The sequence below is a fragment of the Podarcis cretensis genome, assembly GCF_951804945.1.
Source record: "Podarcis cretensis genome assembly, chromosome: 7".
NCBI classification, from domain to species: domain Eukaryota; kingdom Metazoa; phylum Chordata; class Lepidosauria; order Squamata; family Lacertidae; genus Podarcis; species Podarcis cretensis.
Window position 1 is genome coordinate 8,135,600 of NC_137176.1, and position 57,937 is coordinate 8,193,536.

The 57,937-nt window shown below is 44.2% G+C and overlaps 1 protein-coding gene, 1 long non-coding RNA gene and 1 pseudogene across 4 annotated transcripts; all 3 read left to right on the forward strand.

Annotated features, from left to right (window-relative positions):
• The first annotated feature begins 6,953 nt into the window (after positions 1 to 6,953).
• NSUN2 (NOP2/Sun RNA methyltransferase 2) lies at positions 6,954 to 46,820 on the forward strand. Of its 2 annotated transcripts, none has more exons than XM_079983520.1 (19): positions 6,954 to 7,130; positions 9,545 to 9,705; positions 16,185 to 16,289; positions 18,300 to 18,405; positions 19,074 to 19,145; positions 20,045 to 20,129; positions 21,600 to 21,792; positions 24,141 to 24,215; positions 26,257 to 26,387; positions 27,796 to 27,869; positions 30,740 to 30,870; positions 31,556 to 31,652; positions 34,901 to 35,058; positions 36,532 to 36,624; positions 37,966 to 38,101; positions 39,758 to 39,838; positions 42,618 to 42,756; positions 43,792 to 43,831; positions 46,091 to 46,820. In XM_079983520.1, the coding sequence occupies exons 1-19, from the start codon at positions 6,969 to 6,971 to the stop codon at positions 46,503 to 46,505; spliced, it is 2,454 nt and encodes an 817-aa protein (XP_079839646.1). In that variant the 5' UTR covers positions 6,954 to 6,968; the 3' UTR covers positions 46,506 to 46,820. The 2 variants fall into 2 exon arrangements, with proteins under 2 accessions (XP_079839646.1, XP_079839647.1); XM_079983521.1 differs by having other exon boundaries at positions 43,773 to 43,831; positions 46,091 to 46,232.
• Positions 31,659 to 33,582, forward strand: LOC307220071. The gene is made up of 2 exons (XR_013840684.1): positions 31,659 to 31,912; positions 32,024 to 33,582. It is a non-coding gene; the product is annotated as an uncharacterized lncRNA (long non-coding RNA).
• A 4,013-nt stretch (positions 46,821 to 50,833) lies between the features above and the next one.
• On the forward strand, positions 50,834 to 51,336 carry LOC307220280 (peptidyl-prolyl cis-trans isomerase FKBP1A pseudogene; annotated as a pseudogene). The gene has a single exon. The product of its transcript is annotated as a peptidyl-prolyl cis-trans isomerase FKBP1A pseudogene (transcript).
• Positions 51,337 to 57,937: the final 6,601 nt, after the last annotated feature.

Here is a 57,937-nt window from a genome sequence, read left to right on the forward strand (position 1 = left end):
ATGATCTATCGGTGGTACATGACCCCAGTCAAGCTCGCAAAAATTTACCACTTGCCTAACAATAAGTGTTGGAAATGTAATGAGACTGAAGGCACTTTTTACCACCTTTGGTGGACCTGCCCAAAGGTTAAAGCTTTCTGGGAAATGATCTATAATGAAATTAAGAAGGTCCTTAGGTGGACTTTTCCTAAGAAACCAGAGGCTTTTCTCTTGGGCATGGTTGGCCAATTGGTGTTAAAGAAGGATAGGATTTTCTTTATGTATGCCACCACAGCAGCAAGAATTCTACTGGCAAAGTATTGGAAGATGCAAGAACTACCTACTCTGGAAGAATGGCAAACAAAGGTGATGGACTTTATGGGACTGGCTGAGATGACGGGCAGAATCCGCGACCAGGGGAAGGAGACAGTGGAAGAGGACTGGAAGAAATTTAAAATATATCTCAAAAACTATTGCAAAATTGAGGAATGTTAAGATGTCAGGGGGTAAGAAGCAGAGAATTGCAGCTGTAACTAAAAAATTAAAGGAAATTTAATGAAAGGGAATTAAGACAATTGACTAAAGGGTTGCTAAAGAATCACTAAACAAGGATGCAGGGATGGGGAGGTATGGGGAAGTCAAAAGAAAGAAGGGCATGAAATTATAATCTTGAAGTTATATTGGTTTAATTGTTTTGTATGTTTTCGTTTGTGTTTTGATTTTCTTGTTTTTCTTCTGTTTGTCTTGTTCTGTTTTTATTATGTGTTTGAAAAACGAATAAAAATTATTTTTTTAAAAAAGTAGAGGAATTCCTTTTCCTGTGCAAAAATTGACCCAAAGGTGTAAATGGCTTGTGTGCATGTGTTGTGAAATAATAATAAAGATGATAAAAGGTTGTGGTGGCCATGATTCACACCTATGGCTGCAGCAAGCTGTGTCAGGTACATCTGTTGCGGCAGCTGCCGGATAATAATCTTATCTCAAAGGATCTTATCTCAAAGGATGACTGGATAAACTGGCATAACACTGCATCTGTTGTGGCAGCTGTCTGATAAAATGGTGTCAGCTTGATGGCAGTGAGCTTGCATTATACCAGGGCATCGTGACCTGGCAGCTGTTTACCAGCTCCATCTGGTACGTAGGCTGAGACCCTATCTGCCTGCAGACTGTCTCGCCAGAGTGGTGCATGCTCTGGTTATCTCCCGCTTGGACTACTGCAATGCGCTCTACGTGGGGCTACCTTTGAAGGTGACTTGGAAACTACAACTAATCCAGAATGCGGCAGCTAGACTGGTGACTGGGAGCGGCCGCCGAGACCATATAACACCGGTCTTGAAAGACCTACATTGGCTTCCAGTATGTTTCCGAGCACAATTCAAAGTGTTGGTGCTGACCTTTAAAGCCCTAAACGGCCTCGGTCCAGTATACCTGAAGGAGCGTCTCCACCCCCATCATTCTGCCCGGACGCTGAGGTCCAGCGCCGAGGGCCTTCTGGCGGTTCCCTCATTGCGAGAAGCAAAGCTACAGGGAACCAGGCAGAGGGCCTTCTCGGTAGTGGCGCCCACCCTGTGGAACACCCTTCCAGCAGATGTCAAAGCGATAAACAACTACCTGACATTCAGAAGACATCTTAAGGCAGCCCTGTTCAGGGAAGTTTTTAACGTGTGATTTTACTGTATTTTTGGTTTTTATGGAAGCCGCCCAGAGTGGCTGGGAAGGCCCAGCCAGATGGGCGGGATATAAATTATTATTATTATTATGAGACACTGTGGCCTGGTTACAGTGGCGTAGCGTGGGTTGTCAGCACCCGGGGCAAGGCAAGTAATTTGCGCCCTCTAACCCGTGGATTTGCGCCCCCTAACCCCCCACGCTACGCCACTGCCTGGTTATGAGACACCTTGGCCCTGCAGTTGGAAGATTAATGGACTAGATCAGAGGTCAGCAAACTTATCGTGCCTCAGGCTGGTGTCTCCAGCGCCGATCGCGCGGTGGGCTGGAGGCCGGAGGAGCGCGTGCCCATACGCGTGTGCACATGCTATTTCTGGCACATGTCCGGGTCGGAGGAGCGCCAGAAATAGCTTGTGTGCATGTGCATGGGCCCTCCTCCAACCTGGATCTGCACTGGAAATGCTTCCGCATGCGCACAAGCTATTTCTGGTGCTCGTCCGATCCAGAAGTGGGCAGCCGCGCAGCACAGTGCAGCACCGGTAAGAGCAGGCGATGGGGTTGCCGTGGGTCGGATAAACGAGTCCCTCAGGCCTTATCCAGCCAACGGGCCTTAGTTTGGAAACCCCTGGACTAGATCAATAGACCAGTGTTTCCCAACCTTGGGTCTCCAGCTGTTTTCGGACTACAATTCCCATCATTCCTGACTACTGATCTTGCTAGCTAGGAATGATGGGAGTTGTTGTCCCAAAACAGCTGGACACCCAAGGTTGGGAAACACTGCAATAGACTATAGCAAAGAAATGAAGGCTTGGGGGCAACTGAGGCCAGGTGCAAATGGCAGACATTCAGGATTTATTTTATTAAATTTTGGGTACTGCCCTTTATCTAAAGATTACAGGGTGGCTTGCAATACAGTATACAAATACAACCTGAAAACACGAAATACATAACATAACAAACCAATAACCCCTGCTCCCACCTTGAGGAGCCAGGTTTTGAGTACCATGATAAAAGAACTGAGGTTGCAGTCTTCCCACAAAATGTCCATTCCTGGTTAACTGCCCCTCCCATGAGTTTTTTTTTAACTTCAGCATTATAAGAGTGTGTGTGTCCTTGGTGCTGTGGTCTAAACCACTGAGCTTCTTGGGCTTGCCAATCAGAAGGTCAGCGGTTCGAGCTCCCATTGCTCCTGCCAACCTAATAATAATAATAATAATAATAATGATGATAATAAAATTTTATTCATATCCCGCCCTCCCCAGCCAAAGCTGGGCTCAGAGCGGCTAACAACAATAAAAGTAACACAGCATTCTAAAATCAATTCATTCTAAAATCAATTCAAAATCATATTAATGGCAACCATTGGGCTAGAGTTCTGTGAGGATTACCAAAGGACTGTGCCTTGGCCAAAGGCCTGGTGGAACAGCTCTGTCTTGCAGGCCCTGCGGAAACATGTCAAGTCCCGCAGGGCCTTTGTCTCTTGTGACAGAGTGTTCCACCAGATCGGGGCCACAGCTGAAAAAGCCCTGGCTCTGGTTGAGGCCAGCCTAACCTCCCTGTGGCCTGGGACCTTCAAGATGTTTTTGTTTGAAGACCATAAGCGCTAAGATAAGAAGTACAGAAACAGTTTCTATTCATGCAAACTTATGTGAACAAAACTCATGAGGTTGGGAGGGGTAAAGGGGGACCTGGAAAATGGATATAAGCTCTTAGTAAAATGCTTTCAGGTGTGCTTGCTGTGAATCAATCACGCAGGTTCCTTCTGCTATCCCGGATGGCAGAAATAAAGCTCTTTCTCTGCATTTTACCCTCGGTGTCTGTTTGGCTCCTTCCTCCCTCCCCCCGGGTGCAATGCTCTTCCTACCCCTGGGGAAGGCCTGAAAGGCTACACCCACAGGTCTCAATTCCAATTTGGACCAATTAATAGGGTATCCTGATATTTCACTAAAGTCATCTATCATTTGCATTGACACAGGAATATAGCAGAATGAGGTTTATAAATTCACAAAAGAATAGCATCTACAAATCGAACCAATTTACAGAATATACAAATGATTTACGTACTACTTCCTATGTTGTCTTATAGCACAGGCTAAGAGTTCCATGCACATATTAAAAAGCAAGGGTGAAAGTAGGCGTCCTTGTCTAGTTCCTCTGAATAATGGGAAAGTAGCAGAAAACATACCCACTGTCCTTTAGTCTAGATGTGAACAACTCATATAAGATCTTAATCCATTTGATGAATTCCAAAGGAAACCCAAACTTGCTTAACTGCTTAAGAATGAGTCTCCCCACACTGTGAGTCATTTTCAACCTAAGTCACATTTTATACCACCTTCACTGGATCATGCCATTCAGACTTCCCAAAACTCAGTGTTGCGGGAGATTTCTCAAGCAGAAGGCCAATCGGTCAGAATTTTCAACAATATGTCAAGGGCACAAAGAACGGCCTCAAGGAATCTATCACAAGATGAGTCAATTGTTGTGGCTTTTTAATTTAATAAAGGTTATTTTTTAAAAAAAACAACAAACAAACCCTCAAAGCAACAGTTAGCTTAATGCACTTGCTTGCCAAGTTTTGATAATGAATAAAAGAGAATACATAATTGTTACGGAAATAACGGGTGGGGGGGGGCACATCTTTAAAGTTGTTAAATGTTACAAATAGTATGCATAAATGTATCCTTTCGACTTGACAGCTCAGGGAAGTTACCTAGCTTTAAAAATCATATAAAATCAACTCCTTTGCTAGTTTCCTTCATTCCATCGCTAATTTGCTTCATTGGCCAAGGACTTGGAAACAACTCCATCCCCACCATAGTCCCTCAAACTCACAGGAAGGTACTCATAGGCGTCAATCGCTGGGCAAAGGCACTCCTCTGGACTTGCCCAGGTGGCAGACTAGGCAAACCAAAGTTCTATTGTCCCTTTGTAGTAGGTGCTTAGAATGTATTTCCAGATACATAGCCTGTATCCCCCTGCTGCCCCAACACATTCCTCCTATGTTAATCATGTATAACCCTCCCCTTTTCTGATGTAGCAGTGATATAGCAATGATGTAGTGATGATACTTAATGAACTGTATGCTGGGATAAGATAGAAACTTTTAAAAGTCCTTGTCACCCCATTCTCAGGGTTCAAAATTCCTCCTTGAACCTGTTGCGCAATAAACTTTGGTCTACAGCTATTTGGTGGCAGGCTCTGGTTGACGAGCTGGCTGACTGAGCAGCCTCGCACCTAAATTTTTTCGTAACATAATGGAAGAGATTGCTCAATTCTCATCACACATTACCCCACTGGAAAATAGGTCAACGTGCCACTTTGATTTCTATTATCTTAGCACATAAAAGGTAAAGGTAAAGGGACCCCTGACCATTAGGTCCAGTCGTGACCAACTCTGGGGTTGCGGCGCTCATTTCGCTTTATTGGTCAAGGGAGCCGGCGTACAGCTTCCAGGTCATGTGGCCAGCATGACTAAGCTGCTTCTGGTGAACCAGAGTAGCACACGGAAAAGCCATTTACCTTCCCACCTGAGTGGTACCTATTTATCTACTTGCACTTTGACGTGGTTTCGAACTGCTAGGTTGGCAGGAGCAGGGACTGAGCAACGGGAGCTCACCCCATCACGGGGATTTGAACCGCCAATCTTCTGATTGGCAAGTCCTAAGCTCTGTGGTTTAAACCACAGCGCCACCCACGTCCCTTATCTTAGCACATACTGCCCAACATTTCAGGATCAAAAACTGGGACAAACATGCCCTGCCTAAAACTCCTGGTTCTTTTCCCTCCCATTCCACTCACCCCACCCTGCCCCAATTCTTTGCAATGTAGGAGGCAATGTTTGAACGTAAGCTGTAAAACTTTTAAAATGTGCCCTTCCAGTGTGTTCCTAAAACACCCCCTTTTAATAGCTCTTTCCAAGTTATTCCACTTCCCTAACACAGAGATCACATATCTGGCAAGTCTCCATTCTGCTCTGAAACAAGAGAGGCTGGTTAAAGCCATGTGGCTGCCTGGAAGGAGTTCCTTTAAAGATGTACTGAAATCCACATGAGGAGTGAGATAACAAAGATTTGGCAACCCCTAATTAGTTGCAAATATGCTAGGGTTACACGAAGCTGAAATCCAACCATGTTCTGTTTCAGAAGAGTTTTGGGTTTTAAGAGGTAAATAAATTATAATACTGGAGTGGTTTGCATTCGAAAAATATGGATTTCAGGTGTCTCAAACATGGGGGGGGGGAATCTTATTTATATATCTGCTGTTCTGGCTCATCCCAGGCCATTCCAGCTTTAGCAGCAACTTAACAAGGGACGCGGGTGGCGCTGTGGGTAAAACCTCAGTGCCTAGGGCTTGCCGATCGCATGGTCGGCGGTTCGAATCCCCGCGGCGGGGTGAGCTCCTGTCTTTCGGTCCCAGCTCCTGCCCACCTAGCAGTTCGAAAGCACCCTTAAGTGCAAGTAGATAAATAGGTACTGCTTTATAGCGGGAAGGTAAACGGTGTTCTGTGTGCTGCTCTGGTGCCGGTTCGCCGGAGCAGCTTCGTCACTCTGGCCACGTGACCCGGAAGTGTCTGCAGACAGTGATGGCTCCCGTCCTCTAGAGTGAGATGAGCGCACAACCCTAGAGTTGGACACGACTGGCCCGTACGGGTAGGGGTACCTTTACCTTTACCTAACAAGGTTTGTAAGTAGGTGACATCAATGGGGTCTTTCATCTGGCCTTGCAACACCATTAAAGAGGCATGGGTTTTTCGTATTCTATAATTCATATTTATTTAGTTTTTTAAACTTTTTTTTAAAAAAATTGCCAGTGCTTCAGTTTTTTTTCCTGGAAACAGACCTCATTGAACCCCTCTGCCTGCTCTCTTTCTGTACCTGTGAGCTAGTCTTCTGCATCATTCTGTTTAGGATGAGAAAGACGACTGAAAGCCACATTTCAATTCCAGCTAGCTCTGGTTGGCCAGAGGTTTCTTGTGCGTTTTTAAATTTCCATTAATTAAATGCCCAGCGCACGCAATTGCAAACGCTTTGCAAAAACTTTGAATGGAAAAAAAAAAACGCCCAAGAAACCTCTGGGAAAGGAAAGAGTGTGCTATGAGCTCTCTGCCGCCCTGTCCGTTGGTGATAACGCGATGTACCGCTTGCAATATTGCAGGACCGACGCTCCGCTGCAGCCCGAGTTCCACTTTCACTCGACTCCGACGCGCACGCGCAAGCCGAAAGCCGGCAAATGAACCCGGAAACTAAACGGGCGTCGTGCGAGTTTAAAATATTATGTCCTCTTTCTTCCCCCCCTCCCTTCTTTCCCCTTTTCTGCGCATGCGCATCACCTTTCCCCAACGCGGCGTGGCGTCCGCGGCTGAGGGAGGCTGGTCGTCGGCTCCGCTTCGGGTGGAGGCCTTGCGTGGTGCGGGCGCGATGGGCCGCAGGCAGCGCCACAGGCGGCAGCCGCAGCCGAATACCCGAGAGAAGGGCCCTGGGGTGAGTCAGGGCCTGGGCCTGGCTGAGGCCTCGTTGTACACGTGTCTTGCCCTACACGTGTGTCTCTCCACGCGTGTCTCGCTCTCCACGTGTCTCGCCCTACACGTGTCTCATTGTGCCCGCGTCTCGCTCCACACGTGTCTCTCTCCACGCGTGTCCCGCTCTCCACGTGTCTCGCCCTACACGTGTCTCATTGTGCCCGTGTCTCGTTGTGCCCGTGTCTCTCTCCACGCGTGTCTCGCTCTCCACGTGTCTCGCCCTACACGTGTCTCATTGTGCCCGTGTCTCGCTCCACACGTGTCTCTCTCCACGCGTGTCCCGCTCTCCACGTGTCTCGCCCTACACGTGTCTCATTGTGCCCGTGTCTCGCTCCACACATGTCTCTCTCCACGCGTGTCTCGCTCTCCACGTGTCTCGCCCTACACGTGTCTCATTGTGCCTGTGTCTCGCTCCACACGTGTCTCTCTCCACGCGTGTCCCGCTCTCCACGTGTCTCGCCCTACACGTGTCTCATTGTGCCCGTGTCTCGTTGTGCCCGTGTCTCTCTCCACGCGTGTCTCGCTCTCCACGTGTCTCGCCCTACACGTGTCTCATTGTGCCCGTGTCTCGCTCCACACGTGTCTCTCTCCACGCGTGTCCCGCTCTCCACGTGTCTCGCCCTACACGTGTCTCATTGTGCCCGTGTCTCGCTCCACACATGTCTCTCTCCACGCGTGTCTCGCTCTCCACGTGTCTCGCCCTACACGTGTCTCATTGTGCCTGTGTCTCGCTCCACACGTGTCTCTCTCCACGCGTGTCCCGCTCTCCACGTGTCTCGCCCTACACGTGTCTCGTTGTGCCCGTGTCTCGCTCCACACGTGTCTCTCTCCACGCGTGTCCCGCTCTCCACGTGTCTCGCCCTACACGTGTCTGGTTGTGCCCGTGTCTCGCTCCACACGTGTCTCTCTCCACGCGTGTCCCGCTCTCCACGTGTCTCGCCCTACACGTGTCTCATTGTGCCCGCGTCTCGCTCCACACGTGTCTCTCTCCACGCGTGTCCCGCTCTCCACGTGTCTCGCCCTACACGTGTCTCATTGTGCCCGTGTCTCGTTGTGCCCGTGTCTCTCTCCACGCGTGTCTCGCTCTCCACGTGTCTCGCCCTACACGTGTCTCATTGTGCCCGTGTCTCGCTCCACACGTGTCTCTCTCCACGCGTGTCCCGCTCTCCACGTGTCTCGCCCTACACGTGTCTCATTGTGCCCGTGTCTCGCTCCACACATGTCTCTCTCCACGCGTGTCTCGCTCTCCACGTGTCTCGCCCTACACGTGTCTCATTGTGCCTGTGTCTCGCTCCACACGTGTCTCTCTCCACGCGTGTCCCGCTCTCCACGTGTCTCGCCCTACACGTGTCTCGTTGTGCCCGTGTCTCGCTCCACACGTGTCTCTCTCCACGCGTGTCCCGCTCTCCACGTGTCTCGCCCTACACGTGTCTGGTTGTGCCCGTGTCTCGCTCCACACGTGTCTCTCTCCACGCGTGTCCCGCTCTCCACGTGTCTCGCCCTACACGTGTCTCGTTGTGCCCGTGTCTCGCTCCACACGTGTCTCTCTTCACGCGTGTCTCGCTCTCCGCGTGTCTCACTCTCCGCGTGTCTCATTGTGCCCGTGTCTCTTTCTACACGTTGCTCCTTGTACACGTGTCTCGTTGTACACGTGTCTCCTACGCACGCCTTTTGTGGGGGGGGGTAGGGTTCCTGTGACAGAATGTCTTCTTGCACGTCGGGATGGGCTTGGGGCTTATTGATTTATTGAATCAATTCATTTATTTGGCATAAGATCTCAGGACAGTTCACAGAATGAAATAGTCAAAAACTTAGTAAAACAGCAATACAATAACCCTCCCTTCCCACAGACACATTTAAAAAACTGTAGAAGATTAATCAGCCCAAGACCTGGTTGGAGAGGAATATTTTCTCCTGATGCCTAAAAATATATAATGAAGATGCCAGGCGAACTTCCCTGGGGGGAGCATCCCACAAATGGGGAGCCACCACAGAGAAATCTCATTCTCAATTTTCATGTTGCCATCCTCCTCCAGAGCGTACATGGAGGAGGCGCATGAAGAAGGAATGGTACTTATTGGAAATGGAAGGCGTTAGCACATGTGGGGTGGGTAAAGAAGGGCTGTCCTCCTTAATGTGCTAGATTTTTGTGTGCAGGGAGTTCTATTACAGTATTATAATTACTATTATTGTTGTTATTTATTAAATTTGCATTCTACCCTTCATCCAAAGAACTCAGGGTAGTTCACAATGCACAATAAAACCACAAAGCCCATTCACATACTCTGTTGGCATATGTCTGCACCTGCAATTCTGAAGACACCAAATAAGGGATTTGCTGACTCTTTCTAACTTTTCACACCCACTCACTTTCAGTGCTGGCCTGAAAGCTGCTACCCGGAGATTGTGAAGGAGAATGAGCTTTTCGAGCACTACTATGGCAAGCAAGGCATCGTACCACATGGGGAGTGGGAGAGCTTCATGGCGGCCCTGCGGGAGCCACTGCCTGCCACACTCCGCATCACAGGGTACAAGAGGTGAGCAAAATTGGGTCGCTGGTGCAAATTTTACATATTTTCTAAAATTTGGTTAAAGGTAAAGGTACCCCTGACCATTAGGTCCCTGCAGCTATTATCCCCGTACAATGGTACCTCGGGTTAAGTACTTAATTCGTTCCGGAGGTCTCTTCTTAACCTGAAACTGTTCTTAACCTGAAGCACCACTTTAGCTAATGGGGCCTCCTGCTGCCGTGCCGCTGGAGCACGATTTCTGTTCTCATCCTGAAGCCAAGTTCTTAACCCGAGGTACTATTTCTGGGTTAGCGGAGTCTGTAACCTGGAGTGTATGTAACCTGGAGCGTATGTAACCTGAGGTACCACTGAATTCTAAAGTGGAGGGAAGAGTCAAGTTGAAAGAGTTCCTAACCTAGTGAGGAACTCATAGTGTCAAGATTTCAAACCAGGGACTTTCTGAATTACATAGTTAATTTATAGTTAATTCAGTTAATTCAGTGAATTACATAGTTACCGTATTTTTCCCTCTATAACACGCAGATTTTTTCTCCTAAAAAGGAAGGGGAAATGTCTGTGCGTGTTATAGAGCGAATGTGTGGTCCCTGGAGCCGAAAAATCAGGCAAAAATCAAATTGCGGCGCTTCATGGAGAAGGGAAATCTGAAAAGAGGAAGCGGCTGCTTTCCTGCATTCTGCCTCAGGGTCTTACTGCCCACCCTCCTCTGTTTCGTTGCTGTGTTTGCCACCCTCCTCTGTTTCGTTGCTGTGTTTGCTGAAACGGAACAAAGAGCAGGGAAAGCCCCTCCCCTCCAGGCAAGCAGAGGGGAATTCCTCTCTGTGCTCCTCGGAGTGCTGCTGGGGGAGAGGGAGAGAGAGGGGGAAGGGAGAGAGAGGGGGGGAGAGAGAGAGGGGGGAGGGAGAGAGAGAGGGGGAGGGAGGGAGGGAGGGAGGGAGAGAGAGAGAGAGAGAGAGAGAGAGAGATGGCTGGCTTGGGTGGGGGGAAACATTTGCCTTTCTTTCCTCCCTCCCGTTAAATCCCTCTCCTGCATTCTTAGCCAGCTGCTTCTCTGCACACCCCTCTCATGTCCCTTCTTTGTTTTTCCTTCGCTCCCCACTTAAAATGTGGTTACAAAGCATAGATCCACATGGATCCTCAGGATCTTTGCATTGGGTCACCCCAAATTCACCATCAGATCACATAGCATGTCCATGGCTACAGCCTGCCCCCCAAAATCACGCACCCACTGTTGCCTGGGGCTGCAGTGGTGCAAAAACGTGGTTAAAAAGCATGGATCCACATGGATCCTCAGGATCTTTGCACTGGGTCACCCCAAATTCACCATCAGATCACATAGCATGTCCATGGCTACAGCCTGCACCAAAAAAATCACGCACCCACTGTTGCCTGGGGCTGCAATGGTGCAAAAATGTGGTTACAAAGCATGGATCCACAGGGATTCTCAGGATCTTTGCATTGGGTCACCCCAAATTCACCATCAGATCACAAAGCATGTCCATGGCTACAGCCTGCACCAAAAAAATCACGCACCCACTGTTGCCTGGGGCTGCAATGGTGCAAAAATGTGGTTACAAAGCATGGATCCACAGGAATTCTCAGGATTTTTGCATTGGGTCACCCCAAATTCACCATCAGATCACATGTCTGTGGCCACAGCATGAAGCCCAAAAATGATACATCCACTGTTTCATTCAGAATGTTTTTTCCCTTGTTTTCCTCCTCTAAAAACGATGTGCGTGTTATGGTCAGGTGCGTGTTATAGAGCGAAAAATACGGTAATTCAGTTAATTCAGTCTTAATCCTTCCTGAGGAGGGCAGGGAGCAGCACTTGATGCAGCAGAACAGCTAGAATTGCATGCACAGCCCTGACATTTATGCCATGAGGCTGGTGCAGTGAAGAGTCCCAGATTGGGCCTGCTGCAATCATGTGACAGCAGAATGCCCCATCCCTGAGAGACCCAATTTCTGGGGTTTCCACTGGTGGGGATGCTGCTATCTGTAGCTTCCACCTCCTGTTTTGGGTTTCACATCAGAGTGTTCCCCCCGGTGTGCCTTCTCCATCAGGGAACTTCAGCTGAGTCTTCCATCCGGACCTCAGCACAGTGGATTAGGAGCTGGGATTGCTCTGCTTGTCTCTTAGTCAGTGCTTCTTTTATGTATGGGGGGGGGGCAGGGGGAATCCAATTTCCCCTTTGAGAGGAAACGTGCTCCCTTCCAATAAGCATGTATATAAGTTTGAAAGCTTTGAAGTGGAGAATGCAACTGACATAAGTTTTCTTAATAAAGAAGGAAGCCCTGTAGTAAGGGAGGACTGTGTTCCTGGTTCCTTCACCATTGAAGCTTCTTATGAAATTATTATTTTTTTTAATTTCATATATATTAAGATTTTTGAATACAAATGCATAAATAAAAATTACTTATATCATAACATAATTTCGTCTCTTCTTTGGACTCCCTCTCATCTCCCGCTCCCACTTACATCGTTGCAAAAGATTTTTTCCAAGCAAATTACCCACTTGTTTACAATATTTATCACCGCTCATTTAGGTAAAATCTAACAATTCTCCAAAATAAATTTATATTTTCCTTGTTTCTCACTTATCATCAAAATCAAATCTAATTCAATGGTAGGCAATTATTTATGATCGAGCATCCTTCTTAGCATTCAACCAAATTGCAGTATTTCTGTAAATAAGTCTTAAATTTCCCCCAGTCCTCCTCAACCCTCTCTTCTCCCAGGTCTCGGATCCTGCCAGTCATCTCGGCCAGTTGCATATAGTCTATCAGCTGCATCTGCCACTCTTCCAGTGTGGGTAGATCTTGAGTTTTCCAAAGCTTCTTATGAAATTAAACACAATTATTTTTTGCCCACTGATAAATTTCTACAACGGTGTGCAAAATCTTAAAAGTTGCGGTTGGTTGATGGAAATGGAACGTAAGAGCCCTGCTGAATCAAACCAAAGCCTGTGGTGTATGCATTTATTTTTTGTTGTTGTGTTATTACAGGGATAAAGTCCACATTGGACTACAAATCTCTTGGCCATTATGCTGTGCTGGCTGGGAGCAAAGGGAGTTGGACCCTACATCTCAAAAGCCATAGACTTTATATCCTTGCACTGTTGGTGCTTGCCAAAAGCAAATATTTTGCAGGTCTTTGTACTTCTTCAAAAATCTGCAGAACTTGTTTCACCGGGCAGTTTTCTGAAGTAATGCCAAACTACCCGTGTAACTTGTATTATCCAGGGTATGGGCAGGCTATGCTAAAAATGTGTGTTGCTTAATATGACAGGCTTATTAATTAAAGAGCTCACACAAGCAGCCAAGAACAGAGGCTGATTTAATCTGGCCCAAGGCCTTTCTGGATAATCATATGCCACATCAGGGTTAAACATTAGAAATGAATATCAACTAAAAAGTGTGAATTCCACCTTTTTAACATACAATAAAATGAATAGGCAAAAGAAAACCAGCTCATTTTCCCCAATCATACCATTAAACAAATTGATCCAATTAAATTTCCAGCCCCAATTATAGAGCAATAAGCACAGCTTAATCTAACAACAGTTAAAAATGCACACCATTAATAATAATAATAATAATAATAATAATAATAATAATAATAATAATTTATTATTTGTACCCCGCCCATCTGGCTGGGTTTCCCCAGCCACTCTGGGCGGCTTCCAACAAAGATGAAAAATACACTAAAATGTCACATATTAAAAACTTCCCTGAACAGGGCTGCCTTCAGATGTCTTCTGAATGTCAGGTAGTTGTTTATCGCTTTGCCATCTGATGGGAGGGCGTTCCACAGGGCGGGCGCCACTACCGAGAAGGCCCTCTGCCTGGTTCCCTGTAACTTGGCCTCTTGCAGTGAGGGAACCGCCAGAAGGCCCTCGGAGCTGGACCTCAGTGTCCGGGCAGAACGATGGGGGAGGAGACGCTCCTTCAGATATACTGGACTGAGGCCGTTTAGGGCTTTAAAGGTCAGCACCAACACTTTGAATTGTGCTCGGAAACGTACTGGGAGCCAATGTAGGTCTTTCAAGACCGGTGTTATATGGTCTCGGCGGCCACTCCCAGTCACCAGTCTAGTTGCCGCATTCTGGATTAGTTGTAGTTTCTGGGTCACCTTCAAAGGTAGCCCCACGTAGAGCGCATTGCAGTAGTCCAAGCGGGAGATAACCAGAGCATGCACCACTCTGGCGAGACAGTCTGCAGGCAGATAGGGTCTCAGCCTACGTACCAGATGGAGCTGGTAAACAGCTGCCCTGGATACAGATTTGACCTGTGCCTCCATGGACAGCTGTGAGTCCAAAATGACTTCCAGGCTGCACACCTGGTCCATTCAGTTCCACTCAAGCACACTTGTACATGATCAACACAACTTGCATTGAACACAAAAATTCTAATTTAATATTAGATCCAAATTTAATATTCTGGCACACTCTTAATTCCTTTCTCCAAATACTAAAAGTATTTCCTTAATTCAATTGTTCATCCTTAGTCAACAACACTGACATGTCCATATCATGAGACCCAGGCAAACCTGGACAAATACTGACATGCAAGGAACAATACAACCTCTGATAAAAGATTCATGCCACTTTTCCTTTTATCTCACCTGAGGGGTGGGAAAGATCTAATAGCAGGCTCTCAGCTTGGGGGGTGGTGGTTGTATAGAGCCAACTTTTCCTAACAGATCTGACAATAACACTTATCTACCCCCCCCTTTATAAGAATTAAACAGCTTATAAAATACTTCATAAAGTACTATTATTCATCTTGCTTCTTTTAAACAGTGGCACAGAAGCTACTTCATGGAGAGGACAATTGATTAGTTACTATTTGGTTTTCTCTATTCTGGCTGTAAAAGAGACTCAAGACTTCTGTGGCAATATGGAGAAAGCCTTGTTATATTATGTTGTAGCACCCTGCTTGTGGTTAACGCTTAGCTGGAATGAAATATTCAACGCAGCAATAGAGAAATTAAAATAATAATTTATTTGTCAGACAAATAAATGAGAGGCACAGTGGTATATGGTTACCAAGCTCTGGCTTGGCCTCTTGCCATTATGGCCAGCACTTATATTTCCTTAACTCAGCCCCCTTGCTCCTCCTTTGGCTGCCTCTGTCCAATCAGCCTGGTTGAAATTCCTATTGGCTGTTTGCTAGAACCAATCACAAAAGATACACCCATTTCCTATTGCCTTTTATGGGAAATAAAAAGCTATATTTATAATTGGCAAACAAGTAGCCATTAACCTGTACAAGGCACCTTAATTACCAGATCACCTTTGCCCCCTTAATTCTAAAATAGAGCAGATGGCTAAAACAGATGGTGGCTAATTTTATTTTAAACAGATGTCAGAGATCTTTGTGTTCACATTCTCACGCACCATCAATGAAAGATCTCCTTCTTTGGAGGTTCCTTTAAACAAAGGCCTGACAACCATATGTCTGGAGTGCTCTGATGGTGCTTCCTGCCTGACAGGGGGCTGGGCTGATGGCCACTGTGGTTTCTTACAACTATATGAAATAAGAATCCAACATTTCTTACTTTCTAAATCCTTTGCATAATTACATTTAAGCCAATATATTTAATACATAACATATATAGTTTTTTTATAAGCAAAGACGTTTTCAAAGTAAGAAAAAACTTAAAAACACTTTCTTCAGAGAGAAGCCCCCCTTTCCCTATTTCCATTAGCTCTTGCCCTTAGGAAAATGTGGCTCAAGTCTCTAACGGGAGGCACAATAATTCTTACTATTTACCAACTTAATTGCAGCTTGATTGTATTCTGTAATTTGTATGGTCAGTTTGACCTTTTGCTTCCAGCTTTTTTATGACTGCAATAAACCAGAGGGCCCCTGCCCAAGCGCTTGCCAGCTGCCTGCTGGTTTCCTGCCTCGAAACATTTGTGGATTTAAGCTAATTTTTAAGATGCAACCTTGATCAAAATATAAGCCTTGATTAAAAATGCAGGCTATGATTAGATGCCTCAATGTGATGTCCCTTGCAGTGGTAAAGGTAAAGGGACCCCTGACCATTAGGTCCAGCCGTGACCGACTCTGGGGTTGCGGCGCTCATCTCGCTTTATTGGCCGAGGGAGCCGGCGTACAGCTTCCGGGTCATGTGGCCAGCATGACTAAGCCACTTCTGGTGAACCAGAACAGCGCACGGAAACGCCGTTTACCTTCCCGCTGGAGCAGTACCTATTTATCTACTTGCACCTCGTGCTTTCGAACTGCTAGGTTGGCAGTACCTCGTAGTAAATTGGCATATTGATTAAATTTCGAACAGCCTCTAGAGTGCTTGGTCATGTAAAATGTACTTTTCAAGAAAATGAGTCCATTGCAAAAATCCTGTAACTATGGTAGTAGTTAGAATTAGTTTTTTATTGAGATTTTAAAAAGTAGTTACAGTTGAAATAATAGGTTGTACTGTTTTCTTTACGGTTCTAATGTTGTTTTTCATTTTGTAGCCATGCTAAAGAAATTCTCCATTGTTTGAAGAATAAATATTTTAAGGAATTAGAAAACCAGGTGGTAGACGGTCAGAAAATTGAAATGCCTCAGCCATTAAGCTGGTAAGACTACCTGTAGGATGGCCATCAAAATATTTAGCATATTCCTGCCTTTGCTGTGTAATTGTCTACACTGACTTTGAAGGTATTATTAGCCATTTCTCCCCTGCTATGTGGTATTCTCAACTTATTAGTTGCAGTGTGATCTTTTTAAAGATTATTCTAAATAAATACAGTTTGGACCCATAAATACATGCATGAAATACCATTGAGAAGTGGCTGCAGGGGGAGGGGAATGGGTGAAAATAGCCTCTCCGCTTCTAACAGTGTGAACATCTGGTGAATTGGAGTCTGTTCTACGTACAAGAGGAGCCCTTCATTTGCAGATGGGCTTCTCAGGATCCAAGTTGGGATGGTGGAGGATTTTGGTTCACTCCACAGTTAGCAGCAAACCTCCCTGGCCAACATCCAGTGGATCTTGCTTGGATCTTAATGTAGACAGGCAGATCAGATTGCTTGCCTATGAACCTTTCTAAGAATGATTTGCTCCAGCTTATGTTTTTCTTTTTGCAGTGTGGTCTAAGAAAGCACAGGACATTTTTCTAGAAAGCACAGTGCTTTCTATATTAATCAAATTTGACTAAAAAGCTCCTGGAAGTAACGGTATGGTATGTCACCCATTCCAGAGTAAAGGTACAGTGGTGCCTCGCAAGACGAAATTAATCCGTTCCGCGAGTCTCTTCGTCTTGCGGTTTTTTCATCTTGCGAAGCACGGCCATTAGCGGCTTAGCAGCTATTAGCGGCTATTAGCGGCTATTAACGGCTTAGCGGCTTTGAGAAAAAGGAAACAAACTCGCAAGAACTCGCAAGACGTTTCGTCTTGCGAAGCAAGCCCATAGGGAAATTCGTCTTGCGGAACGACTCAAAAAATGGAAAACTCTTTCGTCTTGCGTGTTTTTCGCCTTGCGCGGCATTCGTCTTGCGAGGTACCACTGTACAAAGCGTGATAGATACCCTCACGTACCTAGTGGGGGGCAGCCATTCCCCCCCCCCCCGCCTATTGCAATATCAGATCTAGGAGTTGTTGTCAAAAAGAAAAAAGTCAGGAAATCCCTTGGGCCACCTCATAACTGCTTTATAACTTTTTGAAACCTTTAAAAGGTGTGGATGTGTTTTTAGCACTTTGCCTAAGAAAATCCAAACAGACATTTGACAGAATTTGCCCACTAGTCTGCTTGTGGGCACAAATTGGAACAAGACCGTTCTGTCCATCCCTAGTTCTAAGTCTCTATCTTTAAATAGCTGGGTAAGTGCAAATGCTTTGAAAGAGTGTGCAGACCATAAATATTGCTTCTAGGACTAAAATATACATACTAAAAGATAAAGTAGCTAAAACACATATATCAGGGCTTGAGAGTATCCTGCCTTTGTTCCCTTTTAAAGTCCATTGCTGACATCAATGTGTTTTTGTGTGTAGCATGCTTATTTTACCTAATTGAGTAACCTTAATACGTCTAGTATTATCCAGTTTCTACATGCTTCATACACAAGTTAAATTTGTGCAAATATAGTTAAAAATGCAATTGCCTAAACCTGTTAGACTGGTTTATATGTATTCTTTTATAATAAGTTAGCGTAATCATACTTAGTATGGACCAAATTTCTCAATCCATTCAGATGTTGTAGGAGATACTTTCCCCCCAATTTTTAGCTATTCTAATCTTAGCAGCAGTTAGTAGGTTGAACATTATTTCTTAATCATCTTCAAAAATTACATATTTTAGATAACCAAACAGAAATATTTTAGGTTCCAAAGGTATATGATATCCTAACATATCAGAGATATGAACAGATTTCCAGAATGGGTAATTTTGTAGTGTTTTGGAATAGGTTCAGTGATAATGTCCATGTTGTCAACCTGCTGCAATACTGCTTCTTTATGTTCTATAGTTTATTTTGTTTATAAAAAAAATAACATTTATATATATATATATATATAAATGGAATGGCATGTTCCATTATTTCATTTCAAATATGCTGGTGATAGTTCTTATAAAAACTATATTTCATTAGGTATCCAGAAGAGTTGGCGTGGCATACAAACCTAAGCAGAAAGGTCCTGCGAAAATCCCCACAACTAGAAAAATTCCATCATTTTCTTGTTAGTGAAACAGAATGTGTAAGTATGTTCCTAAGTTGCTGTTGTTTTAATTCATTTTGTGTCTTACTGTGATCTTTTGTGTCGAAGAATTGTTACTCCCTGTCTTGTCACTGACATGTCCCTTGGGGAACTAGAGATTGCTGTGTCACAGTGAATAGTAAGTTGCACATGAATGTGACTTCTGACAATATGTTAATGAAATTCTCCCATTAATAGTTTGTTAGGAACAAAATCAGATAAGCTCAGAATAATAAAACTTACGTTAGGGTTTCATATACAGTGGTGCCTCGCAAGACGAAATTAATCCGTTCCGTGAGGCTCTTCGTCTAGCGGTTTTTTCGTTTTGCGAAGCAAGCCCATTGACGGCTTAGCGGATTAGCGCTACTGGCGGCTTTTAGCGGATTAGCAGATAAGCAGATAAGCGGCTTAGCGGCTTAGAAAAGGGGGGGGGAAGGAAAAAAAACCCGCAGGAACTCGCAAGACATTTTCGTCTTGCGAAGCAAGCCCATAGGGAAATTTGTTTTGCGAAGCGCCTCCAAAACGGAAAACCCTTTCATCTAGCGGGTTTTCCGTCTTGCGAGGCATTCGTCTTGCGGGGCACCACCATATACATTTTCTGCATCTAAAATATTCAAAACATGAAATTGGAGTTCCGCTGATTACAAATTTTTATTTTATTTTTCTAGGGGAACATTAGTCGTCAAGAAGCTGTCAGTATGATTCCTCCCCTGCTCCTTGATGTCCAGTCTCATCATAAGGTAGGCCTTGCATTGCTTGAAGCCTTGTTAAAAGTAGCTGACACAGTACATTTAATATCCTTTTTTTTTGTATTATAAATTTATATTACAAATTCACCCTGGGGAGTAGCTTTGTTGAAACCTGGCTTCAGGGTATCAATAAGACACATTTCTGTTGCTTAAAAGGGGCAGCTGGTCACTCAGTTGAGCATCAGGGCAGTGGCCAGTTGCACAAGTGACTTAATTGTTTTATCCTTTTATTGCTTCATTCTTTTTCAATTGCATACATTCAGAATGAAAGGGATTATGAAGTTAGCTGGAAAGGTATTTCAACACATACTTGAATTAATGCATTCCTTACTGATGTACTTCTGTTCTGTTGCTACGGACTGGTCTTAATTAGATCTCCCAGTTTTAACTGGAATGGTTGTAGTATTATGGAGGGCTTAGAATCGTCTTACTAAAATGAAGAATTCTCTAGACTTTGCCCCAAAAGACTGAAGTAACTACTTCTCAGCATATAATACAGCTGTGAGAGTTACTTTCCTGGGTACTGCGTGTACAGTATACGTGAAATCGCATACATTGGGGAACACTATCTAAAAAGCCAGAATCCACCAAACCACCACAATCGCTCCCTCCAAGCCTCCTTTCTCAAACTCCAACTATCCACAGACCTCAAAGGTCAATCCAAAGGCTTCTGGGATTGCAGTTGCAAAGGCTGCTGGGATTGCTAGCCGTTTCAACACTCTTTTTGTGCCATTTTTGCAATTTAAATAGATTTATTTAACCATTTCCCAGTGCTTTGCGGTTGCACATGAGTTGAACGTGTTTAAGTGGGGAGATGCCTATATGTAATATAACTTTTTGTACGTATATTAATGAGATCTTTTATTTGTGTTTTGTTTTGCTCTTGGTAGATTCTAGACCTGTGTGCTGCACCAGGGTCCAAAACTGCCCAGCTTATTGAAATGCTTCACGCAGACATGAATGTTCCTTTTCCAGGTAAGTGAGATGGAGTGGTATATAGAGATCCCTGCCCCATTTTTTGTTGAGAAACAAAATTCATTTACAGTCAAGGCTGTACCTTTCAGGGTTAGCATTGGATTATGGCCATTAGTGCCCAGGTTGCTCACATGTAATATGCAGTTCAATCCAAGAAAGAGGTGGACGTTCAAGTAATGTTTTTGAAGGTTTGCCAGAAAGATTCATGAATGGGAGAGGGCTTAAAGCCACATGGTGCCAAACAGTATTGGCCCTGCATAGGATAGGGACCTGGTTCTGGAACCTCAATATGGTTGCTGTTAGCAGTTGGATCTTACCTGTGGATTCCACCATTTCACCTTCCTCAGTGGAAACACCCCTTTGTCACACATTTTGTTAGTATCGAGGTACAGTGGTGCCTCGCAAGACGAAATTAATCCATTCCGCGATTCTCTTCGTCTAGCGGTTTTTTCGTCTAGCGAAGCAAGCCCATTGACGGCTTAGCGGATTAGCGCTATTAGCGGCTTAGCGGCTTTTAGCGGCTTATCAGCTTAGTGGATAAGCAGATAAGCGGCTTAGCGGCTTAGAAAAAGGGGGGGGGAGGGAAAAAAAAGTCGGAAAAACTCGCAAGACATTTCGTCTTGCGAAGCAAGCCCATAGGGAAATTCGTTTTGCGAAGCGCCTCCAAAATGGAAAACCCTTTTGTCTAGCGGGTTTTCCGTCTTGCGAGGCATTCGTCTTGCGGGGCACCACTGTATATGTATTTGTGCATTATTTCTGTTACTTGGCCACACTGGAACCTTTAAGCTATCACCCAAGAAGCACCTGTTCCCTGTTGGGTTTTTTTGTCTAGATCAAAAATGGACTTCCTCTTCTTTTGTTTTTGCTAGTTGCGTTTCATCATTTTGTGTTGGCCTCTTCCTGTCCCTCTGCTTTCCCAGATCCATCCTGTTTTTGTCATCTATCCGTCTTCATTTTCTCTTCCTGTACCTTTAGTGCCACTAGTGTGTCAGACACCTTATGTGTTGACATAACTAATTTCCTGTTCTTCTTTTCTCTTATCTCTCTCACTACAGAATTCCTTCCTCCTTGCCCTGACCTCATCAGAGTTATTTTTTGTGGGCAAAGCTACTTAGTGGTTTCATAACTGATAATTTCTTAGAATGCCTTTCTTGTTTTATTAAAACCACTTAAAAACAAATCTATAACAGGCTTCTCTTTTCATATAACTTAAAATAATGCTCAATAATCACATCATGTGCTTATTAGATCAGACAAATGTCCTACAAAATGTTAACATCCATTGTACATCTCTTGTACTTTATATTGATGATTATTCTAAAAACATTTCTCATAAATCATGCTTTCACTTATAACGTTTTCTTAATATTCTTTTGAGCACCTGGTCTAATAAACTGCAGAAAAAATCATTTGCTTGCCTCCCTCCAAAATTCCACCTTTAACCTAAAGAGTTCATTTTTTTTCCTTTAGAGGGATTTGTAATTGCAAATGATGTTGACAACAAGCGCTGCTATTTACTGGTTCATCAAGCAAAGAGGTTAAACAGCCCTTGCATCATGGTTGTAAATCATGATGCTTCCAGCATCCCTAATTTACAGATCACCACTAATGGAAAGAAGGAGATCCTCTTTTACGATAGGATATTATGTGATGTCCCTTGCAGGTACGCTATATTTATTTTTAATGTTGCTAGTGTTGTAGTGCTTATGACTTTTTAATACTAGTGTGCCCTTTACATCACATCAAGATAAGCAGGGTGTGATGTTTTGTATAGGGATATAGGATTTGTCTCTGAGACACCGGATTTCAAATCTCTTGCACTGTTAAAGCTCTGTGGGTAACCTTGGGCAAATTATTACAGTGGTACCTCGGGTTCCATACGCTTCAGGTTACAGACTCCGCTAACCCAGAAATAGTGCTTCAGGTTAAGAACTTTGCTTCAGGATGAGAACAGAAATCGTGCTCTGGCGGCGCGGCAGCAGCAGGAGGCCCCATTAGCTAAAGTGGTGCTTCAGGTTAAGAACAGTTTCAGGTTAAGAATGGACCTCCGGAACGAATTAAGTACTTAACCCGAGGTGCCACTGTATATCCCAAGATTGCTAAATGTGGGAAGCAAAAGTGCTCATGCATGCCACTTTATGCTCATTGGAAGAAGTGTGGAATACAAAATAATTCATAAGTTTCTAAAATTAAAGCATAGTAAAGTAAAGCATAGTAAAGCAGGTGGCGCTGTGGGTTAAAGCCTCAGCGCCTAGGGCTTGCCGATCGAAAGGTCGGCGGTTCGAATCCCTGCGGCGGGGTGCGTTCCCGCTGCTCGGTCCCAGCGCCTGCCAACCTAGCAGTTCGAAAGCACCTCCGGGTGCAAGTAGATAAATAGGGACCGCTTACCAGCGGGAAGGTAAACGGCGTTTCCGTGTGCGGCTCTGGCTCGCCAGAGCAGCGATGTCACGCTGGCCACGTGACCCGGAAGTGTCTCCGGACAGCGCTGGCCCCTGGCCTCTTAAGTGAGATGGGCGCACAACCCCAGAGTCTGTCAAGACTGGCCCGTACGGGCAGGGGTACCTTTACCTTTACCTTTAAAGTTTTCTCAGCCTTAATATTATTTTTAGTTGTGCCTTTTATCAGTGTCATGTTTGTCTTTTGCATCCTGTTCTTTTTTTCTTTGAAGTATGCATCTGCTTTGAAATAGCAAGATCTCAAAAACCGAACCAATGTCTTACTAACAACAGCTGTGCTTAAAAACAAACACACAAACAGGGAAAGGAGTAGCTGAAAGAATAGATTACAAAAGTGTGCGTCGCTTTTTGCCAAATCTAGTCTGTTGATTTTCTGGTGCTGATAGAACCTAGTGGTTGATATCATCAGTTTCACACCTTGTGCTTCAAGAGAAATTACAGCCTGACCACAATAGTTCATGCATTGGTAACCTCATGGCTGAAGGCCGAGTTCAGAGTGTTTGTATTAATATATCCATCCCTATGCAGTTCAATATCAGGTTATTTAAGAGACTGCCTGAACCCTTCTATACCCAGTAGACAGCTGCCATCTGGGGGACAGTTTCTCCAGCTAGTTCCAAAGCTCTCAGAAGCCTCCTCTATAGTAGCTCAGAGCAGAGCTTTTAAGTGTGCCTCTATTTTGTGGAATAGTATTCCTGTAAAAATACCATCAGTACCTACTATCTGCACTTTCCAGAAACAACTGAAGACATATTTGCTCCAATAAACTTTCCTAGGTAGATACCGTATTTTTCGCTCTATAAGACACACCAGACCACAAGACACACCTAGATTTTGGAGGAGGAAAACAAGAAAAAAATATTCTGAATCTCAGAAGCCAGAACAGCAAGAGGGATCGCTGCGCAGTGAAAGCAGCAATCCCTCTTGCTGTTCTGGCTTCAGGGATAGCTACACAGCTTCCATTCGCTCCATAAGACGCACACACATTTCCCCTTACTTTTTAGGAGGGAAAAAGTGAGTCTTATAGAGCAAAAAATACGGTAAATGTTCTTCACCACGACCACCCACTTGTTACTGTTTTAGTTTAGTTTTGATTTAGTTTTAGTTAGTTGTTTTTCTGTTTTTTACTGTTTATAATTACTATATTTTTCGCTCTATAAGATGCACCGGACCACAAGACGCACCTAGTTTTTGGAGGAGGAAAACAAGAAAAAAAAAAAATCTGAATCTCAGAAGCCAGAACAGCAAGAGGGATCGCTGTGCAGTGAAAGCAGCAATCCCTCTTGCTGTTCTGGCTTCTGGGATAGTTGCGCAGCCTGCATTCGCTCCATAAGACGCACACACATTTCCCCTTTTTAGGAGGGAAAAAGTGAGTCTTATAGAGCAAAAAATATGGTATCTTATGTGTAAATTGCCTTGAGACAGTGTTTTAGAAAGCGATTAATAAATAAGAATAGTCAATGATTTCTGATTTTCAAAACACACGAGGTGTGTTACTGACTCAGAATGTAGCTTACTGGTTTCATTGGAATTCATGTGTGAATGTCTCTTGCAGTGGAGATGGTACCATGAGAAAAAACATTGATGTGTGGAAAAAGTGGACTACTCAAAACAGCTTGCAGCTACATGGGTAAGAAACAATTTTATTTCTAATATCACATCCTTTTTGAACTTCAGTGGAATAAAAATAAGATTACAAGTAATAACTTTGCATTTCCCCAAAATATATTAATTTCCTTGTATTTTATCTCCCCACCCTCCAAGGTATTTGAAGCTAGTTTACTGTAAAGATAAAAATTGGTTCACACACATCGCAAGCATATAGGTTTTATGCCTAGTGGTTGAAATGCCTAGATGTCAGGGCCCTTACTTAGTGAGGGTTTTATCATAATGATGTAATAACTATGGTGTGCAAAACAGAGGCCAGTGACTAAATAATTCAGAATAACTTGGTGTGAATGAGTAAGATAAATGTATAAACCCAGAGGTAGTATTCAAGTAAGCTTTCCTCAGAGTAGACCTAACTTAGTCATGCCTGTCAATTTCAGTGGGTCTACTCTGGGTAAGGGACGCAGGTGGCGCTGTGGGTTAAACCACAGAGCCTAGGACTTGCCGATCAGAAGGTCGGCAGTTTAGATCCCCGCAACGGGGGGTCCCTGCTCCTGCCAACCTAGCAGTTTGAAAGCACATCAAAGTGCAAGTAGGTACCGCTCCGGCGGGAAGGTAAATGGCGTTTCTGTGCGCTGCTCTGGTTCGCCAGAAGTGGCTTAGTCCTGCTGGCCACATGACCCGGAAGCTGTACGCCGGCTCCCTCGGCCAATAAAGCGAGATGAGCGCCGCAACCCCAGAGTCGGTCACGACTGGACCTAATGGTCAGGGGTCCCTTTACCTTTACTCTGGGTAAAAATTGGTTGAATACCACTAAAATATATAAAAGCAAGCTGTTTTTCCTTCAACTTTGTTTTCAAAGTTTGATATTTGACAACTGATTTTTTAAATGTTGCAAAATGGAGAAAAGAATAACAGATGTGAGAACAATATAAACTCTCATTAACAAATACTGCGCCATTGGTAATACTTTAGATGCTTTAATCTGGACACATTCCAGATTCATAGTCTTACATTCCCCCATTTATATTCTCTCTGCTGCTTTCCCAACCAAACCCTTGACACTAAGAAGGCAGCTTTGGCCATTAATTCTTCCAGGGCTGATCATACATTTTAGAATATAGCATACTGACTTACGTATGTCCATACCAGTTATAAAAAAGGATTGTAGAGAGTAATGGTCTTGCAGTCTGCTCCTTTGTTGTTTATCTGGGTTAGCACATTTGCACCTTTGCATGGCATTTCAGATTGTAGTTCAGTGTGTTCAGTACATTTCCAAGAATAGCTTGTAGGAAAGGGATTGGTCAGCACTTATCTATTGACTAATCAGATATTCCAAGAATGCCAGCGTGTTGACGTTTGAGGAGGATTGACCATGTTCCCATTTGCAGGAAAAAACATGTCTTGTGGCATCTTAATGGCTAAACAAATGCAGAGTAAATAATAATAATAGGTATACTGTCACGCTATGGTCAAGGAGACTCAGGCGCAAATCCTCACTCAGCAAAACACATTAGCTGAAAGGTCAGTTAGTTGAAGGGAACAGTAAAAAAGATTATAAAGCTAAATAATTAACAGTTTAAAAAACTGTGCCATTGTTTCACAATAAGAGCTGTAATTACGATTTTCTTTTTAGGATACAGATCAGACATGTAGATTGTTACTTTTGTTTTCACAGTGTTAATGTTTTTAAAAACACTTTACCATTAGTTAACTGGCTATTTGGGCAAACTGTTTTTGACTGTCAAATATCCAACACCAGCACCAGTTCAGGTTTCCTCCTTAATTTTTCTACACAAATGTTGCATCTTAGTTGAGTCCTTATTCCATACACTCAAAAGACTTGATAAATGGTGTATTCTACATACATATAAATGGCTTTGTATATGATACAGCAATTGACTGACTTGTTGAATGGGTGGGAACAATTGAGCTCTTTCAGTGTGACAAAACATGTTGAAAGCAATGTTTGGATTATTTAGCTGTCAAAGTCAACTTGAAATCTCAGGACCAACTGTCTTGGGAAAGGATGATGAGATGCTAACCCGTTCGTGAATTTGCAGATTGCAGTTAAGGATTGCAACCCGTGGAGTTGAGCAGCTGGCAGAAGGAGGTAGGATGGTGTACTCTACCTGCTCGTTGAATCCTGTTGAAAATGAAGCTGTCATTGCCTCTCTGCTGGAAAAAAGTGAAGGTGTGTGTATCTCTTGGTTGTATAGTGAGAACAGACAAGAATAGTGGATTCAAGTGTTAAACTATACTCAATTTGTATAAACTGTACTCAGTTTGGGTTGAAGGAGGCATCTGGTAGTGGCAGTTGACTACCCCCACTACCCAAGAAGGCAGGGAGTATGTGCCCTGTGTCACAGAATCATAGAATTGTAGAGTTGGAAGAGACCCTGAGGATTATCTAGTCCAACCCCCTGTAATTCAGGAATCTCAGCTAAAGCATGCCTGACAGATGGCCACCCAACCTCTGCTTAAAAACTTCCAAGGAAGGAGAGTCCACCATTTCTGTGCCACTGTTGGAACAGCTCTTAACATCTGAAAGTTTTTCCTCATGTTTAGTTGGAATCTCCTTTTATGTTACTGGTTCAGGTCCTAACCTCTGAAGCTGGAGAAGAAGAACTTGCTCCATGTGACAGTCCTTTAGATATTTGAAGATAGCTGTTTTCCAGGCTGAACATACCCAACTCCCTCAGCCATTCCTCATAAGGCCAGGTTTCCAGACCCTCGATCATCTGCACACCTTCCAGCTTGTCCATATCCCCCTTAAATTGTGGCGCCCAGAACTGGACACAGTACTCCAGGTGTGGTTTGGCCAAGGCAGAATGGAATGGTACTATTACTTCCCTTGATCAGGATCCTGTACTTCATGAAGTGGAGTCTAATGAAGTGTGCAGTTTGAATGCAAACCTGCAGTTCTCACATGCAACTCTGACATCCCTTTTAAGGTTCTTCTGCTTGTGAACCTGATTGCATTCCAGAATTTGGCACCCTACGTTTGGTCCTTCCCATTCAAGGCCTTTTTACACAGTGTCCTCTTTCCTGCTCACACCTGCCTCTTTCTTGCTGAATTGCTCCAGGACACCCAACTCAGGGCATTCTGGGGGTTGATCACATCTGGGTTCCTCTGAGTCAGCTTGGCTCGGGCCTCAGCCAAATCTGGTGCACACGTCTAGTGACTATATTTGTGCTGTACATTCAGCAAATGCATTCTACAATTTGGTATAATATGACTCACTTGGGTATAATCCTAATCCCACTCACATGGGAGTATGCCCCATTGAATTTAATAGGGCTTGCTTCAGAGTAGACCTGGTTAGAATTGTTGTGTTCGTCTCCATGCACCTCCACGCTCTCTCTTACGCTTCATTCATTGGCTGAAATGAATAGGTAATGCTTCTTACAGCAATCCTGTGGAGATAACGTGGGCAGAGTTAGAGAAATGCAATTGCCAACCTTCATTGTTTGCAGATCATAAAAAGAATTGTGTCGCTTCAAAACATGTTGTTTTTCTTGGCTTGGGATAGTTTCTCAGAGTTGGCACTGCGTAACTTTCCTAGCTATTTCTTATTTACAGTAATCTTGTTTGTTCAAAGGTGCCTTAGAACTTGCTGACGTCTCTTCTGAATTGCCTGGTCTGAAAAGGATGCCTGGGGTTACACAGTGGAAGGTATTTTTTAATAGAAATGTGTATTGTAATAGAATCCAAATCAAACTTTAAGAGAGAAAAGCATTCTGTTAGTTCTAAAATCAAATGAGTAGTCATGTGTTTATGGGTACAGTGGTACCTCATCGAGCGCCCATTTCGTTGAACGTCCGTGGCAAACCCGGAAGTACCAGAACGGGTTACTTCCGGGTTTGCCACTCATACATGTGCAGAAGCACAAACTGCTCCATGCGCGTGCGCAGACGTGGTGCTTTGTCCAGCGCCCTTTTCAGACGGCGACTGGGGCTCCGGAATGGATCGCAGTCGCAAAACGAGGTACTAATGTATATGAAGCTGCGTTGCGCCAGATCAGACCATTTGACCATTATCTATCCTGACTAGCAGTAGCTTTTCAAGATCTGAAACAGCGCTATTTCCCAGTCATACTATTTGAGATGCTTTTTAATTGGAGGTCTCAGATGCTTGGATCTTTCTATGTGCAAAGAATGTCACTGAACTACAGTGGTACCTTGGTTTACAAAATCCGTTCCGGAAGTCTGTTCTTAAACCAAAGCCATTCTTAAACCGAGGTACGCTTTCCCTAATAAGGCATCCCACCTCCGGTGCCCTTCCACTGTTTCGCTTCCGTTCGTAGACCAAGGTAAAGTTCGCTAACCGGAACACAACTTCTGGTTTTGCTGAGTTCGTAAACAGGGCTGTTCATAAACAGGGCTGTTCTTAAACCGAGGTACAACTGTATTTCTTCTTTCCGTAAGTCAGACTATGCAGCTTGTGACCTATGTGAAGTTCTCCAGGGTTTCAATAAACTTCTCTATGTCTGAAAGAATAGGGGCCCTAAAGATATACAGTGGTACCTCAGGTTAAGTACTTAATTTGTTCCGGAGGTCCGTACTTAACCTGAAACTGTTCTTAACCTGAAGCACCACTCTAGCTAATGGGGCCTCCTGCTGCTGCCGTGCCACTGGAGCCCGATTTCTGTTCTCATCCTGAAGCAAAGTTCTTAACCTGAAACACTATTTCTGGGTTAGCGGAGTCTGTAACCTGAAGCGGATGTAACCTGAGGTACCACTGAATGTCCTCTGTCTCCCAGCACAGATTCTTGGGCTTGTCTTCTCCTAATCCTGTGTTGAGTAGGAAATGAACATATGCTGAAGCAAAAGAGCACTACTGTTTTGTAGCAGTTTGTTCTTCCCTGTCAGGAGAAAGCCCTTACCGTTTTTATAGCACTTCTGGCTTCTAAGAAGTTAATTTTCACTTACCCAGACAGTAACCTCCAGTCTCTCAAGGGAAAGAGAGAAGGATACCTGAGACTGAGAACTCTCCTAATCTGGTGCCGAGTTGAGAAATGCTCGGTTTGGGGCAAAATTATGTTGTTCAAATACATTACATAGGGGTTGTGTTTGAAGACAAACATAATATGAAAATATACATTGATAGACACAGCACTTCAATTTTCTGGATTGTTTAATGTTTGTTGTTTGTTTGGACAATTTGCATTTAAATGAAACTATAAGCAGTTTCTAAGGCACGCGGGTGGCACTGTGGGTTAAACCACAGAGCCTAGGACTTGCCGATCAGAAGGCCGGTGGTTCGAATCCCCGCGACGGGGTGAGCTCCTGTTGCTCGGTCCCAGCTCCTGCCAACCTAGCAGTTCGAAAGCACATCAAAGTGCAAGTAGATAAATAGGTACCGCTCCGGCGGGAAGGTAAACGGCGTTTCCGTGCGCTGCTCTGGTTCGCCAGAAGCAGCTTAGTCATGCTGGCCACATGACCCGGAAGCTGTACACCAGCTCCCTCGGCCAATAAAGCGAGATGAGCGCCACAATCCCAGAGTCAGTCATGACTGGACCTAATGGTCAGGGGTCCCTTTACCTTTACCTTTACCTTTATAAGCAGTTTACAGCATAGGTTAAAAACATTTAATTAGAGAAAAATAACAGAGATTTTCTGCATTCTATAAACCACAATTAACAACCAAAGAGTATCCTCTTTGGCATGAAAATGAACATAAATGAACAAATAATAATCAGCTACAAAAATGCAAAGTATGTTCATAGTAAACAAATAAACAGATTAACTTTTGAACATATTGTAAACATCAGGAAGTAAAATATTACAAATCAAAATCAACTAGCAAGTATAAATTTCACCTTTTAAAATAGCATGATGAACAACAAAGCAAAAGAAAATCTACTCACTCTTCTGTAGCACCATGCATGAATCGGTCATACCAGGCATAGGCAAACTCCGGCCCTCCAGATGTTTGGGACTACAATTCCCGTCATCCCTGACCACTGGTTCTGTTAGCTAGGGATGATGGGAATTGTAGTCCCAAACATCTGGAGGGCTGGCGTTTGCCTATACCTGAGTCATACCATTAAATCCACTGCCCCCTATATAGCAGTAAGCACAATGGCTAAGAATAAATACCAGTCAGTTCCACTCAAGCCCAAAACTTACTATTCTGGTACACCCTCAAATCATATTGTCCACATTCTACAGGTGTTACATCCTTGATCAACAACCCCTTTGCATGACGACTTCGTGAGACCCAAGTACTAACATACAAGCAGGCAACAATACAGCAATACACTCCCTAGATAAAAGATTCATACAGGCACTACCCTGTGACTGTTTCTTGGAGGGAGCAGAATCTATCCCCAGTAGCAGGCAGGGGGTACCCTGGGGCAGGGGGTATAAAATCACATTCTCCAGCTTTCTAGCAGATTCATCTATTTCACCTAGTGGGCTGAGTCTTAAAACCTTAATAAAATCTGAAATTGCTGTTTAACAGTCTCCTCTTGTAATCTGCTGACTTGTCATTGGCAAACTTGAGGCCACCCTCGCTGTTAATTGGTACATTTTCCCACCTAGGTAATGACGAAAGATGGCCAATGGTTTGAAGACTGGAGTGAAGTGCCTTCGAACAGGCAAACCCAGATTCGGCCCACCATGTTCCCCTTAAAAGATGAAGAAAAACTTAAAGCGTTACATTTGGAGCGCTGGTGGGTATTCTTGCAGCTGATCGTTTCCATGCTCAGCATACTCTTGCAGTTCCTAGTTGATTGTAATGAGGAGATGTTTATTTCGGGGTCGTTTGTTGGTGGTCTCAGAACTGTAGACTGTGTTTTAGTTCAGGTTCATCTAAATATCAGGTTGCATCCAACTAAGTCATGCTCAGAGTAGAGCCATTGAAATTGGCGGACATGTTAATTGGATACAGTTGTGAATTATGTGCTCTGACAGCTGTAAGCACTTTTTATTTTTAAAACAGGATGTGTGCATTGGGGATGACTTCTTAAGTGGCAATGCAGAAAACCAGATCAACTTTCTTAAATCAAAAAAAGCTGTTGTTATTATTTGTTGCTACATTTATATCATCCTTTTCTGTCGCTGAGCTCAAGCTAATTAAAAATTATTCTTCATAATCATTTGGATATTTGCTTTTACGATACGTTCCTTAACCTAAAGCAGTCAAATACTGTGAAAATGTCACTGTTCTGAATTCTTTATTCAATATGTGACAGTTCAGAAAAAAATGATGGTAGAAAAACAGTTCATTTAGATTTCATTTGGTTTGATTAAAAAAAAAAACACACCAAAAAGTATAAACTTCCTTGTTCATAAACTGGACCTCAGTTTCCTTCTTTAGGTGGTGCATAGTGGTACAAAATCTGTGTCTTTATCTAGTTTCAGAATTCTGCCACATCATCAGAATACTGGAGGTTTCTTTGTAGCTGTATTAATTAAAAAATCTCCGATGCCATGGAATAAGCGTCAGCCCAAGGTAATGTTTGCTCTAGTTGGAACGGTTTTGCAACATGCTGTGAAAGAGAGGCTAGGATCCCAAGTTCCCTAGGACAAGTTTGGTGGCTCATGGAGCAACCTCTCTCACTCACCCCAGGCCACAAAGGTGAACTCTTTTTGAGAATGGATGTCAAGGGGAATTTTCAAGTGCAGTTGGTGAATTTTAAAAAACAACTCATTGAGCAGTCCAAATCTATGAACATCCTCAAAGAAATTCATTGAGACCTGGGTACTATGTTGGTTTGGGATATCTATTCAGGGTCTGCATTTGACTAAAGTGTAGCATAGGGGTGGGGAATCCTTTTCAGCCCATGAGAAGCAAATCTTCATGGACAGCCTTCTGTTGGTCAGCTGTGTCAGAGGCAAAAGAGGGCATAGAAATGTGTGCGACTCTTAGATTTGTACAGTAGACTGCCTTCTGGCCACGCATGTCAGAGGTTTCTACACATCTCTCTTATTCCAGGCCCATGTTCCAGCCAGGTGCAAGCCACAAGGGAGTGTTTAGAGCAGGGCCAGTGAGGGGCAAGCCTGATGAGAACCCCAAGAACAAGAGGCAGGTTTTCCCGTGTAGGGCTGCTTTCTCCATAATGGCGGAGTTATTATGGAGTTATCTATGCTAGATGCCTCAAAGTATCAGGAAACCTTACGTCCGTGGGCCAAAGGCCTCTTTTTCTTGGGGTTCTCTTCAGGCTCGCCCCTCATTGGCCCTGCTCTAAACACCACCAAAGAGATGTGATACTAGTGATAATTTCACTAACTAGCCAATTATGCAGCCATAACATAAATACAACTCCAGATGCATATGGCTGCATAATTGGCTAGTTAGTGAAATTGAGGCATGAAAATATGTACAGATAGAAGGTAACATGGCACCTTATGGTACCTGCTTTTCTCGTGTAGGGCTGCTTTCTCCATAATAACGGAGTTATTATGGAGTTACCTATGCTAGATGTCTCAAAGCATCACATCTCTTTGGTGTTCTGGAAAAAGGCTGGGTCTACAAAGCCCTTGTAGTTGAGCACTTGATCTTAAAATGGCAGAATGAGTACTAGCTGTCCTGGCTCTGTTTTGAAGTTGGTCCTTCAATGACAGTGAAATCATTGTATAAGAAAGTGGACGTGCAAAGACGCAGTGTTGAAGATGTGCATAATAATGCAATACATAATAATGTATTTTGGGTGGGCTGTATACTAGTGGCACAATCCAGCCAGAACTAATCAATTCTTAAGGCCCATTTATTTCAAGAGTGCCCTAGGTGTTAAGCTGAAAAAATATTTAAATCTTCTGTACTCAGGATAGCGTGGAAACATCTTTAAAGCATCTTTTGCCGTTTTAGAATGCGCATTCATGCAAATTCTGTGGATTTTGCGGTACACTTACATTCATTGATAGTTCACAGTTTTTCATTTTGCTGTATTTATTACAGTTCCTGTGAAGTTACACAGTTAGAGAATGCAGTGTGGAATGTAAAAAACACAGTAGGAATAGGAGCAAAATGCACAGGATAGGAAAAAGGAATAATATTCTATCTCATGGTTTTTGCTGCCTTTGCCCATATTTTTTTTGGGGGGGGGCTACCTCCCTTTTTTGTTTTATTTATTGCTGGCCCTCTTTAACTTACATATAAGAGGATACAAATGGATAATTTAGAATTTTCTTATTAATGCCCTCTAATAACATTTCTGGGAGCTCAGCACCAGCAGCTAGAGTAGGAGGCTGCTAAGAAACACTTTAGGAACAGAATGCACAGTGCTCGTGTCTCACTTTTTATCTAATAGGGATTACATCTTGTAAGGCCAGTAAAATGGTACATTATGACAGTCTACATAAGACATATGCATGCAGACACATGTAGCTCAAAGCACATCTGTAATTCTGTAAGACTAAAAAAACCACAGCACAGCTAAAAAGAGATCATCAGGAGGTTTGGGCTGGGTGTTCATCAGTATGCGGATGATACCCAGCTCTACCTCTCTTTTAAATCAGAACCAGTGAAGGCGGTGGAGGTCCTGTGTGAGTGTCTGGAGGCGGTTGGAGGATGGATGGCGGCTAACAGATTGAGGTTGAATCCTGACAAGACAGAAGTGCTGTTTTTGGGGGACAGGAGGCGGGCAGGTATGGAGAATTCCCTGGTCCTGAATGGGGTAACTGTGCCCCTGAAGGACCAGGTGCGCAGCCTGGGAGTCATTTTGGACTCACAGCTGTCCATGGAGGCACAGATCAAATCTGTGTCCAGGGCAGCTGTTTACCAGCTCCATCTGGTACGTAGGCTGAGACCCTATCTGCCTGCGGACTGTCTCGCCAGAGTGGTGCATGCTCTGGTTATCTCCCGCTTGGACTACTGCAATGCACTCTACGTGGGGCTACCTTTGAAGGTGACTCGGAAACTACAACTAATCCAGAATGCGGCAGCTAGACTGGTGACTGGGGGCGGCCGCCGAGACCATATAACATCGGTCTTGAAAGACCTACATTGGCTCCCAGTATGTTTCCGAGCACAATTCAAAGTGTTGGTGCTGACCTTTAAAGCCCTAAACGGCCTCAGTCCAGTATATCTGAAGGAGCGTCTCCTCCCCCATCGTTCTGCCCGGACGCTGAGGTCCAGCGCTGAGGGCCTTCTGGCGGTTCCCTCATTGCGAGAAGTAAAGCTACAGGGAACCAGGCAGAGGGCCTTCTTGGTAGTGGCGCCCACCCTGTGGAACACCCTTCCAGCAGATGTCAAAGCGATTAACAACTACCTGACATTCAGAAGACATCTTAAGGCAGCCCTGTTCAGGGAAGTTTTTAACGTGTGATATTTTATTGTATTTTTGCTTTCTATGGAAGCCGCCCAGAGTGGCTGGGGAGGCCCAGCCAGATGGGCGGGGTATAAATAATAAATTATTATTATTATTATTATTATTATTATTATTATTATTATTATTATAAAAAAAAAGAAAGAACAGAAATAGTTACCAAAGATGGAAGTGAAGTTTATCAGTGTAACTTGGTGTCCCACTCAACAGGGAGGCGGATCTGTTGTTGCTATCAAATAGAATAAAACAAAAAGTTGTACATGGTTTGTAACTCTGAATTTCAGTGCATTATGAAAAGCATAATTCCCCCGCTACTGCACTTTGGGTCTTGAATAGATATGATTTAAACAGTGGTAAGGGGAAATGCTGTATGTTGTAACGTTTGAGACCTTTTTTTTATGCATCAAGACCTGTTCCTTCTGTTTTGGAATAGCTGCAGCACCGGCTGCCAGAGAAGACAATCAGCACAGTGTCTGCCGCTGCAGAGCAGGGTTCTTTAGAAACTGCTGAAGACCATGTGGCCGTAGAAGCAAAGGATGGAGACTCCTTCGTAACTGAGACTACTGAAAACAAGAAGGATGGAGTGTGTGGGTAAGAAACTAAAATGAAGCTTGCCATTTGTCTGTATTGGTGCTTTTGCTGGTTCTCCCAGCATGTAGGGAAGCTGAAATTGCCCCATGATTTCCTCACCAGCCAGAAGCTCTTGAGATCATAGAACCACAAAGGCAGCCTTATTGAGATACAATCTCCACTCAGCCTTCTCAACACTTTGTTTTCTTGCCCTAAGCAAAACCAACCCGTGAGGGCCATTTCATAAGCATGGTTTTGATTGTGACATCCCTATGATGACTGATATGGAAGTACTTGTTTTGGAAAGTTGGTGTAACGTAATGATTAGATAGAATTACAAGGTGGAAAAGCCTTGTTTAAATTTTGTCTCTGCCATGAATTTACTAGTTGGCTGTAAGCAATATTCCTCCCAGCCCCAACCACTCTGTGTTATAATGTAAAAAAAAAAAATTCCTTCCAGTGGCACCTTAGAGACCAACTAAGTTTGGTATTGGTATGAGCTTTCGTGTGCATGCTCACTTCTTCAGATAGTGTTGTAAGGGTAACACAGTGGTACCTCAGGTTAAGTACTTAATTCGTTCCGGAGGTCTGTTCTTAACCTGAAACTGTTCTTAACTTGAAGACCACTTTAGCTAATGGGGCCTCCTGCTGCCGCTGCGCCGCTGCTGAACGATTTCTGTTCTCATCCTGAAGCAAAGTTCTTAACCCGAGGTAATATTTCTGGGTTAGCGGAGTCTGTAACCTGAAGCGTATGTAACCCGAGGTGCCACTGTAGTGGACTAGTTTTCTGTGCTATTTTAAGGATGGCTGAGAATATATATGGAATACTTTGAACACTGAACTTCCACATACTAGAGTAGTAGTATTATGTGGTTCTGTTTTTCTGAATTAGTGAATATCATAGAATCAAAGAATTGTAGAGTTGGAACTGACAGTGAGCATCATCTAGGGCAATCCCCCTCAATGCAGAAATCTCTTGTCCAGCGTGGCGCTCGAACTCATGACTGATATTAAGAGTCTCATGCACTACTGATTGAGCTATCCCGGGAGAGGATTCTAGAACTGCTGTTGAACCAATCTTTTAAAATATATTTCTGGCAGTTCTCACTCTAAGCAAAATACAGAAATCTGTTAAAATTCTTCCTGTACTGCTCAACTTGGATATATCCAGCTTTCGACATGGAGAGCTTGGCCCTCCTCTCTACTTAAAAACTGCATAGGTGGGCAGAGATAATCTCAGCAGTTGTGTGGCGATCTCTGCTCCCTTTCCAGCTCTAAGGTTGAGAGGGATGGGGGAGGATGCTGGCATTGGTATCCCTCACTGCCAAACCAGCCTTCTCTCTGAGCAGCCAAAACTGTCTGCCCCCAAATGGCAGGCTCTCCTAGTGGTGGTGGGGAGCTTCTTTGGTGGAGCAGAAGGGGGAACCCCTTGACCAGAATTTTTGCCAGTCCATCCATAAACTGTTGACCCTGGATATATCTTGTTACTTCCAGGCCTCCCCCGTCTAAAAAAATGAAGCTTTTTGGATTTAAAGAAGACCCGTTTGTGTTTCTTTCTGAAGACGATTCACTATTTTCACCAATTCAGTAAGAAAATATGTTTCATTTTTTCATACAACATAAGTATATGCTACATAGCAACCTGCATTTATTTTCCTTATTTACTACATTTCACACCCTGCACAATAATCTCTTGGTAATGTTGTGGTGCTATACTGCTGGCTTCCAGAAGATTTCACAGAATACTGCTACTGCCTTTTCTCCTACCGTCACTGGTTTTTGGATCCAGACAACAGGATCATGAGAAGAAATGAAACGACCAAGCCATTTTTAAATCTGCAGGTTCCTTTTGTAAATATGTGATCCTCACTTCACTATTTTATATTAATAAAAATTTTAAATAATACAAATTATCATAGACGTTTCATTGAGTAGCCAACAGTTCAAAGTTAAATTTATGGTGTGACATGTCAGTCAGTCCATCTTTTTGATTTTCAAGTCAGGGGTTCTAATGACATTATTTTACTTTCTGTCTACTTGGAGAAAGCACAGACACACTTAGGATTCAGTGTGCTAAATGTATTAATCCAAATATGCCTCTCCACCACAAACCAATTTAGGCTTGTGGGCCAGAGGTTCCCTTTCAGCAAGCTGAAGCCTACAAGAAATTAAGAAAGAAGTCCACTCTTGTGGTTCAGTGTGCAGACAACACGTCTTTAAAAAGAGCACAGCAAAAAAGCTGGACAACTTGGGGTTGCATTGTACACCTAGCTGTAGGGAAACGCACTCTGAACTTGCCTTGCTGTCTCACACAGTATAGCAAAGGTTTTGCTGTTGTCATGAGCGTCTAATAATTTCAACTTAGTTCCTGGCTATTTTTTGCTTACATTTTTGCATCTTTTATGCACAGTACTTTTTCTAACATCATGGTTTTTTATTACTCTCTCTGCATATTGCTTTTTTTCTTTTGAAGAGAAGCTGCCTTATTTATATTCCTCTCATGCGCACATTAAATCTTTTCTAAACTATTAATCCATTCCTTCTGTTCTGTTCATTTGAAAAAAGAAATTATGCCTCAAATCCTCAAGAAGTTGCCTTATTCTGCATGAAAGGATTATTCAGTCTCCATCCAGTATATATTTCAGCAGAATTGTTGCAAACCTATTGAAATTTCACTGATGTGTGGTCTACGTATATTATTGGCCCGATATTAACTTGCTTTAAATCTTCATAATCTATATTGAGTTAAATAATAATAATCCAGCTTCTCAAGTTACAGGTTCACAGGTGCTATGAAGGTCAATATTTATGTTTATCTTTCCAGAAAAGAGTCAGAGCTGTTAATATACCAAAAATACAGCTTAAACACCAACAATATATTAAGAACTACAGAATAATAAAACTTGAATTTGCTTGTTTGTTTATTAGGACTTTTTATGCATTGGATCCTTCCTTTCCCAAGATGAATTTATTAACTCGTACTCAGGAAGGGAAGAAAAGGCAGCTATACATGGTGTCAAAGGAAATAAGGAATGTGCTCCTGAACAACAGTGAAAAGCTGAAGGTTTGACTTGCATTTCTTAGTAAGAAAGTCGAAATAAACAATAGTCCTGGGGGTAAAAAGGTAAAGGACCCCTGACAGTTAAGTCCAGTTACGAACAAGACTGGAGTTGCAGCGCTCATCCGCAGTTTTTCCGGGTCATGTGGCCAGCATGACTAAGCTGCTTCTGGCAAAACCAGAGCAGTGCACGGAAACACCGTTTACCTTCCCTCCGGAGTGGTACCTATTTATCTACTTGCACTGTGTGCTTTTGAACTGCTAGGTTGGCAGGAGCTGGGACCGAACAACGGGAGCTCACCCCGTTGCGGGGATTCGAATGGCCAACCTTCCAGTCGGCAAGCCCTAGGCTCTGTGGTTTAGACCACAGCGCCACCCGCGTCCCAGTCCTGGGGAATAGGGATGGTGATAACTTTGACTTCTGGTTGCTGGGGTCAGAAGCTGCAGAATGCTATTTACTCCTGTCTTTCCTGTGGGCATCTGTTTGGCCAGTATGAGAAGAATGCTGGACCAGTTAGGCCTTTTGTCTGATGATCCATCATGGCTGCACTTCTCTTTCTGTCTGTCAAAGCTGTCTCCCGCCATGACGTTTAACTTGGTCCAGGTGGAGCACAGTCTTTCCCTAACAGTTCTAGTGTCAGTGAATAAGCAAACGCAGCAACTAGCTTCTTTGAAGACCAGAAATGCCGCGTTGACAACCATAGGAGAAAAGAGTGCTTTAAAAGTGTAAATTGTGCCTAGAATGTCCCATTGCTGAGGAAAATGAAGAAAGGAAGCAGATTCCTTTGGTGAGAACAGTCACTTGTTTCCAGTTCCCTTCGTCCTCTTGCTCCCCCCCCCCCCCACTTGGGCACCTAAACCTCCATATAAGCTCTCAGTTACTGCCCCTTTATGAAAGGCTGAGGTAAACTCTTCCCAACTTGGGTTCCTTATTAGGAATCAGTTATCCCCTTCTTTGTCTTTCTACATATTTTGTGAAATTCATAGTATACCATGTAAGATGCCTGTATTTCCACTTAGTGCCTTTACTGTCAAGAAAAATAGGCTATGTCCTTTTACCGATACTTATGCCTGGCAAGCGACTTCAGATGCACTATTCCATGTTGGAATGCTTAAATACTGTATTTTTTGCCCTATAGGACACACTTTTTCCCCTCCAAAAATGAAGGGGAAATGTGTGTGCGTCCTATGGGGCGAATGCAGGCTTTCGCTGAAGCCTGGAGAGCGAGAGGGGTCGGTGCGTACCGACCCCTCTCGCTCTCCAGGCTTCGCGCAGCTCTCCGCAACCCTAGGGAGCCCGGTGCGAAGTTGTGCCGGTCTCCCAAGGGTTGCGCAGAGCTGCCTGCATTCCGAAGCCTGGGGCACGGTGAAGAGCACGCCCCGGGCTTCACGCAGCTCTCTGCAAGCCTGGGGAGACCGGCACGACTTCCCGCTGGGCTCCCTAGGCTTGCGGATAGCAGCCTGTTCTGGGGGCTGGGGTCGGGGGAAGCTCGGGCTTCCCCCGCCCCCAGCCCCGCGCCTGGGGGGGAAATAAAATTTTCTTTCTTTATTCCCCCCCCCAAAAAAAAACCTAGGTGCGCCCTATGGGCCGGTGCGCCCTATAGGGCGAAAAATACGGTATGTTAATATTGTTTCTTGCTTTCTTTTCAACCCTGTTTTTAGGTTATTAACACAGGGATAAAAGTGTGGTCCCGCAATAGCGATGGGGAACAGTTTGGCTGTGCCTTCAGATTAGCGCAAGAGGTAACATCGAACGCACTACGGCTATGCTGTGAAAGTATTTTATTTATGCTATGCCTTGAAACAAAGAGTCTTTTTGTGGGTAAAGACAGGTTTATTTTGGTTTTTGCTTTTGCAGCCAACTTCATTGCATAAGGTTCATGACAATTAATTGGCAGACCTCTCTCACACCTGTGTATGTATAGAGATTGATTGATTGGTTTATTACGGCCATTGGCCCATATCTAAAAACAATACATCAAAATTTATCCATAAACAATACAATTTAAACAGTTCCAAGTTAAAACACCCCTATAAAACCAATTTTACTTCAATTAAGTAAACTATACACAATAAGCTCCCTCTATGTCAACCGCGATTCAAATCCCTCAGATTTTGGGGGATATGCGTCATAGATTCTGGCACTTATTGATGGTTCTTAAGTTTGGCTAAGCTGTCAGAGTCATACAGTGATCCATTTCTCCTCTTATGAAATAAGACATTAATCAGGTATCTAGCGACTGCAAGGGATCTACTTGAGTCTTCGTCGTTTAATAAGTATATTATTTGGGCTTCCTGAGGTCTGTCAGCTATTCTCAATAAATATGGGGCCAGAAACTTGGACCGTGAAGCCGAATGTATAGGACAACAGAAGATTATATGATATAACGATTCTATAGATCCACTTTTACAGTCACAGAGGAGTGAGATCTGTCCGTTGGAGAGTCTGTTACCCAACACATTTGATGGGAAAACATTGAATCTAGCCTTTATAAAGGCATACCTGTGCATCACCACAGATAAGGTAGTTAAATAAGATGGAAGCTTCGTTGGTGGTGTTAAGCCAAGGTTTATTGGCGAACAGGTGCCACCACCTGTCGCAATATTAAATTGTAAATCCATCTCCTCTAATTTGTGAGTTATAATTCTCTTGGCAGAAATTAAATCCAATTTTAGTAGTTCAGATGGAGATAGTCCTAAGGACACAAGTTTCCCATGTATTATTTTTGCCCAAGGGCTAGGGAAGTCGTCTCTCCAGAGACACTGTATCAAGTGGAGATTTGGAAGTTTATGCCATAATGCCAACCAGTAACAGAGGATGCATTTCCATAATGTGGTTTCTAGAGATGTAACATTTAGTTCGAGACGTATAGCAGTATTGCCTACACACCTGGGTAATTTTAGCAACCTTCTTAGCAGCTGGTTTTGGATTACCTCCAATTGGGTTAGATTAACAAAGGACCCCCATATTGGGATTGCATATGCTATTGTTGCAATCACCTTTGCCTTGAAAACTTTTAACACTGATGGAATATGGAAAGCCCCATCTGAAAAGAAAAAACGCAGTAGCGCAAAGGAAAGGGCTTTAGCTCTATTTAATACATATGCCAGATGGACCTTCCAGCCCATGTTGTGTTGGAGAAGAACTCCCAAGTATTGAAATTTAAAGACTTGGTCAATGGCTTTTCCGTCTATTCTCCAATTATAGGTTTTTCGACTCTTGGTGAAAATTAGAACTTTGGACTTGGCATGATTAATTGTAAGAAAATTTGATTTGCAGTAAGCATCAAAAATTTTCAGTGCCCTCCTAAGGCCTACTCTTGAGAAAGATAGGATCACTGCGTCATCTGCGTAGAGTAGAAGGGGGCAACGATATTGGGCAAGGCGGGGGGCATGGATCGTTTCTTGAGAATCTATCAGAGGCGCCCTCATATCACTTATAAATAGATTAAAAAGGGTCGGAGCAAGGATACATCCTTGACGGACACCTCTATTGATGGTTACTGAATTTGAGAGGTCGCCGGCCGGAGTGATTCTCACCCTTGCGGCTGATCCGTCATGCAATTTAGTTATTAGCCACAAAAGTCTTTTGTCTATTCCCCATCGTGCTAATTTTCCCCAAAGTAATCCCCTGGGGATGCTGTCAAAAGCGGCCTTTAAATCAATAAAGGCCGCACAAAGTTGGCCTCTATTTGGGGCGGAATATTTCCGGGCAATGTATGTATAGAGAAAAAAATGGTGATCAGTTCAGCTAAGTGGCTGTGAAATGCAAGGGCTACAGCTTGTGACAATCCAAAGTAAAGCTTAAAATACCAACGGGATAAGCGCATATATTTTCCCCTGTGTGTAAGTTGTCCACAGGTGGGATGTAAGCTGCTTCTAGTACTTAAAGGCAAAAGCATGGTTGCTTCCAAAAATGGTTTTGGTTTTTGCTTGTTTGCCTTCACTTGGGAGAAGACTCTGGATCTAACTCTCTTGTGCTTAAATTTATTAATCTGTTGTTGGGTGCATTGTGCACTTTTGTCGCTTTTGAGGACGGGTTTTCTGTTGTAAAGGTTTTTTCCCTGACAGGCTTATGAACATTTCTGTAGTTCCATTGTAGGTCTCCACATGTATAGTATAGGCTTTCCCTTGTATTTTTTCCTATCCCATAAAATTGGAACCTGACAAATGTGCATTACCTCCCTGATACTGTTATACTCAAAGTGCAGGGGCTGAAAATTTTGGGTATATTCTGCTTTCATATGTTTTAACATTCAATTGACCAGGAAGCGATTATCAGTTCAGTGCAAGTTTTCTTTCACAACAGTGAACTGATTTGGGGGTGGAGGGAGGAAGAATGAATTGACTATTTTTTTATTTAGATATAATGGTCCAAATACCAAAAACATGCATTTAAAGGGGGTGTTTATTGGTGCTGGTGGGTGGTTGTTGTTGTGTTGGACCAGTAAAATGACCAAGCCTATTCGTGTAAGAAAGCAAGGACTGCATTTTAAAAATAGGTTTTCTATTTTACATCCAGGGGATATATACACTCTATCCCTTCATTAATGCAAGGATTGTAAATGCCAGCATAGAAGATGTTAAAGTGCTGCTGACAGAAGAAAACCCATTCTTAAGTAAACTTAGTAATGAGGTGCGCAATCAAGTCAAAGGAATGGGTAAGTATTCACTTCTGAGGATATCCAATCCTGGTTCATTCTTTTCTCACAGTGGTAAAAAGAATCATGTGCAGAAGGAAATATACTAACTATTAAGCTCTGACTGCTCCTGAGCTCCATAGTAATAGTAGTAATAGTTACTCCCTAATAGTAGTAATAAGGTCCAGTCGCGGACGACTCTGGCGTTGCGGCGCTCATCTCACTTTATTGGCCGAGGGAGCCGGCGTACAGCTTCCGAGTCATGCGGCCAGCATGACTAAGCCACTTCTGGCGAACCAGAGCAGCGCACAGAAACGCCGTTTACCTTCCCGCCCGAGTGGTACCTATTTATCTACTTGCACTTTGACGTGCTTTCAAACTGCTAGGTTGGCAGGAGCAGGGACCAAGCAACGGGAGCTCACCCCATCGCGGGGATTTGAACCGCCGACCTTCTGATCGGCAAGTCCTATGCTCTGTGGTTTAACCCACAGCGCCACCCGCGTCCCCTGAGAGTAGTAGTAATAGTAATAGCAGTAATAGTTACTCTCTAATTTTAACTTTGAAGAACAGAGCTTTCTAATAAGCAGTTACTTATCAATCAACACAGACTGAATATCAAGAGTATACAAGCTTCAGGTGTGTAGTAGGACTTACCTTTGGTCTGGATCAAGCCCATTCTGTTTCCTTTATTTGTACTTTCTTATGTTTATGGCCTTTTTTCCATTATGGAACCCATGGCAGTGATTCCCAAGCATGTGATTGGTCACCCATCCAGCCCCTAACTAGATCCAGGCCTGCTTAGCTTCAACAAGGTGGTAGCCCTCAGGCACTGACCTAGTGGCCAACGCAATCAGCTTCGCTAAGTTAGTTGCACTTAGTTCCCATTGAAACCAGTGGGACACCATAGTCACATCCTAACTTGAATCCGACTGGTTGAATCCAGATGTTGTCTTTGGCTGCCTGCCTCACTCTGTTCCCATTAAATAGATGGTGGCATGGGGTGAGATTGGAGCAGGTCCTGATGTTGTCTAATAAAGCATATGCTCTTTTTTGCAGCTATGGGGAGCATAGTCCTGCAGTATGAGCCAGATCCAACGTAAGTAACTGCGCTGTTTCATTGTGTGTGCTCACATGTGCACATACAGACGCACTTCTAAGTTTGACTGATTTCAGGTTAACTTTCCTTCCATTGAAATTGGTGGAAATAAAAGCATGCAACAAACAGCAGCTGCTTCCGTATGGCAGCACTTAACCGGGCTTTCGGGAAACTGAAGCCTTTATGCCCCTGTGTTCTTAACTCTAATAAAACCTGTGAAGGCCACATCTCAGAGCTATTGTACCTTTAAAGCAGAGCTTTCCACATGTGTTGCAACACGTTGGTGTGTCGGCTGCAGTGCGTAGGTAGTCTTGCTAACGCTCCCCATCCCGGGGCTGGAAAGCGGTTAGTGTACAGTGGTGCCCCGCAAGACGAACGCCTCGCAAGACGGAAAACCCGCTAGACGAAAGGGTTTTCCGTTTTGGAGGTGCTTCACAAAACGAATTTCCCTATGGGCTTGCTTCACAAGACGAAAATGTCTTGCGAGTTCCTGCGGGGTTTTTTTCCTCCCCCCCCCTTTTTCTAAGCCGCTAAGCCGCTTATCAGCTGATCCGCTAAGCCGCTAAAAGCCGCTAATAGCGCTAATCCGCTAAGCCGTCAATGGGCTTGCTTCGCAAGACGAAAAAACCGCTAGACGAAGAGAATCGCGGAACGGATTCTTTTCGTCTTGCGAGGCACCACTGTAATCTCCAGTTTGCTAATAAAACTGAATTACTGTGCTGTGAAATGAAGAGTTTGGAAAGCTCTGCTTTAAACGACAGAAGGGAGGACCTGGTCATCTGCCTTCTCCGTTTTCCTGTTTCTCTAAAGAATTTTACAAAACCATCAGCAAACACCTAAATCTTTTTTTAAAAGTTGAAATATAACAGACAATGTGATTTCCCAATGAGGCGTCTAGTAATGCAGGTTGATGCTCCCACCACTTAGGAAGGCAAGGAGTATTTGACCAAACCTGTACAATGCAGCCTCGCCCTGGAGGCTCTTTCCCAGTTCATTCCCTGCCTTTACCCAGGGCAGGAGCTTTTTCATCGCTCTTCTTACTTTCACGTCTGACTTTAGGTAAAGGTAAAGGGACCCCTGACCATTAGGTCCGGTCGTGGCCGACTCTGGGGTTGCGGCGCTCATCTCGCTTTATTGGCCGAGGGAGCCGGCGTACAGCTTCCGGGTCATGTGGCCAGCATGACTAAGCCGCTTCTGGTGAACCAGAGTAGCGCACAGGAACACCGTTTACCTTCCCGCCGAAGCGGTACCTATTTATCTACTTGCACTTTGATGTGCTTTCGAACTGCTAGGTTGGCAGAAGCAATGGGAGCTCACCCCGTTGCAGGGATTCAAACCGCCGACCTTCTGATTGGCAAGTCCTAGGCTCTGTGGTTTAACCCACAGTGCCACCCGCGTCCCTCATGTCTGACTTTACCTCTTGGCAGTCTTTTCCTTCAGCTTTCAACTTCCTTAGCTGTTTCCTTCAATTTATTTATTTTCATCCTCCCCTTTTAGCCTTGAAGGCAATTAATTAAAGAGGTACGCAAGCAGGGGGGGAAACTACGTTTAAAATAACACACATTGTACCGGGTCAGGCCACTGGACCATCTAGCTGTATATACCTTGCTCTGACTGGCATATGTTCTCCAAGATCCCAGGGAGAGAGTTTTCCCATTGTTGTTGCCACAGATCCTTTTTAACTGGAAGTGCTGAGATTTTGACCTGTGATCATCTCCATGGCAAAACATGTGGTCTACCACTGAGCTGTGCCATTGCTCTGATTAAAGTACTTTAAAAACCAGCCAGCAGTATTGTTTAAAACTACTAATACATCTCATTGACGTGGCAGCGGAATTTACAATTACAGTGGTGCCTCGCAAGACGAAATTAATCCGTTCCGCGAGTCTCTTCGTCTAGCGGTTTTTTCGTCTTGCGAAGCAAGCCCATTGACGGATTAGCGGATTAGCGCTATTAGCGGCTTAGCGGATCAGCTGATAAGCGGCTTAGCGGCTTAGAAAAAGGGGGGGAAAGGGGAAAAACCCTGCAGGAACTCGCAAGACATTTTCGTCTTGCGAAGCAAGCCCATAGGGAAATTCGTTTTGCGAAGCGCCTCCAAAACAGAAAACCCTTTCGTCTAGCGGGTTTTCCGTCTTGCGAGGCATTCGTCTTGCGGGGCACCACTGTAACCGAGAAAGCAGTAGCCCACAGAAACTGTGTCGTTGAATTAATTTTCAATATATGTATATTTTTAATGCTGGTGATCTCTTGTTTTTGCAGCAAGCCAGATAGTCTTCAGTGTTCAATTGTGCTTTGTGGCTGGCTGGGAAAGACTTCCCTTCGTGCCTTCGTGGCCAAGAATGAGAGGTTGCATTACCTGAGAATGATGGGGGTTGAGGTGTTCAAAGCAAAGAGAAAAGAAGAAGATGTAGAACGTAAAACAGAAGAAGAAGATGCAGAAGGTAAAACAGCCATAGACACCGCAGGGCAGGTGCTGGAAGAAATGGACTTGGGATGCACAGCTAAGGAAAACAGTCAGTTACCTGAACAAATTAAAGATGAACTGAATGGGCAACCTGCAATGGAACCCATAGAAGCTAAGCTAGTAGAAAGCCTTTCTTCCAGTGTCAAAAATGAGAGCACCAAAAATATAGAAAGCAAAGATAATGTTGACCTTAGTGATAAAAATGTCTAATGGGATAACTTTCATTGACTGTCCATGTGCATTGTTCTAGATATTTATGCTCCGGCTAAGCATCTGCAAACACATTTTTAATAAGAGGGTATTTCAGGTTTTATGGGGGGTGTTGTATGGGAATCATTTTACAAGAGTTTCCTTACGTTTTATTTTTAAAATATAAATGGTTTTCATATTTACTTCTTGTACCATGTAAATTCCATGATGCTTATAATTTTGGTGGGTCTGTTGCTGGCAGTGGACTGCACCGCTAAAATGACATCTGTCAACATCAATATTAAATTTACTGCTAAGTGGCTATAACTTGTAAAATTGGGTTATGAATTTGCTTTGTTCTTGCAGTAGAATCTGTTGAACACAACTGTCAGCTTTTATACACACCTTATAAGTTCCTTCTTGTCCCTGCGTACTTGAAATGTGCTCACATGAAAATTGAAATCAAAGGCCAGATGTTAACACCATATAATTCCTTATATTTGTGGTGTTTTCCACTGGGCTATATCTTCAACGTGAAGAAGGTGCCTGCATAACTCTTAGTGTCATTAGCTCAGTCTGCCTTTTGGGCTTGGGGGATATTGTACTTCTCTAATTCTGTTTACTATTTCTAGCATGAAGCAGCAAGCAATGGGGATTAATTTAATAGAAATCTCACTTCATATTTGCTGAATCAGATAGATTTGCACTTTGACTTCTCTGCTTTTGATACATCTGCTTTATCGCTGAATGTAACAAGTTTAAAAACCACTGGTAGAGGCAAAAGTCTGGTATCCTTGCAGCTCATTCTGCATTCCAGAAATGAATGGTTGGTTTCCAGTATCAGCTGAGTAAATGCAATACAGCAAGCCATGTGGCGTAGCTCTACTAGGGATGTGCTGATAACATTTTAATAACTAAGGTGGAGCAGCAGGGGGCAGCACAGGGTAATCCAGGAATAATGGCAGAACACTTAAGATGCCAGTCCTTGGCAGGAAGGTTGTATCGCAAGAGCAAGGACACCGCAGACACAATACCTAATGTGTTTTGGTCTTGCCACTCAATTCCTTTGTTGTTTGGGTCTAGAGAACTGTCTGTGCTGTGTATTTATCCATCTACACAATTTTTTATGGACGTACTTTGGCTGAATATTTTAGCCTTAAAACCAAGAATTTGGGGAAGAACCCAAAAACCAGAGGTTGCATTTTTAGGCGAATTTGAAGGGCAGTGTAAAAGATGCCATTTTAAAATGATGGCTTACAACTTCACCAATTCCACGGGTGTCATCGAACACTTTTTAAAGCACCATCACTATATGCAAAAGAAACCCCAGCCACAGAAGGGTGCAAAAGAGATGGCTCCAAAGTATGTCTCTTATGGCAAAGCCACCCTGTAAGAAAGTAGTCATCAACCTTTCCAGACTCAAGACGTGATTTCGTACCAGATTCCTACTTGGGGTCCCACTTTTTGCAGCATAGTTCCTCACTCCTTTTTTTAAGCTTTTAAAAATTGGTGCTGATGTGAGCTGCATTTCAGTGGGAAGAGACATGTTACGAGTGCTTGAAAAACCAATGCTGAAGTTGAAGGCACCCAGAAAAAGGAGGAGATGGTAGCAAATAATAGCAGGGCAGGGCCCAATTTAAATAGATCCAGAAAATCAGTCTTGGCCAATAGTGCCTGGATTTGTTCAGTAACCACCTGCTCTGGAACACCTCCTGGAAAGGAGATGCTTGACCAGTTTACAATTATTAAGACTTTCTGGGCCTGGGGAATATTTCTTAAGAAGTTGTCTTACCGCCATTAATTACACACACCCCGGTTCAACCATTTGTCCATACTACATCTTACCTGTCATGGAGAGCAAGGGTCAAGTATGCAAGCGGTTGCTCCCACACCAATCCAAGTACATTGTCCACATCTTTGAACCTGCCAACCGAAACTCGTCCAATAACAGTGAACCAGACAGTAGTCTGGATGCCTTGTGAGATGGATTGGCTGCAACAGTGGAATCCCGGGCCTGGCAGATGCAAGAGATTTTATCCTCAAAATGCCATGCAAATGAGTCACAGCATGCTGCTGGGGGTTCCACAGACTCGTTTGGGCCAGGAGATAAAAGACTTTGAACCACCTGGAAAAGTTCAGCTGCCTGGCATTTAGTTAAGAAAGTCTTCTTTGCAGCCTTCACTACCACTGAGTAGGCTTAATAATGTTTGCTTGTATTCAAGCTTTCCTCTTCCTGCATTCAAGCTGTATTCTCAGCATACAGGAGCCACCTGAATACTGCTCTGGAATGACCATGTCAGTTGCCAGGTCCTCTGGCAGAGCAACCTGGACTTCGACAAGAGCGTCAGCCACAAAGCCCCCTAGTGCCATCTGAAAATCAATGCGATCTATCAGCCTCTGCAGGTAGTTCTCCCACCTCTGCAGAAGGGAAAAGCTGCTGACAGCCGAAATCTCTGGCCATGATGAGTGAATGGTGCTAAAAATACCCTGCCCTCAATTCAGCCTCTTTCCTGCCCTTTTGAGAAAACCAAGTCCAGTGTGAGTTGGCTGGTGAGGTAAAATTGGTCTTAAGGTAAAGGTAAAGGTACCCCTGCCCGTACGGGCCAGTCTTGACAGACTCTGGGGTTGTGCACCCATCTCACTTAAGAGGCCAGGGGCCAGCGCTGTCCGCAGACACTTCCGGGTCACGTGGCCAGCGTGACATCGCTGCTCTGGCCAGAGCCAGAGCCGCACACGGAAACGCCGTTTACCTTCCCGCCAGTAAGCGGTCCCTATTTATCTACTTGCACCCGGAGGTGCTTTCGAACTGCTAGGTTGGCAGGCGCTGGGACCGAGCAGCGGGAGCGCACCCCGCCGCAGGGATTCGAACCGCCGACCTTTCGATCGGCAAGCCCTAGGCGCTGAGGCTTTAACCCACAGCGAAAATTGGTCTTAGTTGGTAGCTAACCATGCAAAAACAGAGGATTCACATGTCCGTGTCTTGTTAACTTTGCACGACAGACCTCAAACTTTAATCTGAAATTACTGCTGAATACAGCACCCTAATATGTATTCTCTTGCGTCTCCCATCCAGACAAGCAACGTGGCAAGACCCACACTCCCCGGCTTTATTTAGCAAAGCAATTTCTGCTTGATGAAAGGTCACAGTGTAGCCTTGGATTTTCCCTTCTTACTAACAGAACATCTATTTATAAATGGTGATAAAATTAAAGCATTTGTGGGACTGAAGCAGAGAAAACTGGCTTGAGGCTACAACTGTGCCATAGCTGTATGCTAGCTTTGGATAAAAGGAAGTTTGGAGGGTCCAACATATAAGAGATAAGAGGCTGGAGAAAACAAAGGAAGCGAAAGGTGGGATGAGAGAGTTTAAAAAGTATTATTATTTATTAAATTTATATGCCACCCTTCATCCAAAGATCACCGGGTGGTTTACAGTATCACGTCAGTCTCATGTTGTAGGTTGGGATGAAAAGACTGAAAGGTACTGATTTAGATAATCAAGATCACTGAGTGGCGGAATAAGTGAGCAGGGCTTGCTGCAGAAAGCACTTTCAGAGCAAATAGTTCCAAAGGACTCCTGGAAGCAAGCTTCGGATTGATGCATTCTTCTGTAAAGTGGTCAGGGCAGCTGGTGGGTCCTTTGAGGTCCTCAAGACCTCAGTGAAAACAAGAGGAACACAATGAAAACCTTTTTAAAAACAAACATCCAATGAATGGCAATTCAAAACTCAGTTCCTTCTACACTCTGCTGCAGCTGCAGAATGAAAGGGGAGGATTCCTATGGAACCGGGGGGGGGGGGGGGCGGAACTGGAAGGTCTGTACCTCAAATATCTGGTAAATGGTCAAGTTAGTAAGGCTTCACTTTAACACCCTGTGGTGTGTTTACGTGGTGATGGTGGAGGAGGCGGCGGCGGAGGAAGAAGAGGCAGCGGCAATTCTCTTACCAAAACTCACTAAGTGAGGGGATGGGGAGGGGGTCAGCAGGACACCAGGACGGGGCCCGGGGCATTGCCCAGGCGGCTGTGGCAAGCTGCATTGACCAGCATCAGATCTCCGTTAAGAACTCTCTACAGTGTGTCCACACTCGGGGGCTGGGGAGTGGGCACGGGTTCACACCACCCCCCGTGGGGAAAGCAGCACCTTTCGAATTCCTTGAATTTAGCTAGCTGCGGGGATTCAGACTGCTAAAAGGTAAAAATATCCTGAAAATCCAGTAGAAAACACCACGCACCACAATACTGGCGGGGGTGCGGCAGAAGAGCTGAATGGGCTGGGGTCCCGCCCCCTTCTCCTTTGCTCCAGGCATTGGTGGTTCGTCTCCCACTGCTTCTCCTGCCTCTCACCCGCCTGCCTGCCGGACTCGCCACTGCCGCTCCTCCCGGCGCGCCTTTGCGGACAAGCATCGCCGTAGGCTGGGCCACATGGGCGTGCGCGTGGAGACCTTCTCCCCCGGCGACAGGAGGACCTTCCCTAAGCGCGGGCAGACCTGCATGGTGCACTACACAGGTATGCTGGAAGATGGAAAGAAGTTCGATTCGTCCCGTGACAGGAACAAGCCATTCAAGTTTGTGATGGGCAAACAGGAGGTCATCAGTGGCTGGGAAGAAGGGGTTGCCCAGATGAGCGTTGGGCAGCGAGCCAAGGTGATAATCTCGCCAGACTATGCCTACGGTGCCACCGGCCACCTGGGTATCATCCCACCCAATGCCACCCTAATTTTTGACGTGGAGCTTCTAAAAATGGAATGACAAGAGGCATGTGTTCTTCCATTTCCCTGCTCCGGGGTTTGGCACATGGAGAAATCCAGAAATCTCTGCTTCAACTCAAATGCACCCTGTGGTGTGTGCAGAAAGCCTGAACACCATATTGGGCTGAAACAGAAAGCTAGCTTTATTTTCCCCTCCCCTTTTGGGCCCTGCTGTTAATACCGCAGGGGTTTTTTTTTTTGGGGGGGGGTCCACTTTGAATTCTGAATTCTGCAGCCCCTCTCCCCAAGTGCTGTTTGCAAAGTTGCAAGTCTGGCATCAGATCTCAGCTAAGGAAAAAGCGTTCCAGGAAGAGAATTGTGAGGGTTTCGGGTGTGGGCGGGTGATGGTGGTTCTGCACTCCTGACTGGCGCGGGCAAGGAGTTTGTTACCTCCTTGTTTTCCAACTAGCTCCGTACTGCCCACACAGATTGCTACTGACTTTCCAGCCCTACCTGAAATTGCATCTAGGATCTTCAGTATGTAGCACATGTCCATTGTGCCTCAGAGCTTCCTCAGTCCCCTTCTGTGGAAGAAACCTGAGTTTTCAACTAGCATTCATCAGTATTTTTCTGTGATCCATCACCCCATTTTAACAACGGCAGTCTCCGTTGGAGCCACTTTTGTACTGGGGCATGAAGAATAAAAGGGTGAAAGAATCAAATATGGAAATTCCTAAACTGATTTTGTTCATTGAAATACAAACTGACTTGAGGAAGGGTGTGTGTGTGGAGGAGGATGTCTCTAGCCAAAAGAATGCACGCCACAAATAGTTTAACTCCTTATTGTCAAAGATAACACTTTGGTTGTTTCCTGGCTCCAAATACCCATGCACACCACTTGAGCATCCAGGCAGCTATTCCCAGGTCAGCACTGTATGGAGCAATTGCAGCAACAGGGGTCCACTCCCCCTGACAGGCTGTTCACATGCAACTGAAGTAGAAACTGCCTCCCCTCATCCCTCTTCAATCCTCTCCTGGTTCTGGGAGACGGTGGGGCAGGAGCATGCCTTGCCTCCTGGCCAGGACAGGTCCCCACAAACCACTGACCCCTTCTCCCAAGTTAGACTCCAGCCCCTCTTCCCCTAGTGCACACGCATCAACATTCTGCCAATTCCTGACAGAGGGTGGGAAGCTGTATGATGGAGATGGGCAACTGCTGGAGAGCCCAGGGCCAAATTTGGCTCTCTGAAGAGCCTGGATGCAGAAGTATGTGGATATCAAGAGTGGAGCAATGGGTCTTCCTGGAAAAGTTCACTTTCAGGGGAATGGGTGTGTATTTCTAGCCTGCCACCAGCCTTCCAGACCCTTTCCTGGCCCTTCAAGAACACTTACCGTATTTTTCGCTCTATAAGACACACCAGACCACAAGACGCACCTTGTTTTTGACGCACCTTGTTTATTCGACTATCGGTCGAATAAAGGAAATTGATTGATTGACGCACCTAGTTTTTGGAGGAGGAAAACAAGGGGAAAAAAATATTCTGAATCTCAGAAGCCAGAACAGCAAGAGGGATCGCTGCGCAGTGAAAGCAGCAATCCCTCTTGCTGTTCTGGCTTCTGGGATAGCTGTGCAGCCTGCATTCGCTCCATAAGACGCACACACATTTTCCCTTACTTTTTAGGAGGGAAAAAGTGAGTCTTATAGAGCAAAAAATACAGTAACTGCTGGCCAGGGCTGACAAAAGCAGCCTTGCTAAATTCTAATGTTGATAACGATGTCAAAGTTACTGCAATTCAAAAGAAATCCCTATGCATGACTGTGCTATTGAAGCTTGCTTGAAAGAGCTCCTGTTCCTTGCCTTAGCACCAGTGAGGGCAGAGTGCAACCAATTGCTATCCTTTTGACCTTGGGTGAAGAAGCTGGGTGAGCCTGCAGAATAACTCTGCTTAATTAGGCTGCCTTTGTGCTTCCAGGGAAGCAGTGGAGCTTAGCAGGAAGGGGGCTGTGATGCAGAGCAGGCTACCCAAACTTTGCTGAAGGGATGAAAGCAGCTTTCTGACAGTTGCAAAAGCACCTAAACCACGAAAAGAGAGAGAGAGAGAAAGCTGCTCTTAAGCCTACTATGGTGACTGGCAGGTCCCAAAATCTTCCGTCTCTGTAGCCTGAAGGCAAAGAATAGAAAATAAAAAAGGGCTTTCTAACAGGTGTGAGACGCTGATCTTTGCAGGTAGGAAACATCAAACATCACTGGGAGACAGGAGACATCTGTTCTGCTCTTGGATGTCCTTGCAGATTTCTTGTACCACCGTAGGCAAATATCTTGGGGCTCTGCTGTGGCTTCTTCAGCAGGCTGGCAGAGAACAAATCAGTGCTAAAAAAAAAGCAAAAGCAAAATTCTGTACCAACAGTAACCCATATTCTGCTCCAAGAAACACTGAATTCTGACATTTATATCAATTATTCAAATTAAAGCAACTGTGCATATTTTTGCTTATTTTGCTCATGTTTTAGTCTGCTTCTGCTGGTCTAGCCCTCCCCATTCTGGGGCTTCTGGAGGGTACCAGGTAGCAGAAGGCTGGGTCAGTGGGGGGAAGTAAGATTTACAGGAAGTGTTAGACCGTGTACACAATACATTTTACTCTGGCTCCAGTGCTCTCCCATGGTTGGTGCTCAAACCTGAGTACCTGTGGCATTGACCATACTCCATATCCTTTAGTTCCTCAAGAAATACTGCTGTGTGACGCATTTTCCTTCAAACCAGCTCCCATCTGATTTGGCTGCCATTAAAGCTGAGGTTGCAACAGCCTCTGCACATGTGCAAATTACAGCTTCAGTAAATAGGAGTTTGGAGGTTTGCAGCTGCAGAGAAGCAAACCATGTAATGTGCATCGGGTGAAGAAAACCTCCTCCCCTTCTGGTGTATCTTGCAGCATAAAAATGCAACTTGTAATGCAGCAGGAATTAACAACCATGATGTGTTTCTAGCTGCTAATGTGTACACATCTTTATTAAGCCACTTCACTTCTCAGATTTCACAAGGCATGATTCTTGCAAAGGGACTAGAAACTTGCATTATTTAAAAAAGGGGAAAAAACCTGAAAGCCCCGAGTCTCAAGAAGATGAGTTGTGCTTCCCAAATACCCAGCGACCTTGAATACACTGCCCATGTCCAGAATTTACTGGTACTGTCAGTGTCCATCTAAAACGGTGGTTCTCAAATTTTTTCTCTGGGTCGCGCAAAATAAAAATTTGCTTGTGCCACACCAAATTTTTTATTGCTAAGGAATACTGTACACTGGAAGACATAACTAATATTGTCTTTTTTTTTTTAATGATATTTATTAAAGTTTCAAGAATTACAAAAAGAAAAAATGAACATACCACGTTAAACAAAAACCAAGCAACACACCACAATATAAAAAAACAAAAAAACAGAAAAATAAAACCCATTAAACTAAAACAAAATTAGAAAAGAGAAAAAGCATCAAATCTCCTTTCTATTCTTTCATTAGCTTGTTTCCTTGACCTCCTCACACCTCCCTTTTTTGTATTCTAGGTTGATTATCTATTTCAGCAAATCCTTCCCTCTTTTAAAATTTTTGTCCTGTAAATTGTCTTAATATAATGTAATTTTACTTTACCTCCTTTCACCAATTAACAGTCAGTTATTCCCAAATCCTTTATATCATTCCTGCTAAAATCATATATTATTATTCCAACATCCTTCTAACAAATATTAATTTTACAATGTTTCTGTAGATAGTCTTTAAATTTCCTCCAGTCTTCCTCCACCGACTCTTCTCCTTGGTCTCGGATTCTGCCAGTCATTTCCGCCAATTCCATATAGTCCATCACCTTCATCTGCCATTCTTCCCGGGTGGACATAACTAATATTGTCCTCCGTATCACTTGATGTTCTTGCTCTCGTTTTGAAAAGATATTTATCCATATTCTGCAAAAAATGATGATACTATACTACTCTGAATTGTTTAAATGTCGTTTGAATGTGCTTGAATCTTCCCCCTCTCCCCTGTCACACCCTTTGAGAACCATTGGTCTAAAATAAATGGGGTCTTCTTTGCACTTCCTTTCTTCTAGTTCCTTTGAGGATCCAGTGTAATTGAGTGTGCAAATGGGCACTGAGGTTCTGTGGTTTTTTTGTGCCCTTCTCTGGGTGGGTCAGGCCTTCCCTGCCCCCTCATGTCTCCAGTGGGGCAGCAAGGGGTCTGGAAAAGAGAAAATATTTATCTTTCTCTGGGCAGCCTGATCTCACTGGATGTACAAAGTAGACTAGAGGCCTGAAAAAGGTCTGCCCTGTTTTGGATTCTAGCCACTTAACCCACAAATCCTGCAAATCGCTTTCTGTTTGTGCAGGTTGGTACCAGCTCAGCACATCCTAGGAGTCCCATCACCAGGTGTACCAAAGAAAACTGCCTCTCTTCTTACTCATTATCCGGAGGCTTGTAAATGATCTATTTTGTTTTCTTGAGCAGCTTCAAGCAAAACAGTCAATGATCATATAAGCCCTGAATCCATTTCTAAGAAGAATGTCCAGGAAGAATTCACTTAAGAGCTTCTCCGAGCCCCTCAACCAATAATCATCTCGTTCTAACTGTTCTTGTGGGACTTTCGCAGCCTTTGTGAGTGACATGTTTTATTTCAAGCAGGGATTTTAAAAATGCCCCACAAGACTAGGCTGAAATTAAACATCTAAACATGACACTGAGATCCAGCGCCGAGGGCCTTCTGGTGGTTCCCTCATTGCGAGAAGTAAGGTTACAGGGAACCAGGCAGAGGGCCTTCTCGGTAGTGGCGCCTGCCCTGTGGAACGCCCTCCCATCAGATGCCAAGGCAATAAACAACTATTTTACTTTTAAAAGACAACTGAAGGCAGCCCTCTTTAGGGAAGTTTTTAATGTCTGATGCTGTACTGTTTTAATATTCAGTTGGAAGCCGCCCAGAGTGGCTGGGGAAACCCAGCCAGATGGGCGGGGTATAAATAATAAATTATTATTATTATTATTATTATTATTATTATTATTATTATTATAGTATAGGGAAAATGCCAGGCACTGAAGTAAATAAAAATACATATTAATGAGCAAATGACAGATTGGCCAGACTGAACGTCCTTCTCAAATCTGTTCCTTCGGCAGATCACTAATACTTAAATTAATAAGGTAGTATACATACTGAAATGGTGTTATGCGGAATTTACAATACAAATAGGAATTGGAGGGTTGCGAGATAGACAGTAGCCTTTAGTCTTCCCAGACTCAGGACCTGCCTTTAAATTTTAAACTTTCCTCTACATCCGTCTTCTTTCTCTGTTTTCTTTCTCTTCTGCTTTTTTCCCTTCCTCCTCTCTCATGGGTACAATTGGGGGTGGAAAGGGGCATCGCTTACCTGGGTTGCACATGAGATTGTTCCAGGGATGCTTCTACGCACTTAGGATTCAGTTGCCATTCACTTCCTTGGCATATGGCGTCCGCACAACATGGTCGTCCCTCCAGTCTTTGTGTCCTGTGCCCCAACCTCAACTCGTCTTTCTCTTCTCAGAGAGTAGAAAGTCTGACCAGGTTTGGGGCTTCTTTTTTTAAGATTGGAGGAAAAGCACAATCTTACGTGACTGGCATCCAGAGCTACTCAACGTGATGTTTTGCCTTTGGCAGAAACAGACACACCATGCCAAGGCGTACCTACCAAGGACACAAATGCCTTTGCTTCAACAATTAAACAAAAGTTTAACTCTTTGGCCTGTGTTCATATCATTGTTACAGTTATTTATAAATAACTGTATTTAAGTACAGTGGTACCTCGGGTTACATACGCTTCAGGTTACATGCGCTTCAGGTTACAGATTCCGCTAACCCAGAAATAGTGCTTCAGGTTAAGAACTTTGCTTCAGGATGAGAACAGAAATCGTGCTCTGGCGGCAGCAGGAGGCCCCATTAGCTAAAGTGGTACCTCAGGTTAAGAACAGTTTCAGGTTAAGAACGGACCTCCAGAACGAATTAAGTACTTAACCCGAGGTACCAATGCATTTAAAAATGAATCATATAAAATGCTCTTAAAATATTCATGTTGTGCCCCCCCCCAGCATATCTTTAATATATATTTAAGAATGGGCATTTACCCTTGATGAGAATGCATTGGCATCTGTCTATTTCGAGACACAAACTGCTTTGTTAGCAGTGACCTTCCCAAGACGCAAACCTGGGCAGTGTGTATGGAGGTCCTGGGCTGATGTGGTCCAAAGGAAAGCAGAGCAAGATGTTTGGCAGCAGCTTGGCTGCAGGAGTTGCTGGAGGTTTAGGCTCAGTTTTCCTTCTCCTAAATGGGCTCTCTTCCCAGGCTGATGAGCCCCATTTGCCCCTCACTCCTCTCTACAGCAGGGACGCGGGTGGTGCTGTGGGTTAAACCACTGAGCCTAGGGCTTGCCGATCAGAAGGTCGGCGGTTCAAATCCCCGCGACAGGGTGAGCTCCCGTTGCTCGGTCCCTGCTCCTGCCAACCTAGCAGTTCGAAAGCATATCAAAAAGTGCAAGTAGATAAATAGGTACCACTCTGGCGGGAAGGTAAACGGCGTTTCCGTGCGCTGCTATGGTTCGCCAGAAGTGGCTTAGTCCTGCTGGCCACATGACCCGGAAGCTGTACGCCGACTCCCTCGGCCAGTAAAGTGAGATGAGCGCCGCAACCCCAGAGTCGGTCACGACTGGACCTAATGGTCAGGGGTCCCTTGACCTTGACCTCTCTACAGCATGT

Excerpts from the sequence above, each read along its gene's own strand:
- NSUN2 (XM_079983520.1), top strand. The coding sequence starts at position 6,969 with ATGCGCATCACCTTTCCCCAACGCGGCGTGGCGTCCGCGGCTGAGGGA. Across the intron at positions 7,131-9,544 it reads CCCGAGAGAAGGGCCCTGGG|TGCTGGCCTGAAAGCTGCTA; the intron begins GTGAGTCAGGGC and ends ACTCACTTTCAG. Across the intron at positions 36,625-37,965 it reads TCACTATTTTCACCAATTCA|GACTTTTTATGCATTGGATC; the intron begins GTAAGAAAATAT and ends TTTGTTTATTAG.